Here is a 72,089-nt window from a genome sequence, read left to right as displayed (position 1 = left end):
GTCCCAAAGTTTTAGATATAATGAACATTATTCATATACAATTAGATACTTATGCATGTGCAAATAATTTTGTTCTCCTCTTTAAAAGAAATATAACCCACGAATTTTTTTTTTTTTCTTATGAACCCACCACATATACTCAATGATTGTTGTTTTCTTTTGAAAGCAATACTTATTTGAATATGCTAGTGAATGCTAAGGAGGAGCTTTTAAAGCCGGCATTGGGCTCTAATGCTGATGAGGAGGTGTTAGAATCAATGCCGTGCTGTAATGCTGATGAGGAGGTGTTAAGTGCCAACGCCATAGAATAATGATGAGGAGGTTTCAGAGCCAACGATTGGGATGCTTTTTAAAATTGAACAAGAACTCATTAAGTACTATAAGAAATATGGGAAACATGTTGGATTTGGAATAATGACCAACGAAGTAAAATGGATCAAGATGGGAGTGTTAGATATGTAACACTTGGCTGTGCGTGTGGTGGGAAGGCAAGGAATCGTACAACCAATCTCGCTAAACCATGTTCGACAATGAAGACTGATTGTGAGGCGAGGGTCAATGCAATCTTGGTTGGTGGGGTGTTGCATATAAATACAACTGAAAATGCACACAACCATGGCTTAAGTCCAAGGAAGGCAAGATTCTTTAGATGTAATTGAGATATTGATAATTTTGTCAAGAGGCAGCTAGACATTAATGAAAAGGTAGGCAAAGGTATGGCCAAAAGTTTTGACGCATTGTTTGTCGAGGCTGGTGGATTCAATAAACTTCCATTTATTGTGAAAGATGCATGAAATTATATTGAGAAAGCTTGTTTCCTTAGACTTGGCAAAGGAGGTGCTGAGGCACTGAGTGATTATTTCAAGAGAATGCAGCATAAGAATGAGGGCTATTTCTCATTGATGGATTTGGATGACGATGGAAGATTAAAAAATATTTTTTGGGATGATGAAACGCAGCAGAGTAGCATACGGGTATTTTTGGAACATTGTAAAATTTGATACATTGTACCTAACAAATCATTATGATATGCCATTTACCCATTTTATCGGTGTTAATCATCATGGATAATCCATACTGTTGGGAGCAAGTTTGATATCAAGTGAAAATACTGAAATATTTGTTTGGTTATTTGAAAGTTGGTTGAAATGCATGGATGAGAGAGTGCCAAAAGCTATAATCACTAATCAAGACAAGGCTATGACAAATGCTATTGAAATAGTTTTTTAAAACACCTGGCACATTTCTTGTTTGTGGCATATCATGCGAAAACTACTTGAGAAGTTGGGTTCACATTCCCAAGACAGCTGTGGTTTGAAGACTGTACTGCATAAATGTGTTTATGATTGTTAGACTCTTAACGAGTTTGAGGCTTCCTGGGAGGTGTTTCTTGATACTTACAACTTGCACGAGAATGTATGGCTCCAAACTCTGTATAGTGAGCAAATGTATTGGATTCCTGTTAGGGGTGCTACCCGCACCATACGGTGCGGGGTAGACCCCCCCCCCCCCCCGGCGGCATGGGGCAGATGGGGAAAATCTCCCCTGTCCCCCGCCCCCGGTGTGTGGGGGCGGGGTACCCCGTCCCGCATGACGGGGTACTGGGTGGGGGGGCAATCCGTCAGGCCCCCCGCACCCCCCTTCTGGGCCTTGGGCCCAGGAGCAATTTCTGGGCCTTGGGCCCAGAAGCAATTTCTGGGCCATTTTGGGCCCAGAAACCTCAGCAATGGGCCAAAATGGCCCACAAGTATGTATTTTTGGCCCAAAAAAAGCTTGTAGGCCATTTTCATTTTTCAGCCCATAAAATTATAAGTAAAAAGGAAAAAAAAAATTTAAAACCCAGATTAAAAAAAAAAAAGTGTTATGTCTAAGAGTCTAATACGTAATAAACTAATAATAATAACTAAGCTATTACAAAATTGAAAGGCTAAACAATTACAAAATTACAAACATAAAAGTGTCCAAGGGACATTGTATCAACATTACAAATTATTGAATACAAAATTTGAACAAATAATTAAAAATTGATCATTCTAAAGAGGCTTGTCAGCTGTGGCTTGTCTTTGAGTCAAGAGGTGTGACAGTTGGGGCGGCCTGGGCTTGAGCACATTTTTATGTTGCAGAGGTGCTAGACGTCTCATGTGTTACTACAAAAATTAATATTAAAATGAATAACGATGAAATGGAAATGAATATAAATAAATTAAAATAATAAAATAAAAAACAATTACCAGGTGGTCCAAATCCAGACTGATCACCATCCTCATCGGTCTCCTTAAAATCTAAAATATCCAGAACATGAATATCCTTTCCTATCGTCCAACTCTGTGTGCATATCAATGCCTCTACAGTTGTAAGAGACAATGAACTACGGAAAGGATCCAATATACGACCTCCGGTACTAAAGGTTGACTCTGAGGCAACGGTGCTAATAGGGATGGCCAAAATACAGCGGGCAATCTCAGAAATGATGGGATATTTCTTTGAGGCATTCTTCCACCATCCTAATATATCGAAATGATCATCATCATCTTGGACCATATCCGCTGACAAATAGTTGTCTAACTCAGAAACGACCATATCCGCTGACTAGTGTGGGATTCTGTGCGAGGGTCTTAGTCCACGGCATTCTGCGCTTCTTTGTAGGAGGCCCGGTCACGGTGTCTGTAGAAGGCGTTGGGGTCGGTGTATGTGTCTTCGATGTAGTACCACCCTTAATTGCCATAAACTCGTCATACAATTTTTTCAGGGTATCTCGGGCCAATTCACCAATAATTTCAGTCCATACCTGATCGTGAACAAGTCCCAACCCATATAACAAGCCTGAAACTTTCAGACGGGGATCAAGAATAACAGCCACATATAAGAAAATATTCATTCTAGTCAAATCTCCCCAATACTTGTCATATTTTAGCATCATGGTCACTGCCATCCCCCTCATCCTTTCATTGGAACCCCTATGCATGTCTTCTAATTCTTCTTTTACCCTACATATTTGTTGACAAAACCCATGGGATGTAGGGTACAAAGAACCAGATATATTCAATGTGACATCATAAAATAATCCAAGAAAATCAACAAAAGTAGAAACTACCACCCAATCATCATCATTAGGCTTTCGTGATCCCCCGTGCTCATCAAAGTATTTGACATATTGGATGTCTTCATCACCCAATAATTGAAAGGCTGCCTTATATTCTTGGGCCGCCTCCAACATCAAGAAGGTTGAGTTCCATCTGGTAGGAACATCAGTACAAAGACCCTTCTTCGATGTTATGCCCGCAGCCTTTGCAGCAACTTTGAATTTCTCCAATCTAGAAAGAGAAGACCTCACCCATTTCACAGCCATTCTAACTCGTGCAACCGAGTCATCAACATCTTTCAACCCTTAGTCACAATTAAATTCAAAATATGTGCAGCACATCTAACATGCAAGTATTCACCACCCAAGAATGTCTTATTTGCATCTTTAAGATAATTCTTTAGATATCCCAATGCGACATCATTAGACGACGCATTATCAACTGACATAGACAAAACCTTTTCCAACCCCCACTCCTTTATTGCGGCCTCCAATGCCTTCCCAATCGTCTCACCCTTATGATCAGTTATTTGACAAAATTTAATAATCTTTTTGTACAGAACCCAATCAGCATCAACAAAATGCACAGTCAACGACATGTAATTCATATTTTGGATAGAAGTCCAAGTATCGGTAGTGAGGCAAACTACCAAACCCGCGAGTTGGCCCCTCAAAACATCTTTATCACGGAGGTATATCTTCTTAATATCCTTTGCCACAGTGTGACGAGAAGGAAGTACAAATCTCGGTTCCAACTCTTGGACAAATTCTTGGAACCCTTTACCCTCCACAAACTGAAAAGGCAGCTCGTCCATGACAATCATACGAGCTAACTTCCTTCTACACTCATCGGGGTTATACTTCGTATACCCCTTCAATGTTGGCCCCCCGGCCCCACTACTCCCATCCGTCATTTTAAAATCTAGTCTAGATTGACCCTTCTCTACTAAGGATTTTAAAATTGGACTCTTCTTGCATTGTTCCTCTAGATGGACCTTCAGCTGGGATGTACCATGTTTTCTATAGTGACATCCATACATTTTCCCACAGTGATTACATTTAGCTTGTGGGTCCCTAGTTTGGTAAAGTGTTGCCAAACTATAGATACAGGTTTCTTGCCCTGTGTGGGCTTCAAAGCAGGGCAATGTGTACTCGTTATAGGGGTAGGAGTAGGGTTAGTTTCTGGGGTAGGGGTGTTGGCTGGGGAAGGCGAGCTATCACTGAAATCCGAAGACATTCATGATTCTCCAACAAAAAAAAAAAAAAAAAAAAAAATCAAAGTGCAATCCAACACAATCAGCAAAAACTGCATACAAAACTATTATTGATGTATTAAGTACTTTTTATATATAATGATGATAATTGAAATGCTACACTGTAATAGGTTAAGAACACATGAATTTCCATCATTTCACAAAAACATGAAGATTAGGGTCATGGCCCGTTGCCCTCATTCAAAGGGTTAAAATTAATTTTTTCTAACCACTAAAAAATAATTCTATGTGAAAGTTTTTACACCTCATATAAGCAATTCCAAATAATTTGATTAGGAAGAGAATTTTTTAAAAAATGTAATTGAAAAAAATCTGGAAAAAAGGAGTCCGTTTCCACATGTCACTTCAACATGCTTCATATTTTCTTTTTAAGCCGCCTTAAGCCTATAATCTTTCATCATTTTTCCTTTCTCATTATTATATTATTTTCTTCTCTCTTTTTTCTTTTTTACCCTTTTTTAAGTTTTGGCAAGCACAAAGGTTAATTTCGTGTCATTTATATATAGGCCAAGTGCATGGTAATTTAGGTTAATCATGTGTACGTTATATATATCATGTGGAGTCATGAGTATAAAACTATATATATACATATGATAATTTTATTCATTCATTTAACAAATCATTCATAATAAATTAACTTGAATAAGACCCATTTCTATAAGCTTTTTCGATGATCTGTTTAAAAAAAATAGGTTAAAATAATGCAAATTAATCTATCCGATTCGATGATATATTATATATAATATATCCAATATTATATAACAGGATAAAGCCTCCCTACTCACTAAACATTATGATCACTAGTTATTAATAAGCATGGACGTCAGAAGTTATTTTTTTTTTTTTGGAAAAAGAAAGGTAATTTAAATATTAAAAATTAGAGAAATGATACTTGTTGTCTTATATCAGTATGTAGATTATATGCACTCTCTTTTAAAAAAGTAAATAAATATGAAACTCTGATAAATAAATTAATTTTTTTAACAGTAAAATTTACTTTTTTTTTTTAAAGAATGTACTGGACTTGCACAATCTAGACCGATTGTATCTAGTATTACTCTAAATATATTATATGTATGCCAAAAGTTAGAGTCGTAAGAAGTAAAGAGAAATCTTATGTACTCAATAATTTTATTATTTTTGGTAAGTCCTTTTATTTATAAGCCTGGGTCTATTTAGATTTTTCAGTAACTTTGGATTGATGTTCATCTCATCTTGTTTCGAGTTGTACTTTAAAAGAAATTATACATGTTGTGGTGGACTTTCTTTGTAAGCTATGAAGATCATTTTAGTATTTTACTCTCCGGACTTTCTTTCTTTTTTTTTTAAATTTTATGATTTTTTTTAAAGATATATTGTTTATTAAAGATATATTGATTTAGGGGTTTCAATCATTGAAACCCCTAAAAACAATTAGGGTTTCGGATTGGAACCCTAATTTAATTTAGGGTCCCAATCCGAAACCCTAACCTCTAAATCAATTTAGGGGTTAGGGTTTCAATGAAATTTACAACAAAAATAAACAATCCGAAACATCCAAAATGCTTGAAATCCGAAACAATCACACAATCTCACAAACAACGAATCCACAGCACACAATTCACAAATCCCATCCTCCATCTCCGATTCAACCCCATCCTTCCTCCAATCTCCGATCAAAACTCAAAATATATATATATATATATATATAAATTAACGGAGAAAATCAAAAGAGGGGGAGAAAATTTAACATACCGTGCGTCCGGCGTGCGTCGGCTAGGGAGAGGGAGGAGGGACGGCATGCGGCATTGCGTGTGGGGACTTAGGGGGTTTCGGAGGGGAGGGGAGTTGGGACTCGGGAGAAGCTTGGGGCCTGGGGGTTTCGGACGCCGGGGGGGGGGGGGGGGGGGGGGGTTAGGGTTAAGTGTTAACCCACTAAATGAAACGGCACCGTTTTGTCCACCACAAAACGGCGCCGTTTCATTTAGTGGGTTATTAATAAACCCTTACCCCCCTAAGATGAAATGGGGCCGTTTTGTCAACTACAAAACGGCGCCGTTTCATTTAAGCATAACTTATTAATATATATATATATATATATAATATAATATATATTATATATTATATATATATATAACATACGGGGTGGGGCGGGGGAAAAACGGACCGGGGGGGGTCCGTTCCCATCCCCCGCCTCCGCTGGGTTACACCATACGGGCCGGGGGGCCCCGCCCCAGCCCTAAAGGTGCGGATGCCCCGCCCCGCCCCGCCCTATGCAGGGGCGGGGCGGGTTCTGGGGCCCCGCTGCCCACCCCTAATTCCTGTATATCTAAAAGATACATTTTCGGCTGAGATGAGTACAACTCAGAGGAGTGAAAGCATGAATGCATTTTTTGATGGTTTTGTGCATTTGAGGACTAAGTTGAAAGAGTTCGTTAATCAGTTTGACAATACACTGAGGAAGAAAATAGAGAAAGAGATGCATTATCTCGTGTATAACCCATTTACCTGTGGAAAAGCATTTTCAAGAATTGTATACTAACTCTAAGTTTAAGGAAGTACAGTCCCAAGTTTTAGGGATTATATATTCACATTGTACTCTTATCAAGACAGAAGGGACAATTTCAACATATCAAGTTAATGACTAGCTGCAAGTTAAGAACTACATCAAGCGGGTTACATATCAGGTATACTTCAATGAGGATGAATGTGAGGCGAAGTGCATGTGTGGCCTATTTGAGATGAGAGGCATTTTATGTAGGCACATTATTGCAATTTTCTCAGTGCAGGATGTCCGAGCGTTTCCTTCAAAATACATTATGGACAGATGGGGAAATGACATTAGATGTAGGTATGCTCTTATTTGGAGTAGTTATGATGATTTGAGTGGTAAAGCAGATGCTAGAAGGTACTCTATATTGATTAAGTTATGCTATGAAGTCGTTACAAATGCAAACTTGCTCAGTTGATGAACTAATTTCAAGTTGATCTATTGATGATAATGATCTTGCTCAATTGATAATTCGAGTTTTTGATAATGTATTCTCAGATCAGACAATATAACCTGGAATATTATTGGTTTTTTTGGAACATATATAGAAATGACATATCTGGTATAACTTCATTTGGGACCCCTAAATATCCCACATGCTAATATGCTAAACACAAAAATTACGTCCATTAGAATAAAGTGAGCAATAGGTTGGTTGAGATTGCAAAGTTCCCACCCATTTAGTGGGTATTCACTATGATCATATCAAGTGCAATTAAATTAATATAGAAATCACTCATTAGATACGAAGAAATGTGCTTTCACACCTGATGACTGCTTGTTGCCTTTGAATATCGACTTGGTCGTTGTGGACTCCCAACTCTCCTTTACAATCACTTCCTCTCTTTTTCGAAGCTCTTCCTCAGTTTTTAACAACTCAATTTCTATCTTCATGAGTTCTTTTTCTCTTTACTCATTGCCATTTGAAATAGTTGCAGTGTGGTAACCCCTGATTATAAACAAACAAACAACATGTATGTAAAATATCAAAATTTTGTACAAACCCAAATGCACATCGAAATAATGAAAATTGTTTCTACCCAAAGAATGATTGCCCCAAATTTCTTTGCATATTTGATGTTCTAAATGAAGCGGGCTTCCCACAAATGTACATTGGGTTATTGCTCGAAGTATGATTAACAAGAAAAGATGAAGAAACTAACGATGATATCCTGTCACAAGGAATTACATCCTGTCACATGTGCACATTGCATGTCTTCACTATTTACACCAAAAGATAAATTTTAGCACAATTATTTCAAACTCATATAATGTCAACATACACTACACATTTTTCTTCAACAAACATGTTCCCAATCTACAACCCATAAACAATGTCAACAAATCAACCGAAGAATTCCAAAAATCTCTGCCAACCAAATGCACACATTAGGCAACTTAGTATATATTTTTTTAACAATAAATATACATTTGTTCAGCCACATTAGCATATTACCCTAAAATTTTTATCATTTCGATCTTTAAAAAACAAAAAATTGTAGCCTAAAAATTTGCAACAATCCATTATTTTCTAATTAATTTTACTTATCCAAAAAAGACCCTTCCGTTCTACGTCCAATTCAAAAATAGATCATCCAGTTCTATATATAACCCACAAAAACAACCTGTTATTATCTAAGTGTTGCTCCTGTCTAGCCACATCATCCACTCACATTATATACATATATAAATGCATATCATAAAATGAAAATTACATACCTAAGCTAATAATATATCTAATTGTATTAGTAATTATGATGTAAGAGTCTTTAAGATTTCTTAACATATCTTCTCGATTTTCTCAACGCTTGGCTTTTTAGTTTCTTAACCAATGGATTCATAAAATTTATTTTGGAAGCCTATAAATTATTACATTTGATTGCCAAACAAACTATGTTAAGAGGAGATCAACAAAATATGTAATCTTTCCCATCACTAACATAGAAATAAAACAGAGTGAGGGAAGAGGAGATCATGATGCTCAACTGAATGTTGAAAATCGAGAACTCACTTAAACACAAATAATAATTTCTATTTAGTAAATTTAGCAATTTCTGTGCTTTCTACAAGTCGACAACTAGCATATCTTAAAAACAAAAGCACATAATACTTACTTGGCTCCGGAAATCTCTACCAACCAAATGTACACATTAGGCAACTCAGAATCATTTTTTAAAATTCTCATTATACTTTCTATCGAATTGACCTGTTAAACTGTTCAAAAAGATCTACAGTGTTGAGATACGACCTAATTTGACCCAAGAAAAATAGGCACATTCTAATATAATGCAAAATGCATTGCAACATCATCTACTAAACCAATGGACACGTTTAGGAACTAAGACAAGTTCACACCAAAGAGAAGAGCTCAATTTGCGCACCTTTGAAGCTTTATTAGTTCATATTCTAAAATGTTTTAAGGTTATCATTGATGCAGTTAACATTTTAACTATGGCTAGACAAATGAAACTGATAAAAAATCTTTAACTTTTTCAGTAAATAAGAAACACAAACCTCATACCAAGACAGTAGAACTTCTTAATATGGTATTCATCTCAAAACTAGAAATGAAAAACCTAAGTTTTACATACCAGATCGAAAACCTAAATTCAAAACCTAACTTTTGAAAACTATAAAATAAAAATATATCTACAACACAAACTGAATCAACCTAAGTTTATTGAAAATCAGAGAGAGAGAGAGAGAGAGAGAGAGAGAGAGAGAGAGAGAGAGAGAGAGAGAGAGAGAGAGAGAGAACGAATAAACGTTGGCCTCGATGAAAAATCATAGAGAAGAGGGATTTGCAGAAGATTAGGGTTAGGGTTCAGAGCAAAAAATGGGGGTAAACGAAAGAAGAAGAGGACGATGACCTAGGGCTAGGGTTTAGATAAAAAAATTGGAGCGGGATTTATGTAGGGGAGAGAATGAGAATCGAGAGAGAGAGAGAGAGAGAGAGAGAGAGAGAGAGAGAGAGAGAGAGAGAGAGAGAGAGAGAGAGAGAGAAGGAAGGCTCAGTTGTGATGAGTGCGCGAAGTGCACTCTAAATACCCTACTATTGGATTAAAATGCTAAAATTTGAATAGAAATCATAGAAATTAATGTGTATTCTTGAATTGAGTTTCTATTTACGTTATGATACTCCTAAACAGTTTTTTTATGTTTAATTTCCGAATTTATAAAAGAGCAAGTCAAAGCCCAATCAAATTCAAAGGAGGACTTTCATGGGATCTGAGAGCAATTTGGATTAAAAAAAAAAGAAAAAAAATCACAAAAGAAAATTGCAAGAAGTCCAAATCTGAAATTTGCTAAGAGACAGTCTGGACATACTTTAGTATTTTGATCGTAACTTTTTACACATATTGGATTGATGCGATTCTTGATGCATTAGAAAACTATCTCAAAGAACTATAAATTTGTATCTAATAAGGATTTCCAAATTCTAACTCTTGAAGCACATACGTAGCTGCTAAGATTAGTCCTAAAATTTAGGCGATTTTTTTATGTGAAAATTATGAAGACATTAGGGTTTCTTTCCTACCATATATAAGCATATCATTAGCACGAAATAAAGGAGGGGAAGAGGCACAAGAGGCAGATTTGAAGAGAGGAGAAAATAACTTCCATGGCCGCCGTTCACTTCAGTTTTCTCTGAAGATTTTTGTTGTCCATTATATTTATGGGTAACTAAATTCTCAAGTAGGGTTAGGGATGATCTTACACAGTTGATGGTATTTTTTTATTTAATTTTAATTTATGTATTTGATTTTTAATTACTACAACTCTTTTATTTTATCATTCTCAATTCATCGTTGATGTTTTCTTCTCCAAATAATCATAGAATTTATTTTGTTTATGGATTCAGTCATGCTTTTTCTATTGAATATATTGGTTCTTTGATTATGTTTGGATCAATTATTTATCTATATTAATTTAGTTTTTTGCTGCAATATCGCTCCTTGAGTATATTATCATCGTTGGATTTTCTCAATATGGATAATAATTTACGTATTTTAAAAGTGGTGAATGATTTTTAATAGGGTTACATTTGGTTTAATTTTGGTTTATAAATCTATACCTTCCGATTGAAAATTTCAGGAATTGAGTTTCCAATTAAGTTATCCCATGAATTAAGAATAGTTAAAATACTAGATTTGTGCAAGGGATTCCCGACGCTCTACTGTTCGTCAAATTTGAGTATTTTTTCCTTTCATCACTTTGCTTCATTTTAATTTGCATTTAAAATTAATCTTTATTCTCCATTAATCATTTAATATTTTTCTTTAGTTTCTTTGTTCCTTCTGCTATTCTTTTAATTTGTCTTCCTGTGGAATCGACACCCCAAAGCTGTGCTACAATTACCACATTATTCTTTGGGAGGAATCAAGTTGAAAGAAATGCACAATTTCAGCTCACCACCCCCCAAAACGAGCTGTTTCTTTTTTTTTTTTTTTGATAATCTCATCTCATTAAAATCAAGTCCTTACATAAACCTGCCTATCAAGCCATGCTGCTTGAGAAACACACGAAGGACATCCATCCCGCCAAACACTTAAATCATCAACATTCCTAGCAAATCTTGCTAAACCGTGTGCCACATTGTTACCTTGCCTACATACATGCACAAAGGAGATTTCCTGGAAATAAGATCTAATTCTTCTTATCTCATCTATTACATAGGCAAAATCAGATAAACATTCAGAGGAGGAATTTAAGGCATTAATTAAAAACAAACAATCAGATTCCATCACCAACTTATATATGCCCCACTGCAACCCGAATTGGAGACCTCGCAACACTGCTGTGGCTTTGATAAATTCAGAACTTGCAACAGCGTGCTCTATCTTGCTGCAAGCCATTAAAACATTGCCCTCATGATCTCTTAAAACCAGACCAATTCCAGCTTTATCAATCTCACCAAAGGTAGCACCATCCACATTCATCTTCAAGCTACCCTGTGGAGGAGGTTTCCAGATGAGGACCCTTGGGATGTCTCGGCTGCTGCTCTCCAGAAGCTGTGCTTTTTTGAACTCAGATTGCATAGATAGAGCTGTAGAAATAATAGAAGAAAACTGAAGAGAAGTGTTATCATAGATAAATTTATTTCTTCTATACCAAAGGCCCCAAGCCATTGCTATAAATTTCAAAACCTCCTCCTCGTTGCCTCTTTCCTTTACTTCCAGCACAATTTCCCCAAAAGATTTCCCACAACCTATCTCCCCCAGCAGAGGTTGAAATTGGATACATAAGGAGTTGATAGAACTACAGTAAAACAAGGCATGAGCTGCATCCTCTCTACATTGGTTACAAAACAAACATACATCACTCTCCAGAATTTTTTTCCTCACAAGATTTTGATATGTAGGTAGAATTTCTAAAAAACCTTTCCATACAAAGAGCTTCATCTTTAAGGGGATTGTCAGATTCCACAGACCCTTCCAAAAAGGAACTAGTAGTTGAACCCGAGACCCTTCCCCTTCTTTTAGAGCATAGGACTTTTGAAGATATCTATACCCACTTCTAACTAAAAAGGATCCACTTTTTTCATCTAACCAATACCAGGAATCCTCATAATTGGGAGCCACATTAAGTTTTAAAATCTGAGATACTACTCTTGGATTGAAGAGAGCTCTTAATGTATCTACATTCCACCAACCCGAACTACTATCCATTAAATCCTGCACTTGCAGATTCTCCTGAGGATGACCTACCGTTTCACCTAGCAAAACTGATGGTTGAATACCAGGAATCCAATGGTCTTTAAATACATTTGTTTCCACCCCATTCCCCACTCTCCTGACACATCCAGCTTTCAATAGAGGCAATGCACTATGAATGCCTTTCCACACGTATGATGAGTTAAAACCAATCTTAGCTTCAAACAGAGAGCTCTTTGGAAACTACCTTGCTTTGAAGATCTTGTAGAGGAGTGAATCACAGTTAGTAAGAAGCCTCCACCCCTGTTTAGCTAAGAGGGACATATTGAAGTCATATAAATTTTTGAAACCCAGACCTCCTCTAAATTTGGATACACTCAATTTCTGCCACCCTACCCAATGAATTTTCCTCTCTTGAGCTTGATTACCCCACTAAAATCTGGCCCTCATCATTTCCATCTCATGACATAAGGTTTTAGGGAGTAAAAAGCAACTCATAGCATATGTCGGGATGGACATAGCTACTGCTTTTAATAGGATCTCTTTACCCCCTTGAGATAGCAAATTTCCTTTCCACATCTGAATTTTTTGCCACAGTTTTTGCTTAATATTAGCAAAGGCTCTTTGTTTTGATCTCCCTACCATGGGAGGCAAGCCCAAATATTTCTCAAATTGCTGAGTGTTACTCCCACCCCACATTGCCATAATGTTTGCTTTCACGTCCTCATGAACGTTTTTACTAAAGACCATCGAAGTCTTTTCTTTATTAATGCATTGCCCTGATGCTTTTTCATACAATTCCAGCAGAGATAGAATATTAGCATTAGTAGAGACATCCACTTGGCAAAAAATCACACTATCATCAGCAAATAATAGGTGGTTCACTCAAGGAGCCCCTCTACAAATTCTCACCCCTTCCACCATTCCCTCATTAGCATTCCTTTTCAATAAACTAATCAGCCCTTCTGTGCATAGAAGAAATAGGTAAGGGGATAAGGGATCCCCTTGCCTAATGCCTCTAGATGGATAAACCGGGCCTTTTGGATTGCTATTTACCAGAACGGAGAAGGAAACTGTAGACACGCAACACATAACCAGCTCAATCCATTGATGGGCAAAACCGAGAGCCTTCATCATCCCCCTCAAAAAACTCCATTCAACTCTATCATGCGCTTTGCTCATATTTAATTTGAGGGACATATACCCTTTCCGACCCCCTCTTTTACTTCGAATATAATGTAGTGTCTCATATGCCACTAGAACATTATCTGTAATTTGTCTCCCGGGGACGAAAGCACACTGAGTATCAGAAATAATCATAGGCAGAATTTTTTTGAGCCTGTTTGCAATGACTTTTGAGATTATCTTATAAAGGACGTTGCAAAGACTAATGGGCCTAAAATCAGACACTTTGGAGGGATTGTTTTTCTTAGGAATCAGAGATATGAAAGTATGGTTTAGCTCCTTAGGAAAAACACCATTATTTAAGGCATTTAAGACAAAAACAGTAACTGACTTTCCCACCTTACTCCAGTATTTTTGATAAAAAATAGGAGACATACCGTCAGGGCTAGGGGCTGTCGAGGGATGCATTTGTTGAATAGCCACCTCAACTTCTTCCATTACATACGGAAGAAGTAACTCTTTGTTCATTTGAGGAGATACCCTCACCCCCACTTCTGAAAAGCATTCTGGAAAATCCGGTTGTGAATCTGAAGAAAATAAATGCTTGAAAAAATCCACAATTAAGACCCCCATCTGATCTCCCCTTTTCCAATTTCCACCTTCATCTTGCAATTGATGGATACAATTCTTTCTCCTCCTAGCATTTGCTTTATGGTGAAAGAACCGTGAGTTCCTATCCCCTTCTTTTAACCACTGCACTCTAGACCTTTGTTTCCACATAAGTTCATCCCTTTCCAACCATTTCTGGACCTCCTCCTTGGCTTCTTTATGTAGAGAAGTATGTTGGAAATTTGGATCCATTTCTTCTATCCCTTTTAGTTTGTCTTTGGCCGAAGCCAATTCTTTTTGGACATTACCAAAAGACCTTTTATTCCAATGTGACAGCTCACCTCCACATTTAGAAATTTTTTCCATAAGATGGTTACTTTGAGCAGAATTTTCTCCCTCCCCCCAAATCCTCTCCACTATTCTTGAACAATCCTTATTGCCTACCCACATTGCTTCGAACCTGAAAAGCCTCTTACCCCTTTTCCTTATCAGCCCCCCATTTGTATCCAGCCATATCGGAATATGATCCGAATATGCTGCCATCCCGTGTTGCACGTGCCCAAAGGGGAATGCCTCACACCACTTTGTATTGCCTAGAAATCGATCTAATCTCTCACTTATCACATCTCCTTCCCTCCTATTACACCACGTAAAAGGTCTCCCAGAAAAACCTAAATCCCTAAGTCCCCTTTCATTTAAAACAGATTTAAACCCCTCAATCTGTCTCTCACTTCTATACACCCCCCCATTTTTCTCAGATTGGTTGAGGATTTCATTGAAATCTCCAAAGACCAACCATTGACTAACTACTCCCTGCCCTAAAGATTTGATCAAGCCCCACACCTCCTCCCTCCTTTCTGTTTGCGGATGGCCATAAATACCCGTAATTAAACCCGCCCCCCCTCAAACATGGAATTCTTAATTAAGGCATGGATATGGTTCTTAGAATAGTTAATGACAAGCAAATCACAATCATCTTTCCATAACAAAGCTAAACCACCACTACAACCAATAGGATCAACAACAAAACAGTTTTTAAAGCCAAGAGTATACTTACAGAAAACCCATTAAGATGCCGTCAAGTGAGTTTCTTGCAAGAATACCATGTCGGGATCTTCCTTCGTAAGCAGGTCACGAAGCGTTCGGACACCCCGTGGGTTCCCAAGCCCACGGGGATTCCTACTGAAAAACTTCATTGCGTTTGGCGGGGCTGATCCTCAGCCACCGCCAATAGCTCGGAATTAAGGGGTCCCAACCCATGGTGTTTCTTCCTAGTGACCACTTCTTCTTCTGCAACTTCTTTTCCTTTTCTCTTTCGGCCACTTAGGCTACTAGTTCTGGATGAAGCTTGTTTTTGCTTGAAACTCTGCTCTCTGCTGTGGCTAATCACCTTTTGAAGAGGCCGGCCTTTAGAGCAGGCCTTCCTAGGGATGACTTTGGCCTTCGGATTACTTGGGCTGGAAAACCCATAGGGCTGAGGGCCCAACTCCATTTCAGCACCACCCGGATCCAGGTCCACACAACCCACAATCGGAATCTCCACCAGAGCCACTGATATTTCTTCTGAGATTGTCGGAGCCACCACCGGACTTGGAGGCACTCCTTCAAACGGAGGAGAGCCATCATCGGACGCTGACTCTAAGAAGACCACCGGGTTCGTCTTCGAAGGAACTTTAGGAGAAAACCCATATGTCAAGATCACCACTGCCGGCTGGGTTTGGTGCGGAGAAACCGGAGGTGGCTTCGGGAGATTCGGTTCCTCTGTTTCCTTAGCCGGCGAATCCGAAGGGGTCCCCAGATCCCGCCGAGGTCTGTACTCCCATTTCCCTTCTCGCCGGTTGGACCCATGAGAAGCCCTCAACCATTTGCCGTACTGCACCTGCTCGGGAGAAGCCTCCATCGGCGCTTTTTCGCATTCTCTCATTGTGTGCCCTACCACCCCACAGAAATAGCATAAATCATGTAATCGTTCGTACGAAAACCTAACCCAGCAGGACTCACCGTCTCCGATTTTCAAACGTTTCCTCCTTCAAAGCGGTTGGGTAATATCCACCATTACCCTAACTCTCATGTATTCACCCCATTCGACTTCCCCTTTTTCTAAATCCAGTTCCACAAATTCACCCAGCATGCTCCCCACCCTTTTCCCCACATAATAGTTCCGAGCCATTAAAGGGAGGTCATGAATACGCACCCAAAATGCAGCATGTTTGATTTGCATTGAGCTGAGTTGCAACGTACCTTCAAACGGTTTCAAGAGTATCAGTTGTTTGTCGAAATGCCATGGACCATCCCTCTCAACTTTTGATTTATCCCCCTCATTTTTGAACTCCACCAGAGTGAATACAGTGTTCAGATCCCTAAATTTTATCCCAAAAACTGGTCTCCACACTTTCTTCATGGTAGCCTTGAAAGCTTTGTGATTATAGTGTTTCCTGGTGAGAAGGCTCATAATCAAACAATGTTTCCTCCTATTGAGAACCTCTTCCACCATACTAGACTCCACCACCACTTCTTCATTTTCTTTCTTCATGAGAGACAGCGAGGCGTACAGGGAATCCAGCCCCTAGGCCATCTGTGCAGTCTATGGAATACTCGTACGCCGACGAGAAAAACGAGCCTCTACTCTAGGGCAGAGAGAGGAAATTTTTGTTAGCTTTTCCTATCTTCCGACGAAAACTTGTAATGTTAGATCCTTTTCGTTCTATTAGATCCCACATAGCCTTCTCCCATTTCATTTAAATCCCCTTCCCGCCCAAAATCAGTTAGCTGAAGTAAAATAAAACGAGCCATTTCATTTAACGGGCCAGGTGGATGGATTCATGTGCCGTCATCCTCCAAATCGATTGCATTCTATTTTTCCTTTTTTAAATCAGTCTAAGATTGAATTTGATGTAATGATCTACTTTTGTGAACTACTCATGTGCATACACATCATACGTGCATACATGTATGGAGATCTTTTTTGGCTTTTACGTTCGTTATTTCTTTCACCGGAAAATGAAGTCAATATTAAAGTTGTTCCTACTTTTTTTTTTTCCTGGGAAATCTCAAAGTTGAGATATGAGTTGTGCCCGCGTGTATTTAAGTCGTGCGCGGTACCGATAGTGTATTTTAAAACTTTTTTTTTTCTATAATATTTTTTTTAACATCCATAATCATTAAGTTAAAAATTAAAAAAATATACAATTTCACTAATAGTCACTTCTTTAACTTTTAAGTAAAATAAATAAATTAAAGTACTCAAGTGGTAACTTTGAGGCCAGGGTTCCATTAGGCTAGGGCAAACCAAACTTTTACTGTTTTTTTCGATCGAATAGTGTAAATTATTATTATTATTATTATTTTTGTTTCTTTTTTCTCAAACATTTTTTAAATCCACTTAAAGAGTTTTTTTTTTAAATAAATCAAAAACTCATTAAAATAACATTTTCTTAACCATTAAGTAAAAATTAAAAATGAAAAAATAAAGAAAGAATTCGGTACAAAATGTCGATAGAAATCCTCGGTGGATCTACCATTTCTCATGTATTTTGTACTAGTAAATGGCCAAATTATATTCTAATTATGACTGGTATGCTAGTATGAAGAATTTTATTCTTACGTGTAAAACATGTAGTAAAATGCTTATATGACATAATTTAATTTGAAAAATAAACTTTAAAATTTGAACCGTATAAATTAAAAAAATCTTACCATTTTTTTTTTAATAAAAGTCATACTTCATTCAATATTGGAACATATCTTACTATTTAAGTTATGTGGGTGGTGTACTCTACACACCGGTTTGAAAATAGAATATCTCATCTTCTCTCTATGTGGATGCGATCAGACCAATGCGTGAATTTTTAAAATTCATATTTGGATAGATTACTCTTATAATAATGTCTTTCGTCAGTTTGTTGTCATCAAATGGCGATATTTAATTTCATGCTTTGTGAAGAAACCCTACCATGTGATGACCCGCTTTTACGTGTATTTTCACTGAAGGGTTGTTTTTAATTTAATTAATATATTGGTTTATTTATTTTAAATTATTGTGTTTTAAATCGGTTTTTAATTTATTTGTTGTTGTGTTTTATTTATTTAGTCGTTTTATGGTTTTTAATATCGTTTTCGGCGGATTAGTTTTGGTTTCCAGAGTGAGGACTGAACCTCATTTCTTTCCTACATCTTTTCTTTTCCCTTTTTCCTTTTTGTCTTTTCTTTCTTTTTCTTTTTTTTCTTCTTTCTTTTTCTCCCTTTTTTCTTTCTCCCCCGAGCCCCCCCGTGCGTCGACTCTCTCTCTCTCTCTCTCTCTCTCTCTCTCTCTCTCTCTCTCTCTCTCTCTCTCATCTCCTTCACGCCGTTCGACCCATCTACCCAGACCCACCGCCGCCGGCCACCGTGCGGTACACCACCCCCACCAAAATCTTCCCCTCCCTCCGGTGAACCACCCCACAAAATTCCACCACCATCGGAGCCGCCGTTTAGCCGGAAATCCACCTTCAAGCCACACGGTTTTTGCTCCGATCTGCCGCCGTCGCTCCACCTCCGCCCACCACCTCTTCACCACTTCATCACCGACTCCTTGCCGTCCTAACCCACCCTTTTCCGGCCTCTAATAGTCACCGGAACAGCTCCCACGAGCTAGTTTCCGTTTTGGGTAATCCGGCCTTCAACTACCGTTTTCGCCGCCACCCACGGCCAAATTCCACTTCTCTTAGCTTCATAAACATCCTTAGACTCTTCCCTAGCAATCCCGAGCTTTGGTTTGTCCCCTTTCAAAAGTGGGTGTTTCACAACCCACGGCCACAGTGAAATTTCACTGTTACGTTGCTTTTCTTCGGCCGTTTGCAACGCCGCGAGCTTTCTAAAAATACCGTATAGCGCTGTAAGTATTTTCCAAACCCTACTTTCAGATTTAAATATATATTGCTCATTCAATAATTATTTGCTGTTGGTTGGTTGATTCCGGACTGAGTCCGAGGAGTTCGGGGCTCGGATGGATTGAGGACGGAGTTGCTTGATTTGTTGATTTATGGTTGGTTGGTTGTTTTGTGCATTGAGATTGCATTTACATGGTGCATGCACGTGCGTTTTATTTTATTTGAGAAAATCCTGTTTTGTTGGCGTAAATGGATTTTCGGGTGCGTGTGTCTCACGAGCCCAAGCCGGGATGGGTTATTATCTCGGTGGAGCTCCTCTGGTCACTCGGGAGCGTAATATACTGAGTGACGTCCCCTGAGTTGTCGAGGGCGACGACGGGAGCGGGACTAGGGGATGCTTGGCCACGAACGCGCCGGGCGCGGAACCGGGCATCGCTCTACTCACCGACTCTGTGGCCCTATGCTGGCGAGGGCTAGAGGATGCTTGGCCACGAACGCGCGGTGCGCGAAACTGGGCATCGCTCGTTTAGGTGTCACATGCATAGTTGTTACCTGCGGTGTGGCACTGGAGCCAGGGTGTGCGGATGACCCCTAGGGGAGGTCATGGTGCATACGGTTTGTTTGGTTTGAGTCAGAGGCACGTGTAGGGATGGTGGTAAGCAGGGATGGTGGTATAGTCCCGCCTGTGATTCCCGCCTACGGTGCACGCGTAGGGATGGTGGTAGAGTCCCGCCTGCGATTCCCGCCTACAGTGCTCTAATGGTTTGGTTAATGGTTTGAGTTGGATATGGGCCAAATGGTTTCTTTTGGCGTGATATTTGGAAAGGTTATGTTTTTGGGCAAAATGGGTTTTTTGGCGTGCGTGGAAAAATATGGTTTTATGGGACATGTGCATTGCATTCTTTCATGCATGTGTGAGTTTTATATGTTTTTATCTGGTGGTGTTTGGATTTTACTTACCTGCGGCACCATTTTTGGTTTCGTAGATTTTGATGCAGGGTTCGAGGAGGAGGAGGAGGCTGAGCCCGGGGATGCGGCTCCGCCGGAGTTCTGAGTTGGGTTATGCTTTGTATTTGGCTTTGAAACTATATTTGTATCTTGTAATATTTTAATATGTACGTTTTGAACAGCTTTGTATTAAACAAGATAAATTCTGGTACTTAGTTATGACTTTCGTATCCGCTGCGTATTTCTCGTGCACATTTGTTGCTTTTACACACACTTGGCACACGTCGTTAGGGTGGTGACCCGTGATGTCATCATCCGGACGTCTCGATTTTCCCGTGTCCTTATATGGGGATTTGGGGGCGTCACAACACTGTTATAATTGATTAATAAAACACCAAAAAGCATCTTCTATCAATATATATATATAGTGCCTATGTTCTCAATTATTTGTTAGACCGAGTTTTACTAATTTTTAAGGTAGAAATGCTGGAAAGAAAAAGATATTAAAAGCTGATATTTTTAGTGGACTGCACATTTTTTGTTGCCCGGGAGTTGGATTTTGATCAATACAGGAAGTTAACTTACACGACCATCACTGTTAAAATGCAGTTAGTGTGATATAATTTAATTTGTCCAACACCATTTTTCTCCTTGTATGATGTATCAGCACAAATGTACTAGTGACATGCATTCATTTCAGTAATTAGTTTCAATTGAGCATTTAATCGAGAGATTTTTTTTTTCTTTTCTTTTTGAGGACGTATATAGCAGCAAGCTTAAGTAGCAAGATAGGGGCCCTTCATACTTAGAGTAAACCTGTTGGAAAATATAGAATAGATTGCAAAGCGTTTACCTCAACTGACAAATCTTGGATTTGATGCGGTTGTTCTACTGACTTCTCATCGTTGTTGTTCATAGGCGAAATCATTTTTGTGGATGGTAGAGTGTGCTACGTGATAAGACCAGAACAACACTTACGTATTCCACAACTTAAATGTCAGGACTAGAGACAACTAAAATATTTGAGAGAGAGAGAGATTAGAACAAATGACAAAACGGAAGAATCTCTTCATGTTCCTGTTTGGATAAAAGCAGTGTCTCATCTCATCTCATCATTATAATTTTTTAAAAATTTCCACATAAATGCAATAAATAATTCAACTTTTTCAAATTTCAAAATAATAATAATATTAAAAAATAATATTCTAACAATATTTTATTCAACTTTCATCTCAACTCACTATCCAAATTGCACCTAACACACCTATGATCTAGTCTTAGTGTCTGATGTTAAAAGAAAGGAAATAACATAGAAAGAAAACAACAAAAGTGTATGTGTTCGGCAACTTGGGAAAATCAAAGACAGAGGTCACCGAGAGAGAATGGAAAAGTGCAACACGGAGAGTAAAAAGAAAACATATGACATCCCCAACTTCCGTTTGGGATTTGATGGAGATCGAAGTTTTAGGACATGTAACATAAGGTTACATACTCCATTCATGAAAAATAATATGCAATACACATAGCATGCTTATAACATTATGCAATAATCATAGCAGTCATATTTTTTTTTATCAAATATAAGTTGCACAAGAATAAACTAAATCCCAAAATGTCATTCATAACATTAATACATAATTTGATCCATCATTCGTCCAATCATAACCTTAACACAAAAGAGACATTGTACAGGAGTATGAACTGCTTAATTACAAAATCCATTATAATCTCATGACTATAGACTGAGCCACTCATGCAACTGTGCTATCAAAATTAATATTACATCTAGAAACCGAAGAATGGACTCCATTAAGTCCTCTAAACTAAGTCTTTCGTTAGTCGGCCTTGTTTAGTCTGGTGTGTCCTTCATTTCACCAAGAACAATTTCTACCATTCCGGGTAGGAATGGTAGTTGAGACTACCACAGTGAGAATTTTCAATCTTAGCAAATTATGCCATTAACCTACCAATATTTTACAAAGATAATAAACAAGAGATGTCGGGGTTGGGACTTGGCCCATTGCATGGGGAATGAGGGGTGGTTTTGCTTGATGGTTGAAAAGCTTGTCCTGGGCCAGGGCATGGGGCTGGGTAGGGGTTATAATAAGGGTGTCTTGGCTGCTTGTAAAGAGTATTAAGTCAAGTGGGAATGGAAACGTGCAAACTGATAAGGGTGAAGGGGCTCAGTTTTGGGGTTTCAAGTTCAAATCCTGGGGGGATTTGACGCCTCCAAACTCCACCTAGGATTTGATGAAGTTTGAAGCGTTGAGACATGTAACACAAGGTCACATACTGTAAAGCCTAGGCCCTAATGAAGCCCAGCCCTAGAAGAACAACAACGACATCATTTCTGTGAGGTGAGTGTATTCTTCTTTCCCCCTCTTTCTTCCCTGACTGTTTCACGCTCCCGAATCTTTCACTTTCCCATCACTCTTTTCTCCCGATTTCTCTCTCTCTCTATTCGCCCACAATGCTACTCTTCTCTTTTAACATATTCTTTCTCTCTCTCTCTCGCTCTCTCAATTTCGTGAGTTGGTTAGGAATTTTGGTGCTACACGCCACCACTTTTTGCTTCTCGAGTTCTTGCCATCAAAGACTCCCACCTCCTAAACAACGCAGGTAGGTTTTTTGGTCACTCCTCTCACTCTTTTTGTCTTCTTCCTCTTAGTTCAATGGGCTCTAGTCCCCTCACTAATTTTCCTTATCGTAGGGCGTCCCCATCTCTCTTCCCCGTCGTGCACCATTGTTGTGACCTAGGCATTGTCGTAGATATCCTTATCACACTGGTAAGTCTATGCTCAACACTCCACATATATAATTTTCCCTCGGTTCAACAGTCTTAAAACCCCGGTGATTTTGTTGTAGCGAACCCCTTGGTTTTACTCCATCACCTCCATCCAATCCTAGTGAATTATAGACTCCACCACATGTTAATTGCACCAGTAACTCTCTCTGCCCTTCTACTTTTGTAGTCTCTCTGTGCACCCCTCACTAACTTATCACTAAGAAATTCCATACATACCAGTCCCCCTCCTCGCCAGGTATCACTGCTCTTTGGGAGTTGATGAAATTTCCTTACCAATGTTGGTAAGCCCCTGTCAAGTCCTGTCTATGTCTTCTAGTATAATTTTCTCTCTTTAATTTATCCTAACTTTGCATCTTTTCCCTTTCACATTAGCACTCTCTCACTAAGATGAAGCCATGATTAACTTAGGCCACCTGAGTCGACATACGCCTCTAACCGCTTTGGTGATTTTCTTTTTCTGCTTGCTCGGTTTGAGTTATTCCATTGTGTGACTTTTTCAAATACAAAACTTAAATATTAATATTGTTTGTTGGTTCGTAAGGCAATACTTACGTCCCTGGATAGCGTCGTTCAGCTCAATAATTACATCGGCCACCAATGAAAGTAGGTATGATAACTTGAGTATTAGGCTCATTTTTACACTGCAACATGTATGACATGAATGATTGGTGGTTGCTGGAAAATTTGATGAAAATATATTTGAATGAATGAGAATGTAGGTTGTGTGGTTTCTTATTGGATTATTGTCTTGGGAGTTCTCTTGGTTGGGTGAAGTGAATAGAGGAATGTATGATGATGGTTGTTTGGGTTGATGTTGGATATTTGGGATAGATATTCATGGCTATTTATGTTGGACACATTGTGATTGTGTGATGTTTGTGTTTAATTGACAAATTGGGAGTAAGTGAGGGTTAGTTGATTGTTAGATATGATGGTTTTTGGGCTATTTATAAATTTAACTACTTATAGGCTCATTTTATTCTAGTGTAGAAATATAGAATTTCTATTAGTTAGGATTTTGTGCTTGTGTTGATTTTTAACATGTGAGTGAATAAATTTCTGATTTAGGTTATTGTGATTCAGCTAGAGTGCGGACTTAGAACGTTTATAATACATGAAAGTTAGGTAAGCGGAGTTCATATGCTAAATTTTGCATAAAAATAAATGGACCTAGGTTTATTTATGAAAAATATGCATGTTTTGTTATGAAAAGAAACTTGAAACAACCTCAGTTATTTGATATGCATTACTCATAAAATTTGTATAAAAGAGAAAAGTATTTTCCAGTCATGACTGATGTAGACATGAGTGAATTTTGACATTTTTTTCTCAATGGTATAAAAAGAGCGAATATGAAATCTAAAAATTTGTGCACAGATAAAAGATGCTTTTAGTCTGTTTTGAATATGTAAAAATGATCTGAATTTGTTCAGTTCTCTTATATGATATGTTGTGGCATTTGAAAACCTTAGGCATGACATTCTAATTCTGTATTTGATTCTATTTATGTTTTGTTTTGACCTTACCACATGTGTAAAATTGTGGCCTCTATTTGGGTTGGTACCCACTTCTTTGCTTTTGAGTGCACCCACTTTGGAAGCAAAGTAGTTTTTTCTGTGATCTTTCCTGTGTGCACACTCAGAGCTCTGAGAATGATAATGGGAAGACTCACTTCTATTTTTGCATGGTTTGGCCATCGGGGATAACATAACCCTACCATGGGGGTTAAGTATGGCCTCTGTTCTAATATGATATGATGATGATGTTAAGTTATGCTATGCCAAATAACATTTGTATATGAATACTTTTGAAACTATCGCTATGATATTTTAATAATATGTTTTGTTCTGTATTTTGAACTCTGTATGTGGCTCATGTTTACATACTAGCATATACTCTCTGCTTACTGAGTTGTTAATAACTCACATCTTATTTCCATAATATTTTCAGATGATGTGAATATTCAAATGAGAAACAAGAATAAGAAGCAATGATAGGAATGTTGGGTGTAGGGGATAGTACTAAATTTATTGGAGACTATTATTCATTACATTTTATTTATTCTGTTGATTTAGTTTATTAGGATGTTGACACTTTTATTAAGACTTTGAGAAGTAGTTGATTTATTTGTTGGATTATTTCATTGATGACTTTGTAGAGAGATTTATATGTATATTTGGTGGAAATAGATGAATCTATGTTTATGGAGTCTTTAGAAATAGATGAAGTTATTTTTATAGAGTTTTGGAAATTATATTTGTATTGTGGGAGAAAATCTTATAGGTGATAGGAAGTAATTTCCTGACCCTCCGAGTATGGGTCGCTACACATACCTCCCGCTCATGATAGCTAAAGATGCAGTGCACCTAGTATTAATCTAACAGTATACAGTATTCGCAGCAAATAAGTTTTTTGAGCAATACACAATGTACCAGAATGCTATATCCCTAAACATAAATATATTCTCATAACACTCACATATCCAAAAGTTATAACATTTGTCACACAATTTTGATATCAAAACATGTATTGGAGACAACACTCCTTAAGTACAGACATAATATAACTACTAAACTAAATATCGAGTCGCTCAAGCAGCTAAGTAGTAACTCACAAAATGGAATCCAAAAGTTGGAGCACCAACTCCATCAGCTCCCCAAGTGTCCTCTGCAACCTACTCAACCTCGTCCATGTGATGGCCCCATATTTCGCTTGGAATTGGATGAACATCTGAAGCGTCGAAACATATAACACAAAGTTACCTGCCTCTGTTCGTGACATATAATGATGCAATATTCCTAACATTCATCTAACATTATGCAATATTCGCAATGGATAAATTTTTCCTTCAAGCAACACTATGCAGCAAACTGATAATATCCTAAATACCTAAAACATGAGCCATGCATACTTGACAAAATAAACATCCATGATTACAATGCGGGTCTCAAAAACTGTAATCTCAAAAGCATCGAAGATCGAGCTCCATAATTACATCATCAAAATATAACTACCGGGCTAGTTCATCGAGAATTCGCATAACTTGACTAATGATGCCATAATACTATTTAATCTACTAAGGAGGCCACAAACTCTGTGTCGCAGCAACGGCATCTAACCAACATCCTTCAATCAGCCAGGCTCCGTTCCCTCTCCTAGTCCTAACACATCTCCTACCATTTAGGAGGAATGGTAGTTGGGACTATTATGGTGAGATTTTAATACAAATCTCAGTAAGTTAACAGAGAACTTCCACACAGGTTAATGATACATGCATGACAGTAAAAATATGAATGCATAATCAAAGTCATATGTAAGCATAACATAACTTGACCTGTAACATGGCATGGACTGACATAACTTGAACTGAATTTGAAACTTGACATGACATGAACTTAAAACTTGATATGAACATGAACTGGAAACATGACTGAACGTAAACTTGAAACATGACGTAAACATGAAATACATGAACTTGAAATCTTGTTCAATAAACTTAATTAATGAAAGTGAAATGTGGGTGCTACACGGGTCCCCTTGAACCGTGTGTCCCTGCCGATTACCACATCACAACACAGGTATCTGCATCAGCTATGAGTGCATTAATATACATGCCAGTTCAAAGGTATCTGCACCTGCTATGGACACACGTACTGTACGTATCCCGTGTCAAGTATCTCCACCCGCATGAATATGCATAACATTTAGGGGTGTAACTGGTCCTGTTCGGACTAATTTTGTACAATTTTTAAAATCAAACCAGTTACACTGATTTTGCATTTTCAAAAACTGATTCCGCAGCAATTACCCTCCTAAACCTTCCGATTTTATCAGTTCTAGTCCGGTTTTCCAATTATACTATAACTATATTATTATAAATTATAGTGATTTAATTTAGTATTAGTATTAATATTAAATCACTAATTACTAGTATAGTATTAATATTAATATCACTATATAAAAGTGATTTAATATTAATAAGTTATAGTGATTTTTTTTTTGAAAGACTGATCTCATTAATCATGAAAACAAATGAACATAACTCTCTATAGTCCAAAGTGACATAGAGGTACTCGGTTACATCATTTCTTTGTGCACAATGGACAAAATACAAGTTGGGCAGCTTTCAATATCATAAACATCCTTAGCCAGCTTGATGGCTGCTTTTGCAAGTTGGTGGGCTGCCATGTTTGCCTCTCTATGGATGTGAGTTGCTGTCCAATTGACATTAGAGTTTAGCACCCGTCTTGCATCTTCAATAAGGCATCCCCCCAAGCTCTAGTCCAGAGCTTGGCGTTGCAACAAATCCACTACATGTTTAGCATCGCCATCTAATAGACCTGTTGCAGTCCTAGCTCTTTGCAAAACATAGCTGCAGTTAATAATCCTTATGATTCAGCATCAAAAGGACTCCCTCTTAGTGACCTCTGAGCATGTACAGTACCAATAACCTGGCCTTGGTAGTCTCTGATTATCACTCCTATCCCAATTCTATCCTCCTTCGCTTTGACAGCTGCGTCCCAATTGAGTTTGAAGTGATGCTGAGTTGGTTTAGACCACTTATGCACTACTGCAGCAACCTATCTCTTTACCCCCTTAGATGCTCTAGTGGTTTCTTTGAATGTAGATAATTCTTCTATGGCCTGCTGGTATACTCTTGTAGGGTGAATGAAGGCTTTACCATGGTAGAGATCATTCCTTCTGGTCCAGAATCTTTACAGTGTAACTGTAGTCTTTTCTAATTCAGCATCATCTAGACTCTCTACTAGAGTAGACCAAATATCAAAGAACAGGTCACTATGGCAGGTCATTTTTTGGACCTTTCTGCAAATTTTGGTTCCACACATCCTGAGCAGCAACACAACTCCATAAGGCATGACTCGATGTTTTAGGGGCCTGTGTGTAGATGAAACATGTACTTTTCTCTACAATTTTCCTTCTTTTCAGGTTTGCTAGGGTTGGTAGGGCCTCGCTACATGCTCTCCATATGAACTGTTTGACATTTGGAGTGGTCTTTAGCTTCCATATACTTTTCCATACATGCTTGACTTGTGCTCTTCTGGATGATTCCCCTTGAAGATCATCTTCCATTTGTCTGTGAAGATGGTAACCACTTCTTACTATATAATAACCATTGGTGGTGAGTTGCCATACCATCCTATCTTCACTTCCTCCAATGCTAAGGGCTATTGTTTTTATTGCTTCATATTCTTGTGGGGAGAGTAGCTCCTAGATGAGAGGATGCTTCCAGGTTTTGAGGTCAATATCAATAAGATCACTTACCTGTTCACACTCACAATCAATTGGTCGAATGGAGACTACTTTTTTTTATGGAAAGGAGGGTATCCACCAGTCCTTCCATATATTAATTTTGTGCCCATTGGCCACCCTCCACATGAGTCCTTTTTTCAGCACTTCCAAGCCTGCACACATGCCTCTCCATGCAAAGGATGGCCTTGATCCCAATTTAGCATCTAACAACCCAATCTTGGAGAAGTATTTTTGTTTAAGTACCATAGCAGCTATAAAGGATGGATTCTATAAAATCCTCCACCCTTGTTTAGCTAATAAAGCTTGGTTGAAACTTTTGAAATCTTTGAAGCCAAGATCACCTGCCTCTTTGCTGTAGCTAAGTTGTTTCCACCTGACCCATTGTATCTTAGAGGTGTCCTCATTGTAGCCCCACCAGAATTTTCTGATAAGTTGGTTAAGCTTGTTAGTGATTGAGGTTGGCACCAAAAAAATCCCCATTGCATAAGTGGGAATGGCCTATAGCACTGCTTTTAAGAGGACTTCTTTACCTGCATTTGAAAGATATTTATTCTTTCAATTTGCCATCCTAGCCCAAGTTTTATCTATGAGTGAATGAAATGTTGCCACTTTCTGCCTCCCTACTATAGCAGGTAACCCCAAGTACTTCTCAAAGTTACTGGTAGCCTTAACTCCTGCTTGCTGCAAAATCTGGGTCATATCCATTGTCTTAGTGTTCTTACTAAATAAGACTGTGGATTTATCTTTGTTTAGGACCTGACCTGATGCCTTTTCATAAACTTCAAGAATTTTGAGGACACATGAGAGCTCCTTAGTTGTTGCTTGACAGAAGAGTACACTGTCATCCCAAAAAATAGATGATTAACTATGATGGGGCCTCTTCCAATTGGTACAGGTGTAATCTGTCCATCTTGTTCAACTCCATTCAGGAGTGAGGTAAGGGCTTCAGCACACATGATGAATATATAAGGGGACACAGGGTATCCTTGTCTAAGTCCCTTTGAGGGCATGAATTTCCTCTGTGGTTCCCCATTAACCAAAATCGAATAGAATACTGAGTTAAGACAAGACTGAATGAGTTTGATCCATCTTAATGGAAAGTCCATCTTGGTCATTATAGCTTCTACAAAACTCCACTCTATCATGTCGTATGCCTTACTCATATCAAGTTTTAGTGCCATACAATCTCTCTTTCCTTTCATTCTTGAATTCACGGAGTGTAGGACTTCAAAAGCTACTAAAATATTGTCTGAAATGAGTCTACCAGGCACAAATGCACTTTGATTCAAGGATATAAGATTGTGGAGAATACCTTTCAGTCTGTTAGTAAGAGTTTTCGACACAATTTTGTATAATACATTACAAAGACTAATTGGTCTAAACTCAGCTACTTTCTTGGGGTTTTTCACTTTGGGGATAAGGGAGATATAAGTTTCATTTACATCTTGGAGGGAACCATTATGATTGAGGACGTGGAGGGCATAAGAACACACCTCCTCACCCACCACCTCCCAGTGTTTTTGATAGAAGTGTGCTGGAAAACCATCAGGTCCAGGTGAACCTAAAGGGTTCATCTGAAAAACTGCAGCTCTTACTTCCTCTCAAGTGAAAGACTTTGAGAGCCAAGATTTCATATCAACGGTAAGATTTGATTCCAAGGCATACAAACAGTCATCAAAGCCAATGGGACAGGTGGTAGTAAAGAGTGAGGAAAAGTAACCTCTGAACACTGCACCTATGCTTGCCTAGTCAGCAACTTCTCTCCCTTGTTGATCCTCTATGCTTCTAATTGCATTAGTTCTTCTTCTTTGGAAGGCCTGCAGATGGAAGAAGTGTGTGTTTCTGTGCCCAAAATTCAGCCAGTGCTGCTTTGCCCTTTGGCGCCACTTTAGTTCATCTGTTGCTAGAGAGGTTTCCACTCTCTTTTGGAGTTGTTGCATTTCTGTTACATGGGAGCCTGTACTAGTGTTTTGAAGATGGCTTATTCTCTTTAGTGTCCCTGCAGTAGGGTTGTGGTTATCCTACTGTGTTCTTTTCCTCCATTTCTGAAGGGCCTTTTGACATGTTTCTAGTTTTTGTCTCACTGTACAGGTTGTTGCACCTCCTGGATTGATGCTCTTCCAACCATTTGCCACTATGCTATGACAGTCCTCATGTAAGTCCCAAGCAGCTTCATATCTAAAGCCTGGGTTCCACCTTTTGCTGCATTGGTTGGGGTTCTGCTTGTTAATGTAGAGGGGGGAGTGGTAAGATTTTATTACTGCTAGAGCAGTACATGTAGCTTCTTTGAAAAGTTCCTTCCACTCCTTGTTGGCCATTGCTCTATCTATTCGCTCCTTAGTAAACTGCCTACCACTCCTGTTGTTGGACCAAGTGAATTGTTGTCCCAAGTGTTGCACATCATTAAGTCCACATGTCTCAACAACTTGTCTAAAAGCTTCAATTTGGTTGTAAGGTTTGCTAGCTGCACCCTGCTTTTCCTTTTGATGCAAAATTTCATTGAAGTCTCCTGCACACAACCAAGCCATAGGTGATAAAGGTTTTAGCATCTCAAGTAATTGCCAACTACTTTTCCTTTTGGCTGTCTCGGGGTGACCATAGAAGCCAGTAAATTGCCAAGTTCTGTCACAGTCCTCTTCCTTGATCATTGCACTAATGTGCCATCTGTAGTTAATCACTCTGACCTGCCATGCTTCTTTCCATAAAAGGGCAATGCCTCCACTCATGCCCAAGCTATCAATTGCAAAACATCCATCCATTTTCAAACACCTTTTGACTTCCTCAATTCTTTGTTTACTACACTTAGTTTCCACCAGGAAAACTAAGAAATGGCTCTTTTCCTTAGTTAAGTTTTCTAAGGATCCTAACTGACCGAGGGTTCCCAAGCCCTCGGAAATTCCAAATTAAGAGGCTCATTGTTGGTGGCAGGATTGGAAACCAGTCTCTGCCATTGTGTTTTGGTTCTCATTGGGGTCATCCTTTCTCTTTTGCCATTTTGGTTTAATGTCATTCACTGCAATATTTCTCTTGGGGCTACTCTTGGTGCGACATTTAAGAGGGTAGTTTGATATGTCTTCCAAAGCCTCACTCCCACCATCTTCATCATGAGCAACCCCTCCTCGAGTAAGCCTTTTCCATTTCCTTACCTTTGGTTCCTCAGTCCCCTTTACGGGGTCCTTTTCTATTTTTTTGTCAATCAACTTTCCAGAGATTAGTTCTCCACAAGTAACCAGTTCCTTGTTGACTCCAGCTGAGTTGGTTACCCCTGCCTTCTGAGCACTAGTTGACCTTTTAGCTGTGTCAGGGTCTAGTTCCATGTTTGAGAGAGATAATGCATTTTGTACCTCATGGTCAGTTTCAAGTATGGCCACCTCGTGCATGTACACTGTATCCTGAGGTTTAAGAAGTTGACTATCCAGCTGTCTTGTATTGGGGGCCACAAAAGTATGTTCTGTATTCTCTTCTTGGTCAGGGTCATACTAGTTTCTTGTTGGTTTTTACTAACTCCATGGACTTGTTCCTGCATATCCATTGCAATCACATCCTGCTTTGGCCCCAAAAGTTCCTGTTTTAAAGCATGGTTCTCTGGCCTAGTTTTCTCCCTACCACCTTGTCCTTGGCCTCCTTGTAGTTGTCGATGGTGGTTGCCACCCTGAGTGCCACCGTACCTGCGACCATTGAAGATGTTGTTGTGCATAGGCTGAGCTCTAAGCCAAGCACCAAATTGTTGAGGTGCTTGCTCATCCGCCTGCTGTTCATAACGTTGCCTTATACAGTTCTTCCTCTTATGATACAATGTACCACTTTGGAAACAAAAACTCTGCAATCTCTCGTACTTGAAATAGATCCAGAATTTTTGGTCATTGAACATCAACCATTTCCCTCTTAACAAGGGTCTATGGAGGTCCACTGCAATCCTGACCCTTAGGCATCTTCCCCATGCACGTCCATCCACCTCTACCTCCACTCTAATGACATGCCCGATGGAGGCCCCAAGTTCCTCACCGATTTCTTTTGTCATAGTGTCCAGTGGAAGGTTGTGGAGTTGGACCCAAAATGGTTCATAGCGGAACTTAAGGCCATTGATGGATTCCGTGCCATCAAGTTCTTGGCAGGTTAACAGGCTCCTATCATAAAACCAGGGTCTTCCACTCAGCACTTTTTCTTTGTCCTCTCTGTGCTGAAACACGATCAGATAGCTCTGGTCTCCAAGCTCCTTAAAACTAACCCATCCCTCTAGCCTCCATTCTTGAGACATGGTTTCTCTAAATCCCTCACTGTTGACATTCTTCTCAGTTAGAGCTTTGCCCACAATGCAATGTTTCCCTTATCTATTTCCATTCTTGAGACCCTATTTTTTCACGTGGAAGAAGGAACTCTTTTCCGTAGATAGGTGTATTCTCTCCCAACGTTTTGCCAGCTCTTCGGCTTCCATCCGTGCCCTCAACAACACTGGACAGTAACAACTAAAACCAAGAACTAAAACGCACAGAGAGTGAGACCTTAAGCCTTTGGAGACCAAAAGCACTAGGGCCCTACTTCTTCTCACGAGAGAAGAGAAAGCACTCAACCCTCCGTAAATATAGTGATTTAATATAGTATTAGTATCACCAATACTATATTGATTTAATTATAGTATTAGGATTAATATACATTACCAATTAATTAAAGCGAAATGTAATTACTATACTAATATATATTAGTATTACTAATTTATTATGTAATTATCAAAAAGATTCAAAGGAATATTTTGAGAATTTATTAGGCCTAAAAATGTAATTAATATATATTTTATAGTAATATATGATCAAACAAATGTTCATATTTAATATTATAATTTTATGTTATAAATTATAATATAAAATTATTTTATATATAATTATATATAAAAATTATATATATAATACTTTATATAATTTTAAAATTTAATTATATATAAACATGAACCGGTCCCGAAAATCCTAAAACCGAAACCAGACCGATTCTATCCTGTTTGTGGAATCATGGAACCGGTCCTGGACCGAATTGGTCCAAAACTGGACCAACTGGTTCGGTTTGGGCTGGTTTTCCAGTTTTCCAGTTTAAACTTTCACCCCTAATAACATGAAATTGAAATGTATGGGAGCACCATTAGCATTAGTGCTCGTCTTCGCTCCGGTGACTAGTTAATTAGGCCCTATTCGCAACCCGTTGACTTTACTTTGTCAATCTAGGGATTTCATACTAATTTAGACACTCCAGCGTGAACAAAAGAGTTCCATTAGGATATTACCCCACCCTAGCACTTAGGATCGTGATAGATATAAACAGACTTGACATGAATTGACAAGTTATTCCCGAGATACACAAACTATACTCGAGACGAGACGTGACATGAAATGAAATGATAGAAACCTTAACATAACATAACATGACATGAATATAAGATGAAAGGCATGGCGTACTTTGAGACAGAAAACATTCATAGCATGACATAATATATAACAGGCAACATTTCATAACATAGCATAACATGTAATAGATAACATTTCATAACATGGCATAATATGTAATAGAGAATATTACGTGACATGACATACATGTAATAGATGGCATAACTTAACATGACATACTTGCAACAGATAACAATACATAACATAATAGATTGTGTAACATATAAGTATTTTATGACAGAATAAATCATGTGTCACAGATAAACATATAATAACATGGCATGGCATATATGACAACATACATACATAAACTGGAGTCCCTTATTTATCACACATACACAATAAACTGACAGTAAGTTAAAAACTAACTTACAAAGATCGTCGCGTTTAAGAGTAATCTAGCACCAAACACAGGAAATTGTAAGCAGGGATTCTAAAAGTTAGAAACTTTACCATTAACAACTAGAAATATGAAAAATGCTAACTTTGAGTAAAATAATCATTCTACCCTCTACATGTGGGACAATGACCATTTAACCTTTAACTTAAAGATTTCACATCCTAATTTCAAAAATTACTCATGTAAATTTTGTCCTAAACTCAAATATCAATTTAGAAAAAAATTAAAAAAAATCATAACTATGAAAAACACACTATGGATGAAACATCCACAGACCATTTCTCTTGATTTTTGTTGCAATTATTCCAACTCCAAAACTCATGATCAAACCGAAATTTTGCAACAAATATCTCCCTATCCTAATTTTAAAAACATAATTAAAAACATCTAACAAAAATATACTAATCTTCAACACAAAACTTTTTAGTAAAAAAATCCAAACTTTTTAACCAAAAATACAAACCCTTGAATTACAAGGTTTGACCTAATTCAAAATATCTCCAAGAACTCAAAAAGTCCAAATTTTTCTTCTAACATATTCATAACACATTCCTAGGAACTAACCTACTTTGAATCATCACACAAAAGTCACCAAAAATTACAAAACGTCACTTGAAGTAGTCGTCTCCACACTTAGTCCAAAAATAGGCTTTTTCTCTTAACTAGCTTTGATCAAACACTTGATCCATGTCATAAAATGATGAGATTTTCAAAGAAAAAACATCACATGGTTTAAAAATGTGTCCTAAGGTAGATCCAGGCATTAAAGTTAAAATTACATGGCTAAAAATAAACCAAGATATGGATATAGCTAAAACATCAAACCTTTGGCCTAACTAAGTATTCTCTTGCATAAAAAATCGTATCTTTGAAACTAACACAAAAAGTCTTCAAAATAACATCCTAACATTTATATAAGAGGTTTAGGATCATCAAGTAAAAATATTAAACCCACTGGATTAAGATTAAACCACAAAAGATCCAAACTTTCTTAAAATAAAAACTGTTTTTACTCTTCTAGTTTCTATGTTTCTAGATCTAAGACAATATTTCATCAAAAACTTTAATCATACAACAAATCCTCAACCAAAATTCATGTAAAATTGTTGAAAACACTCCACAAAAACTTTGGACCAAGATTTTTCCATTAGCTTGGTAAAAAATTCCAAACTATAATACACTCTCCAGATTATTGCCCAGACTGACATTTCCATAGTTAAAACAACTTTTGACCAATCAAACGACCATGCAATGAAACAAACAAGATAGCCACAAAAACTAGACTAAAATAAGAACAACTATTGTGAGGGAACATTGTGATAAAATACTTACAAAAGCTTCAAAAAGGGTGTGCAAAGTGACTCAAGAAAATTGTCTGAGAGAACCTTTAGGTTTCTTTCCAAGAAAAGTGTGAAAGAAGGATGGAATGAAAGGGAAATAAGCCAGATGCCTTCTTATAGGTAATGAGAGGGCTGTGAATGACCTTGAGTGATGGTTGTGTCAGCCCAAAACAATGGTCAAAACTAGCCCATGTTATTGCCTCTAGAGCTACCGTGTGAGAGGTGGTGAGTAAGATGGCTTTAGCCGTCACATCAAGTACAACTTAAGGCTGATTTGAGCAGAGGCTAGTATAACATGAGAGGGGAGAGAACTTACTTAAGAATATTTTTCAAGGTGACCAAAATTCGTGGGCCATAATAGATCTTAACCGAGTGAGCTTCAATTTGGGATTTAAAAGGGTTTAGGATGCTATCAAGCCCAATTCCAATCCCAAACCCAATGTTTCTTGGCCCAATCAAATTCCAAAGTTTAAAATATTGGATAATGATGTCATAACATGAATTTAAGGAATTAATAGTATGTGAAAGTGATTTAATCAAGTGCTTAAACACAATGCTAAAAATCTGATCAATTAGAATTTAGAGGTCAACTTTAGGGTTTAGGATTTCGATTTCAACCAAGCTTTTGAGCTTTCAATTGGGTTCCAACCATTTAGAATTTTACTAGGGTTGAAACCCTCTTTAGTTTGGCACAATTTGGCTGGTCAAATGGAATAGGGTTTTGCTTAGGTGGCATGATCTCACACCTTGATTCTTTCACAGTTCATCTCATGATTCCTCTTGGTGCCAAGTGTTCAATATTGCTTACCAAGTATGGCTAAGATCTTGCCAAGTGTCCAAATAAAACTTCTCAAACCTAATTTAGACATTTCACACTTTGATTTTAGAGACACTGCACTTGGTGCTACTATCGAGATTACTATACACTCCTAAAAAGTGAACAACAAATTTATACTGTAAAATCTTAAATATTCATACAAATCTAATTGTGTAATTCGTTTATCAAAATCTAATCCCAAAGTGCCTCGAAATAAACAAAATATAGTTTCGAACAGGCATTTCGTTCGAAAATTGAAAAATGAAATTATTCACCATAAAATCCTAAATAATCAAGTGAGTCTAATGGCGCAGACCATATCGCATTCCAACACTTCAAACAACATCAAATATTAAAATCACATTTTTGGCACCATAGTGAGCAGTAATACTGGCAGACTAAATTTACGTGTGATGGGTTAATTCCTGAAAACTTACGGGATTTTCATGAGATTTCTAAAGCTTATAGAAAGTCCACCATTGAATTTTTAACAGGCTTTTACAATCCAGATGGTTGAGTCTTGATCCCTAGTCCCCTAACACATCATATACCATTCCCCCGAGAATGGTAGGTTGGACTACCAAGTGAGATTTTAGAATCTTAGCAAGCTCCTAAACTACTAACAACAAAAATAGACATGTATGACAAAAATATGACATGTATGCATCATGACATGAACGTGAACATGAGTGATATAACTTGGAAATAATATGGCTATAGGTGAACGTAATATGACTTGACTTGAATGTGGTATGACTTGACATGAACATGACCTAACTTAACATGAAATAATGACCTTGTTACATATATATGTTTGTTTATGTGAATTGTGAATGCTCCACAACTCCTTAATGGTCGTGTGCTCATGTCGGTGTTGCATCACATCACAAGCATCTGCGAGTACATCATTATAACTGAACTTGTAAACGCATAGTTTGACACCATTGGTATTGGGTGCTTGACTTCACTCCGGAAACCAAATACTTAGGTCCCATTCGAAACTTCTTGGCTGTATGTTGTCAACTCAAGGGATTCCACATCTAATTTAAACACTTCGGAGTGGACATAAGAGTTCTACTAAGTTAACTCCCAATCCTAGTACTTGGATTCGTGATAAAATAAAAAGACTCACGCATGACTTCGAAACATTTCATGACATACTCAATGCTTATGATGTGGCATCCATTGCATGTAACAAATAAACATGTACAATATGAAGTGACATGGCATAGAATATTATATACAATTATAATAAGCATAAATGACATGAATGTAAACAATAACACTCTTATCATGAGACATACTTAAAATACTGAGAGTAAGTTAGGAGTTAACTTACAAAAATGTCCTGTAAAAAGTGTAAAAAGTATGTATGCAAAAATGAGATATATTCTAAGATTATAATATCTCACTTAATCATTTCTCCTAATAATAAAACTCATTAACTTCATACATTTGGTTATTCTTCCTCTGCAAAACAATTACAAAAATAGTAAATAGTTTCTGTAAGAGGGTGTGACACACCACCAAATATGTAAGCCGAAAAAACACTTATTTTCGAATTTAAATCTTGAAAATAGACTCACAATATGCAAATGAGGTCTAGTAACATCAAGTCAAATGCAACTTTCTTTTCTTGGTTTCTAACAAATGAAACTTCACTTGGAAAGGTGATTCTTCAGTAGGGTCAGTGCTATGAAAACCTTGATTCTTGACCAGTATAGTAGCGATGCAGTTGCAGCTGTGAGCTGACCTTGTTGAAAGAAAGCAAACACCAAGACATTGCATTATCCATTCTTCAAAGAAGATGATAAAGAGTGCAACACCATCACCTTAAACTCAGACCTAACAAATACCTATTACAGACTCTGTATCGGCAGCAGTTCTTGCTCCACAACAATATATGTTTAGTACCATACAATGAATCTTTTCACAGTTCTTATCAGTGATTGTGGGTCCTTCAATGGTTCTTATATCTGCTACAAGAATGATACCATCCTAAATATATGTTGAAAAGGAGTAAAACATTAATCAAATACATAATTTGGATGTGATAAAAGGAAACTACTTCAATTGCAGTTTCTTCAGGTTGAATACGATGAATAAAAATAAATATGTATGCTTCAAAAAACCTACATTATCAATCCAAGGAGTCTTCCATTTCCCTTTAATTTTCTGTCAAGTCAAAAAGAGCAATTTTATTAGAAACTGCAAAGAAGAATAAATCTTCAAGCTTTTTATGTAGTAATTAAGCTTAATTTTCATACCTTGGAGGGTTTCCATATTCCATGGTCCTTTATATGTGGATTAGGTACCTTAGAGGTTTCCATATTCCATCCTATTCTTCATCCCAATGATCAGGCTTCTAATGGAAAAGAATTGTGAAATGTTGTCACCTTCTTTAATATTAGTTTTAATGCTTTTCAAAAGTATCATGTCAAAATAAAAACAAAAGAAAAAAAAAAAAAAAAGAAAAAAGAAATGGAAACAAGGAGAATAGATTAAAATAAAGCAACCTTTTGGATTGCAAACTAAGATACAAAAGGTGCCCAGCTTTGTCAACATTATTAAAGCCAAGCAGCAATTCATACGCATGGCCTTGCTTATGTTATGGCTTCTTAAGCTAAACTAACCTTTTTGGCTTTTGGGTTAGGAACCTCTACTGGAATTGAATCATATCCCTGCAACAACCAAGTTAAACATATTTTCAACACATAAAATGAAAACTACTAGAATTTCAATAAATGTCATGAATACAAACCCCATTTGATCAAGAATTTACAAAACCTCGTATTCTTCAACCATCCATATTCAAAGTTATCTCTACATGAAGAAAAAAGCAACTATTTTAAAAATATAATTATTAAAAAAACCACAGGAAAATATATGATATTTCAAAATGAATCTTACGGCCATATTCCAACGTATAGCTTTCGGCATCTTCCATTAAGTCTTGGGAGTCATGAATAATGGAGGGAGTTTTCAACTAATTTTGTGTGCAAATAACAGCTTCAACTATTTTTGGGGCAAAGGAGCTTCAAAATGAATCTAACACACAACCCTTAATATTGAATGCCAACTCAGAAGCAGCGGTAGAGATGGGAAATTGTTGCATCTTCAACAATTGAAACTGATGCACTGGTTGATCCCAAACAAGGGTTTAGCAGAATAGAACAAGTTACAAGGCTATAAGAGTAAGTAAAGTTCAATTCATTGTGTTCTATCAGTACACAGCTAGACAACAAAGTTAAAGCTGTCTCCCTATATCTTATTAGCATAAAAATCAATCTGTTTCATAAACATCCTGAAAGAAAAAAAACTGGTAGCATGACATAGGTTATTCTTGTGTTGTAATTATCGATGGGCTTCATCCTAAATTAGTAAAACTTAAATTAAAAGAAACCAGAGACTATTTTTTTCTTTTTTTAGTAGTATTATTTAAAGCTTATAAATACTCCAACAATATAACATCTCTTGGGACCAAGAAAAAGTAATTAATTTCAAATTATATATAGTTATTGTTAAATTATATATATTTATGAATTGAATAAGATGGGTGCACCAGAATCATTAGAAACAGAAGAAAACATTTTCTATATATGATATTTCTGGAGTATAGAGATTCATGAGTACTGGTAAAATATTACTATAAGTGTACATGAAGCATTTCGAAAGAAAATGCAGGTGTGATGATTTGGAATGGATGGTGAAGTACGTGAATCTAACTTTTAAAAACAGATCATTCTCTAACCAAGATTGACCCTAACCCAGGAATTATGATATTTACTCACCCCATCTCGATCCCTATCTAATCAAGAAAACACCCACAATTTTTCACTTCCTATCACATTGGTTCAAATCACAAAAACACAGAGCAAATCACAAAATAAAGCAAATCATAAAAATTGTGCAAGATGATTAAACCATAAAACCAACTGCAAATGGCCAGCCCCCACAACCAACTTAGCAAACCACAGATACATGAGCTAAAAACCATTTCTTTAATGCCTATGTAAGAGTTAGATGGCCATAATTTATCAACAAAATACTTATAGATTGTGTGTGTGTGTGTGTGTGTGAGAGAGAGAGAGAGAGAGAGAGAGAGAGAGAGAGAACACGGGCATCTCTCTCTTTACAATGCCATGCAATTAAGGAATTAGATAAAGTTAACTCCCAATTTCAACTACAAATCTCTAGGAATGTTTGAACCCAAAGGGAAAAAATATATTACCTTTCAAAAGTTGAATTATTTACTATAATTTTGTGATTCTTTTGATGCCCATGTTTGAGAAATACTGCCTCTTTTGTTGAGGGTACCAATTGGGTCCCCCATGTTGCCATCATATTCATCACGATGCCTCTTACCAAGGTGACAACCATACACAAAATCACATTCTTCCCAGAATGCATTAAAATAGGCACCAACATCGTCTTCACCTATATGATCTCTTGTCTTCTCTTCATGCTTCTTTAGGAAATGGACCCCAACACTTCTAAAGAACAGGAGAGTTGAATAACATTCAAATCTAAAACTTGAGATGTGTGCTTCATCGTAAGTCGGCCGATAGCGTCCCATCCATACATGGTCTGAGTCCATCCAATCAAATATTATAGCTTTAGAATATAAGTATTTCGAATTCCTTTGATCATAATTCTGTCCATCATCGAATCTAACACGAATTCCATTGATCTCCTTCATTTCTGTGTTGATCCCAAATCTAAATCCAAAAACAACACAGAAAACAATTTCTTCTATGTCATTCGAATAATGGCTCCCATTAATATCTATTTTATAGCAAGGACTATCATGAGCCTCCTTGCGATAGCTAAACCAGCTTGGAATCCGCTTTCCTGGAAATATAATGTCCCTTCTCATAGTTCTTCTATCATTTAGGTCTTCCACATCTTTTTCCAGACATTTTTTCTTTGAATGTCTCTGTTATACGAATAAATAAATAAATAAATAAATAAAGTTTTAAGCAATACAAGTTATAAACAAAGGTAAAACACAAACGCGTTGAAAAGATTGAGAGGGAAATAAACATACCTCTTCCCATGAAGGAAGCCTCATATTCACAAGCAGTTTATGGCATCCATACAAGTCAATCTTTAGGTGTCCACTAAAAAATATTTTAGATAGTTTTGCAAAACTTTCCAATGAGGTGCATCCATGAGCTTCAACCTTTTTTATACTCAATGGAAGAGAAAGAATTTCTTTAAGTTGCTTGCAATTGTTCAAACAAAGGTGTTCCAACCCATCAAATCTGGCGCTTGGAGGAAAGATAACAATATCACTCCCACTTAGATCTAACTTACCCAAATTGGTAAAGTATTTAGCATTTGTGAAGAAATTTGATTCTGACAGGCAACAAAATTGAAGACTTAAACCTAGCGATTTCGGAACGCACAATATCGGAGCCAATTTTGCAGTAGTTGATGCAATTTCATGTTCACCTGTAGACACAATAGATGGTATGGATTGTGTACCATCCTCCTCCTCCTCCACCATTTCAATGTTTATTGGTTGTGAACAACTGTCGAGTTTGAAACGACATAGAGAATGCAACTGAAAAATGCTAGATGGGAGATGCACAAGGTTTTTGCAGCCTCTTGCATATAATTCTCGAAGCCAAGTAAGGTTACCAATAGAGGAAGGTAGCTCTTTTAAACCAACGTTGTTTAGATTTAACTTTCGAAGTCTAGTGAGGTTCCCAATGGATGAAGGTAGCTCTTTTATACCAGTGTCATTTAGATATAGCTCTTGAAGTTTGGTGAGGTTTCCAATTGATGAAGGTAGGTCTTTTATACCAACGTTGTTTAGATTTAACAATAGAAGTTTAGTGAGGTTCCCAATTGATGAAGGTAGTTCTTTTATGCTAGTGCCGCCAAGAGATAAACTCTTTAAAAATACCATTTCACACTCAATCTTGGGAAAGTCCTCAAGACTCGAGCAACCATAAAGTTCAAGCGAACTTAGAGATCTCAACTTGAATATTTTTGGAAAAATCCTAAGCTTGCAGCATTCATTAACAAGTAAAACTGAAAGCTTATCAAGGAATCCAATGGAATGATGAATCTCAACTAAATTCTCACATCGTTGGAGATCTAACCTCTTTAAATTTGAGCTACTTGAAAGATCGGGAATTTTTCTTAAGAACTTACAATGAGATAAATCCATATGTATCAAGTTCTGTCCAAATTAAACAAAAAATATATATTAGCTTGAATGAAGTTATGTTTAATTTATAGTTTCAAAGAAAGAAATATTTAAAATAATAACGGTACCTTGTGTTGTAGGCCGTGTAACTCCTTGACGAGGCTATCACTCATTCTCAATATAGTAAGCTTATTTCCATGAAAATTAGATGGCAAAAATGACGAAGGATATTTAGGCCAATTAAGCACTCTTAACTCGTTGGAGAGATAATTAGGCCCTCCAGAAAATTGTGCATTATGATTTAAAAACAATCGAAGCCTCTTCATCTTCATAAATGCCTTTGAATGCAAGCATATTGTGTCATGGCCGCTAGGAAAATCTAACAAAATCCCTTCAATTTTGTTTGTTCCCTGGAAAGACAAATGCACAATTATCCCAACAAAATCAAATCATACACTTCTTCCTTTATTACCACTTGCTAAAATCATGGTAATACAGAGAAACCAAAACAAATTAAGGTTAAATTATTGAAAAGAAAAACTTAATAAACTAAATTTCAAAAATTCAAATCAATTAACATTATAATCTATAAATAGAAAAATACTTAGAAAAATGAAAACTTAATATTAGAAAATTATAAGAAAAAAAATACTGTTACAGACTCAGATCAAGAAAATAAAGACGTAAAAAAAAGGAAAAATAACATAATAAATAATCAAATTAAAAAATAAATAATAAAAAAAAAAGAGTTGGACCACCCACATTGGCTCGTCCTTGTGTGCTGCTGCCACCAGGCCACCAAGGTTGGCTCTGGACTGCCACAACCAGGGGCATGCGGGAGCCCTTTTTTAAATTAAGGTTTTTTTTTTCTTTTTTTTTTCTATTTTCTCTTTTATTTATCTAAATTAAGTTGAGTACTAAACTACATGAACTTTCACTAAAACATAAGAATATAATTTTTTTAGGAGAGAATAGTGAATTTCTTCTAAAAAAGTAAATTGCTAACTTTAATGAGAGTGTGCATATAGAAACTTAGAAAGGGTCATGATGTACATACAACTATTTTACAATTCATTTTTGTAATCAATCAAAGCAAACATGCATGCCACTTGAATAGGAATAAAATCAAAGCTTTTTGTTAGTGTGATCTTACCGTATTTTCTTCTAATACATGACGAACATCTTTATGAAGCCACAATCTACTACGTTTGCCAACTTCTTTAGGAGATTCTTGTCGAACGATTTCTTTACCCATTTCTTGCAGTAAGTCATGCATCTCCACACCCTCAAAAAATCCGCTAATATTTATGAGACACTTATCTCTAAGCCTTGTGATGCCAATAATTGCTGAAAAACCACAAGAGTCTAGTATTTCCGTGACATATTGTAAATGCCTCCCCTTAAAGAAACATGCAATGTCAAGGAAAATATCTTTCTCATTATCATCCAACCCATCATAGCTTATTCTAAGTACTTCATAAATATGCTTGTGAGGATTTCTTCGATACTTTTTCAATGCACTTTCCCATTCTTGTAAATTTCTACCATACAAATATGAACCAAGCACTTCAAGAGCTAGTGGAAGGCCCTTAGCATAACCTATTATACATTGTGTGAATTTCACATAACTTTCAATTGGCTCTTCTTTTTTAAATGCGTGCCAACTAAATAGCCGAATAGCTTGGCAGTTGTCCAATCCCCGCACTTCATACATTGAGTCAACCTTATGATAAGTTAAAAGATGTTGATCTCTTGTTGTTATTATTATTCTGCTTCCTGGACCGAACCAATTATGATCTCCAGCTAATTCGTTTAATTGGAGCAACTCACTCACATCATCAAGAATTAAAAGAACCTGTTTAGAGCAAAGGCTACGCTTTATGGCATTAATACTTTCAACACTGCCAACATTAAGACTTCTAGAGTTTCCTAAGAGCGCATAAAGAAGTCTCTCTTGCTGTTTGACTAGACCATCCCCTTGACATGAAATTTCTCTAACATTTGCTAGAAAACATCTAGCTTCAAATTGATGCGCAATTGAGTTATAGACTGCTTTGGCTATAGTTGTTTTACCAATTCCACCAATTCCATAGATCCCTATCATGAGAGTAATATCATTCATTCCAATTCTTAAAAGAGTATTCAAGTCTTCTACACGAGAATCTAGTCCAATTGGATACTTAGCAATGTTTAGCTGGCCGTATGTAGATCTAACCATTTTTGAATCCACCCATTGAACGATTTTATGGATAAATTCAGATTCATTCCTGCCAATACAAGGAAAAAGAAAATTCAAAGAGTACTAACATATTTCACATAAAGAGATAAAGAGTTTCACTAGTTACAAATTGGTGTGCCAATGTATCAATTATTGTATGACCAATTAAAATTGGACTCGAGTTACTAGTTATTTTATGTGGTTTTTGGCTCACTCTTATTTATCCAAAAGGTTTGCTTAACAGAAAATAGTTAAGGTTTTCAAATTGCAGTTGGTATTATGACCTAAAGAATTTAGAGTTGAATTATATTATTTAGTAATATATATTTTAAAATATGATTTTTTTTAAGTAAACAGTAAGTACAAATTTTTATTTTGAATCCTTTTTAAAAGAATCTTTTTAATTTGACCAAAATTATGATTTTCTACTTTTCTACTTGTAATAATTTTGATATTTTATATTTAGACCTCTATAGTAGGTGAGTTGGAATTTAATACTTTAGTAATAGATTAAGTGATATTGAGGAATTTTGGGAAGTGACGATATTTTTAGGTTAAGGGAAAATTTAAGTTTTTGAGAAATTAAAATAGGCGATTTCAATTTTTCGGGTGAGATTACAAGTTACGTGTTCAACTAGAGATTTATTTCAGTTATATGATTTTCTATAGATGACAATTGATCATTCATTGAGCACTGTTGTGAGGAATTTTGGATAAGCTAAGAAGTTCAGGTAAGCGGGGTTCTTATGTTAGACTTTACATAAAAGAAATGAACTGATGTTGATTTTGGAAAAGTATGCATGTTTTGTTATGAAAATAATTTTGAAACACTTCAGTTAGTTGTTTTACATTACTCATAAAAATTTGTATAAAAATAAAGTACTTTTCTGGCATAACTGGTGTAGACATGAGCTATTTTGACATTTTATTTCTGAATTGTGCAAAAGAGAACAAATATGAAATTTTGTGCATAAATTATATTTTTGTAATCTAATTCTGTTATGTTTTGAAAATTTTTTGCATTCTAATATGATATAATGTGATTTCTGAAAACCTCTAGTATGACATTCTGTTTCTGTTTCTGTTCTGTTCTGTTCTGATCCTACTATGGGTGTATAACTGTGGCCTCTGTTCGGGTTGGTACCAACTTTTCTGTTTCTAGTGCACCCACTTTTGGAAGCAAAGTGTTTTCCTACGTGGTCTTTCCAATGTGCACACTCGGGACTCCGAGAATAATAAGGAGAAGATTCACATTCTGTTTCTACTCGATTGGTCGTCGGGGTTTGCACAACCCTACCATGAGGGTTAAACATGAAGTTCTGTTCTAATGTGATGTTTCAATTAAGTTGTGCCAAAAGAACTTTGAATAAGAATTTTTTTTTCTGAAACTTTCGCTCTGATATTTTTGATAACATGTTCTGATTCTGCATTCTGAAAGTAAAACCATTTTTTTCTGCATTTTGAGCTATGTAAATGCTCATGTTTGCACACTAGTATATGTTCTCTACTTACTGAGTTGTTGATAACTCACCCCTTATCTACAAATATTTTTCAGATAATTTTGATGGTTCAGCTGGAGAATAAGAGTATGAAGTTTTAACAAGTTGTGATGATCATAGTGGAATAAGTGCCTAAGGGTACAAGTACTTATCTAAGAGTCGTAGTTAGTAAATTGATTTATTTTAGATTATTTTGATTTGATGAGTTAAGGATATTTTAAAGTTTTTGGGGAGATTTTAATTTATGTTATTGAGAATTTCTTTGTTGTCCCTATGAAGGAACATGTATATTTGGGTTGAGTGAATAAATTAATATTTTATGGAGTTTTCTGGATTTTATAGTTGTGATATTGAAGTTGATATTAAGAAATAAGAGCTAACTCTCCGGACCTCCAGGAACGGGGTGTTACAAACTGATATAAAATATCACTTCCACATGGTCTAGTTCTTAATTTTTAGATTTTCTTACTCAATACCAATTAAATTAGTACGAAACCATTAAAAATGAAAACAAAAAGACACCATCGAGCCACAATACCTAAAGAAAAAAAGAAAAAAAGAAAAAGAAAACAGGTTTCGCTACAAATTTGCAACACCAAATTACAGTGGCCATGACTGCCACAAAAATAAAGAACTATAAAAGTTAATACAGCTGTTCATAGCAGCACAAGAAATCATGTAGAGATACATAACCTACCCAAAGCAGGAATCAAACCAATGCATAGAAACATAACAACAATATTACCAGGTTTATCAAAGGCATGGACAATAAACAAGGAGGAAAGCAGGTTGATTCATGGAGATCAGTCTATGGCACCTGTGGTGGCTGATGGAATAAATGTGCATGTGTATGTGCTTGTTTGTCTGTAGGGTTTTACATTAAAAACATGATATAGTTGTTTCTTCTTCTTCTTTTTTTTTTTTTTTTTTTTTTTTGTCAATTCAATTATTGCTTCTCCTGGCATGTAGATGCGTAGAAAATAATGGATTTTGGAACTTCCTATTTGTGAAATGAAAAGCTTAAGTTGTAATATCTGATCATCTGCTACAAGCCTAGCTAGCATGGCTTGCAATTTGACAATCTATTAAAATTTGTAAGAAATTAGGAGCCATTTTTAAAATTCTATAGCGACATACATAAATGTGCTAGTCTAATATTAATTCATTCCATCAAAGAGCTTAAGGACTTGTTTGGATGTATAGTTTAAGACTAATACTGTTTGTGAAATAGTTGTAAAAAGTTGTATGACCTATCATAAAAGTTTGTTTGGATGTGAAAATATTTTGAAGAAGTCTTTCAGAGATGATATAATTATAAATAAATTTTTTATTAGTTAAATAGCTTTTTCAAAGAGAGAACCATACTCTACTGTACAAACAATACTGGCTACACTGCTGGTCGTCAGAAAATTACCCTTGTCGACGTGGTGTCTAGCCACCCTATGGGGTGAATTTCTTATGAAAATGTTTTGTTTTTAATTATTTTCTTATTAAAAAAATTTAAAAACTATTTTTAAGGTGGTTTCTTGAGTTTTAAATGCTTTAAAATAATATTGATATATGTATGTTTAGAAATGAAACTATTTTGATTGCCAAACATGGTCTTATATAAATGAATTTTTTGGGAAAATTAAATGTATTTTATAATAAAAATAAATTTAAAATTTAAATATCTCACATAAATTTATATAATGGTTTATATAATTTTCTTTAATGTCCCTAACCTTTATCTTTGATGCGGGGGAAATTGATTGCTAGCCCAATTATATTGGGCCCAGTAAAGTCCACTGTGATTATAGGGCCCATGTCCCGTTAATATTAAATGAGAAATACAATAACAAAAATAGGTATAGATGTATGTAATTATGTATACATTGGATTTTTATCTAGAGTTTTTCTTCAAAGTGAATCGGAGGAAATCTCCTGTAATAGATCTATAAAAATGACAATTGTTATATTGAGCATAATATTTTTTTAATAGACTAAGTTAAAAAATTGACCTGGCGTTCAAAAAGTATATGCATGATCAAAAAACACATGATAATTTTTTAAATAAATAAACAATTTTGTTTGGAGAAAAACTTTATTCTCAATGAACAAAATAGTTAAGAAGTACCCGTCTTCCAAATGTTCTCCAGCCAAACTAGCAACTTCTTTTAGGGTTTCCTTCTACCTCTGCACCTTTGGGTCCTCCTTGAATCTCTCTTGATGTTTAGCCAATGCTTATCCAAAACTTCCTTTTTGATTTCGTATTTCTGATGGATCTACATGATAAAATATTGGTAAAATAATTTGTTGTTTTGTTTTCTTACATTCAAGGATCTTCGATAGCTCCTCCAAACAATATGTAGATGATGCATAGTTTGGAGATAATACAATAATAGAAATCATTGACTCCTCAATGGCTTTGATAAGTGTAGGTGAAATTGTTTTTCCTCTTTCAAGATCTTGGTCATCTCTAAAGGTTTTGATTCCCCTTTGAGATAGAGCAGAGTATAGATGGGCAGTAAAAATATGACGAGTATCTATCCCTCTAAAACTTAAGAATACATCGTAAGACCATTTAAGAGTAGAAGAAGAAGAGAACGAGGAAGGGGGTAAACTGAATGCCATTTGAGAAGAAGTGTACGCAATTCTGATGCAGAAAAGATGTCCACTAGTCTTTAAGTAGAGGGGAAATATAGGCCATCGCTGGTAGTTCTTGTTGGAGTCCATTGTTTGTCTTTTTGTTCTTTTTTTTTTATTATTTTAAATGATTAAAAAAATTATTTAATATTATTATAAATTTTTTATATTTTTTTAAATATTTAAAAATATTAATAAAAAACATGATCTGAGTAGACAAGCAGATGCAGCTTTGCACAACTATCAAAAAAGTAAAATCAAATACAAAAAGTAAAAAGAAAACGAGGAGCAACTTTTTGACCACCCTTTGAAACGCCTTTCGGTGGGAATCTGCTTTTAGCTCGCCGTTTGTCATTACGGTAGACAAGAAGGCATGGACTCTCATCAAAAAGTTCTTTTTCCTGTTCTCAGGAGTGTTGTTAAGTAGTGTATTGATAAAGAAAAGAACGGCAACTTCTTGGCAACTTGGGTTGGATTCCTTATTTTATTACTTATTTTATTACTTATTTACTATTTATTTTGTTTTTTATTTTTTTATTTTTTATTTTACTTAATAGTTAATAAAGTAAATATTAATAAAATTATATTTTTTTTTAATTTTTTCTTAATGGCTAAAAATGTTAAAAAAATACTTAAAAAGATGATAAAAAAAATAAAAAATTTATAATACCTTATAAGTAATAAATGAGTAGTGATAAATTAGTAAGCCTATTATTACCCTTTCTGAAAATCTCAGTTCAATTTTCTTCTTTCACGCTTCTCAACAGGTAGACGTCCACACTCCTTGAATACAGAAGCAGATGCAGCTTTGCATCATCATATTTAAAAAAAAATAAGGACCTGGAGAGGGGAGGGAGTGTTCAGACTTTAGATAAAAATTAAGATGAAGGGAGAGGGGATAAATGTAATCATTCCATTTAATACGCGGTACCTCAACAAAATTCTATCTTTGCATTGAGTTTAATTTGTAATTAAGTGATTGATGTTAACCTAAAAAGAAGGCTGCGGCTTATTGTCTAACCCTACTCCTTAAACATGAGAGAAAGAAAGATAAATAATTAAAAAATAAAAAATAAGAAAAAAAGAAGAAAAAGTTATGTTGCGTTCAGTCCCTTTTATGTAATCTTTCCATATTTTACTGGTGTGATTGATCGAAATAATTATTTTATATTAAAAAAATTATATAACCAATCACAATAATAGTGTACATAAAAAATATGTAAAAAATAACTATATACAGAGTTTTTAAATTAGAAATTGGGTAATAGTTTGAGCGGGTTAAGGTTTATTTGACCCTTAAAAAAATTTATAGGGATAGATATATAATTTCCTTGTCTAATCTATGATTACGTTGAACTAAAAATGTTGAAAGAAATTAACTATAATTTCGTTACAAGATGATAAGATATGTTGTCTAGAAATTAGATAAAACAAAAAGACTACGTACGGAGCCAACAAATGAGATTATCACCTTTTAGATAGTATTTCATCTTATTTTATTTTATTATTATAAAATTTTTAAATTATCACATAAAATATAATAAATAATTTAATTTTTTTAAATTTTAAAATAATAATAATATTATTAAAAAATAATATTTTATTCATCTTTCAATTTTTATTTAAAATCATCTTATTTGATCTTACTATCTAAACTGTAACTTATCTTTATTTATATATTTAAAATCATCTTATCTTATCATTCTATTAGTTAGATTTACCTATTAGATCCTGACTCATGTTTCTTGGTTGAACTAAGAGCACTAATATTGGCTTCATCAAAAACCAATACATTTTTAAATTTTGATAAATTTACTTAAAATAAACTTATATTAGATTCATCAAAGAGATATTTAGGAAGCTTTGAGATATAATAATTGTTGTTCTTCCTTTAAATTTGAAAGTTTACTATTCCACATTTAGACTAATATTTTATTCTAATTTTAATAGGCAATGATTTTATTTTATTTTATTCTAAATTAGTTGGGAATCAATTATTTAAGTATTAAATTAAACTATCAATGTCCATATGGTTAATATAATTACAAAATATGAAGAAAAAAATTAAAAATATTATTATTAAAAAAATATTATTATATTATTATTTTAATAAATTTAATGACTAATCTAATATAGAATTATAAATATAAAAATTTTGAATTTACGAAAGAATATATATTTTTTATTAAATTTTAAAAATAAATTTAATGAATTCAATACCAATACTATTAGGCGGGGACGGTTGAAGAAAACACGTGAGGCTCACGAATCAATAGTGGCAGGAGAGTTGATCGAGGCAGATCTAAAAAGATACGGGTCTGAAGGGAGATGCTTGCCGGGGGAGGGCCCCTTCCCCGAGGTCAGTAACGAGTCCTAAACCATGTCTAGATACGTTGGATATAACATGTCTAGTATTGTTCGGTCACAACATCGACAAACACATGATCAGCAGCCTCATAATCAAGGAGCGGACTCATGTAGCTAGCCTTAATTAATACGTTCAAGCATTCCACCTTCTAGATCAATTGCTTCTATTATTTCTCTCCCCTATCTGTTTGTGCTATTTTTCATTTAAATGTTATTATTTACTTTATCAATAATATATAGATATGATATCATAAAAAAAGTTATAAAAAAATAGCATCTAAATAATTTTCCCTACGAGTAAACATGGTTAACTTGACCATAGAGCTTTCGTTATAATGGCCTGTGAAAGAAATTTATGGAAATCCAAAAACAAATAAGTAAAGATCTTTAATAGACTAAACCTGACAAATTTGTAATATACACAAAAGGAAAATCACCAAAATATTGTTTCTACAAAACTTTTGACATGGCTTGATACATCTGATTATTCTTTCTCTTACAAAATATGATAAACAAGTCAAATTAATCATTTATCCCAATAAAATTACGAAAACAATTATAATTTTTACGAGAGGCAGTGACACACCACCAGATATGTAAGTCAAAAAAACACAAATTTTTCAATTTAATTCTTGAAAATTGACTCACAGTATGCAGATGACGGCCAGTAACATCAACTCAAATGCAACTTTCATTCCTTGATTTGTAATAAATGAAACTTTCCTTGAAAATGTGATTCTTTAGTGCTATGGTGGCGATGGAGTTGAAGTTGTGAACTGACCTTGTTGAAAAAAATAGGAGGAGCAACTTCTGGGCAAGCGCCTTTGGAGCTTTCGGTGGGATTTGTCGTTAGCGTGGAGCAGAAGGCATTGTCTCTGTTCAAATTACATTGGCCCCGCGTTAATATAATCTTGTTGAAAATTTCCAGTTGGATTCGTGGAAATCTCAGAACAATTGAAGAAGAAACAGGCTTACAAAGCCCCACAGGTGATGCTCACACTAAAAATTAATATCAAAGCCCCAGACGTGACTCTGGGGTCTGGACCAAGAAAAAGCGACACCCTTTGGCATTTGCTAGTCAATGGCCAACTTCCAAATTCACCCAGGGACAAAGAAAAGGACTCCACAACAATATCCTGTGAAATTTCGTTTCCAGTCAGTTTTCCAGGAAATGGTCATGATCATCCATTTTCAGATACAATCATAAAAAAAAATAAAAAAATAAAAAATAAAAAAAATTGTGTATTTTCTTTCCACATAGTGGATGATGCATGTGCCACGTGATGTTGGTACTTCAGCAAGATCAGAACGTAATTATGCACCTCATGCAATACTGGAGTTATCAAGGACTTCTGTATACATGACAAACATTTGTGGTAAATAAAGTTTTGTTGATGAGTTAAGAGTTTTTGTTGATGAGTTAGAGTTACATACATGGAAAACACAAATTTTCCAATTTAATTTTTGAAGATGACGTCCGGCCAGTAACATCAACTCAAATGCAACTTTTATTTTTTGGTTTGCAACAAATGAAACTTCACTTAAAAATGAGATTCTTCAAGAGGGAGAGTGCTGTGAAAATCTTGATTCTTGACTAGTATAGTACTAGCGATGTAGTTGCTGTGAAAAATGTTAGTACATTTAAAAATTTAAATATGTTAAAAAGAAGAAGAAGAAGAAGAAGATAAAAGGAAAGTTTGTACTAGTAGGCATGCCTAATGGTCAAAACTGGGCGGCATACTAGGACCACCCTATTAATAAAGAAAAGAATTTACTTTCAAAAAATAAAAATAAAAATAAAGAAAACAGTAATAACTTCATCGTAACTTTCAGGCCACTTAACGTTTTGATTACGAAAATGCGTCATTGTATTAAGTAATATTAATATCAAAACCATTAAAGAAAAAACATGCTTAAATAAGTTAACGTTAGGATTCAGAAAACATCTCATCTCATTATTATAATTTTTTAAAATTTTCAAATAAAATATAATAATCAATTTAATTTTTTTAAATTCTAATTCAATTTTTTTAAATATCAAAATAATAATAATGTTAAAAAATAATACTCTAATAATATTTTATTTAATTTTTAATTTTTATCTAAAATCATCTCATCTCGTTATTAGAGCTGTTCATTTTATCCGGCCCGGCCCGGATTCCGGTTATACCGGATTTCGATTCCTGTTTTCGGCCCGGGTCAAATCCGGGCCGAAACCCAGATTGAGAAAACCGGATTAATCCGGTCCGGGTACCTGATTTTAAATCCGGGATCCGGGTTTAAACCCGGTACCCGTTTATAAACTGAAAAAAAAAACCCTAATTCTACCCCGCCCCCCCCCCCCATTTCAGAATCTCAGATCTCTCTCTCTCTCTCTCTCTCTCTCTCTCTCTCTCTCTCTCTCTCTCTCTCTCTCTCTCTATCTGCGATGCGAAGTGGGTCTCTCCCCCCATTTCAGATCTCTCTCTCTCTCTCTCTCTCTCTCTCTCTCTCTCTCTCTCTCTCTCATCCCTTTAGCGCCAGCTTTCGTTTTGTCCGGAACCGGAAATTGATCGCGCGGCTCACCGATCATCTCCTTTTTTCCTCAATCCCTCATCTCTCCGGTGTGCTTCCGTTTGGGTATGTTTTCTTTCTTCCCTCTATTGTGTTATCTATTTGTTGATTTTGGATTTTTTTTATTCACTGCCGTGTCTGTCTCGAATGCCGATGACCAATGTGAACGATGAATGTAAATGTGGTAGATCTAGTGATTGGGTGAACTGGGTCTCTCTTTGCTTGGATAGATCTGGTAGATCTAGTGATTTGGTGAACTGGGTCTCTCTGTGCTTGGATAGATGTGGTAGATCTAGTGATTTGTCAAATGGGATTTTTCGGCCTTATTATTTGTCTGGTCTAAACAAACTGGGTCCCTTTTCTGTCAAACTAATGTCCTGTTTTTTGTCTGGTCTAGACATTGCAGTGTATTTTTCCTCTTGTACCGATTTACTTGGGGTTGCTCCTCCACAAAGTAGGAATTAATCCCATTCTTTGTAATCTTCTTTATATTTAATATAAATTAGCATTTACCCAAAAATAGAGACAGCATCTTGTTTCTCCCATTCTTGTTGCTTTCTACTTTTAAGGTAGCGGCATTCATGTTGTGAGAATAATAATTTATATCCTGCTTTTATTCATTCATGCCAATCCTCTTTTTTTATTTTTAAATGGAAGGCTTTCATTCCATCCAATTTACACCATCTAAACCACAAATACATTTTGGGAAATAAAGGGTGGATGCAAAATGCCAACAAATCATCACTTTACCACAGAAGTTAAATGTCCTCAATTATATATAGAGTTATGATACAAACATCAAACATGGATGCTTTTCACAGGCTTGATTTACACGGATGGAGGCCAGATTTTTGCTGTTGTTTATTACTGTAAAACTAATTTCTTCATTACTGCAAAATCAAAGTTGTGATTAATTCTAAGAGCGTACATGTTCTAGGTAAGAAGTTTCTCGTAGCTTAGTGCAACTCGAGCAATTTAAAGAAAAATTATCTCAATGTGATAGTTTTAAGAATGTCAATGCTGAATTTTGAATGCTAAACGTTTAGTTTATATAGCTCTCCCCAAAATCATTTCGCCATCCTTAGAATCTTATCTTTCCCATATGTATATAGGAAATATACATCTTCTCCAAGCTAACTCAATGCATTAATTTTTGCACATGTAGTTTAGAGCCCCAGAGATCAGACCTTATTATTCTCGATGTTGACTAACAAATGAACATCAAAATGAATGTGTTTTAAAAGAAAATACACATTGGACTGACTTTTAATCATCTTTTACACATTGGCATGATTTGTTTTTTCAAGATCTTGGTAACAAGATCTTGTTTAATTTGCTGTTAGGGGATACGTATGTAAATCTGTTTAGGGCGCTTAACATTTCTATTCGCCTTTTTATTTCTGGGTGCTTCATCGTTATTCTTTACTGGGATAGCCTACTCTCAGCATTTTTGCATTGTAGTATGCTTATTGTTGGATCCAATCTCATTTTCCAAATCAACATATTTTGTAACCGTTAATGATTGATGTGTATGTGAATCATGCTCAAAATTCCCTGCTATGGGGGCATGCCTAAAAATGCGTGTGCATTCAATTTGGAGCTGAGAGTAAACAGTTTCCTTAATTTATGCAAAATATCACTATTCTAATTTAGATAACGAGTTGTTATCTAAATCGTACCTTAACGGTAGTATTAATATTATAATTTAAAATAGCAATGCGTAACAGGACAACGATGTAATACCAACTACTCTAGCTATAACTTACGAGAGTCAATGTTTCTTGTGAAAAGCTTTGTTTAAAATTTTTCTTGCGAATGCCATTCAAGAAGTGAATGCAATTCTGACGCAGATAAGACGTCCTCTGTTTTTAAATATAGAAGTAGATGGCAAGATGCAGCTTTGCATGACAATTATTGGAAAAGAAAAAACAAATACAAAAAGAAAGAAAACGATCAGGACAAGAAACATTGACTCTCATCAAGTTCTAGCTAGAGTAGTTGGTATTACATATATCGTACGTTGTCCTGTTAATAAAGAGAAGAGTAGCAACTTCTTTGCAACTTCTGGTTGGATTCTTGGAAATCTCAAGCCACTAACGCTTTGATTCCAAAAACGCGTTGCTGTTTTAAATAATATTAATATTACCATTAAAGAAAAAACAAGCTTAATTAAATAAGTAAAAAGTGCTTTAAAGTCAATTTACAGTGATTTTTCTTCTTTCACATGGACACGCTTTTGAATGAAATTGCAGTCCTCATCTAATTTTCTTATCCGATTATTTTATTGTGGTCCATGGATAGATTACCGATATCATTTAAATAATAAAATTTAATTTATATAATTTAAATTTAATATATCTTTTTACTCGAATTATATCATATAGATAATACTTTACCTTTATGGACTTAAAAACAAAATTTTTCTTGTCTAGAATTCAATATATTGCCAAATTCCTTTTTTCCATTTACTTATCATAGATGATAGAATATATAAGAATAATGTTGTCGATCATCTATTTTTATTATTATCCTTTTATTTTCTTAATATTTAATAACTATAAATGATTTATTTAATATTATATTAAAAAATATTGACAGGATGATAAATAAAATTTCTCAAAAAGATATTAATGAAGCAAAACAGAAAAAGATGTTTCATTGAGCTATTTAGTATTGAGAAATACTTTTTGCAGTCGGCAGATGCAGTCGGCGTGCAGTCGTCTGTAAAAAAAAATTAATACGGGACCTACATAAAAAAAAAAAATTATTTTTATAACTTTTTATAATTCATGTAGGTCCCTCTGAATATAAAAAAAAAAAATTTATAATTTTTTTTATTCATTCCGTACAGCCGACTGCATCTAGCGACTGTATGTAGAAAAGCCCTTTAGTATTTGCTTATGAGATCTCAATAACAAGAAAATTAATAGAACCCGGGGGCGTGGGAATTAATTGATTCGAGTATTAATGATTTTCATTCTTGCACCCCACCCCCCCCCAAGCATGACTAGAGCCAACACAAATTGAAATCTTACATCAAAATTAAGAAACAAAGTCAATTGTCTTGAAAACAGCTTACCCAAAAAACTGCGCGAAACTTTGAGACAAGAGTCACAAGACTCCAAGGAGCATATATATATACTAGTTGTGGCTAAACGTGCAAGGCACGTTACTCTAGTTGGAAGGAAAAAAAGTTTTCTTAGAGCGTAGAAGTCCTCTATAGAAGCAGATAATAGCACCGAATAGAGTGAAAAATATGTTCATTACATACAATATTACCAGACAACCATCCAAATTCCCTAAAATGAAGACCAATGCATGGATAGATCAAATGCATGAAAAGATAGTAATGATAGGTTAGAGATGTATAATAATTACTTTCTATTACTAAAGTATTAAGACAGACAAATAAGTTAAACAGACCATATGTTGATACAAGTTTGGGGGAATTGAAATTATAATTTTTTCCTAATAGGAGCATATATGATCAGATGTTTTCCTGCACAAATTTTCTAGCATATAATTACATCAGTGCATCCCAAAACAAAATGTGTTTTCATGAATGCTGCATGAGTTTGTACAGGACTCACCCAAAAGAAATAAGATTATACAGTTCAAAACTCTTCACATCACCAGATTCTGAGGAGCCCTCTTCGATCCCTTCCCACCCGGTTTATCACTTCTTATTATCCGCTTTCTTTTTTTTGTTAAACATAAAGCTTTGAAAGCCACTCCAAATTATCAGATTCAGTATTCACATAATGTTTAAACTTCAGGAGCTCCACTTCTGATGGTTCAACCGTGTAGATCTTTTTGCTGTCTAAGATGAATGGATGGAAGCTCCACTGCAAAACAAAATATGCATTAACAAGAAAAAGTAAATATACTTTTTAGAGTAAAAGGGTCCTGCAAAATTAACACTCAAAAAGGAAATAAATCTCAGTGAGATTAGACAGACAAAAATCCACAAAAATTGAAAGCAACTAAAAACTGTATAATATATCTATTAGAGAGATCAGATATGATGAATGAACACAACTCATATGATCACAATTTATAGAGCAGGTTAACGAAATGAGGTCTTATTTTCTTAGCATTCAAAATTGGGCATAAAGCAACTCATGGCTAAAGAATCTCTCCTCTATAGACTAAAAAAAATATTACTCAAATAATTTGTAGGCATCTAATAAAAAAAATTATAATAATTGCTTTAGAAACCTCTAGGGCTGTTCATCCGGGTTTCGGACCTGGTATCCGGATATACCCGGCCCGGAACCCGGATTCCAAATCCGGTCCGGTTTTCGGCCCAATATAGGCGGGTTACACCTTGGGCCGGAATCCGGGTTTCGGCTGTAACTGGGTTGGGTTGGTTTTTTTTTTTTTTTTAACAAAAACCTATATTATTTAGTTTCTTTCAAGAAGCATTTTTCTTTTAAATCTAAGAGCCTATATTCTATTATAAATTTTTTAAGAAAAAATGTTGCAAAGCATATTCTTTCATATATAAAACTAATTGCCTTTTAACTAAATGCATCTAAAAAAACATAATACAATCACTACATATTTCATTATTTGGTATTAATACATTACAAAACACAAATTACAATATATGAAATTACATATCAAAAGTGGATTAGTTGAATCAGAAAGAGAAGAAAATGGTGACCAGAATAATACACTAGCTTTCTTCCGTTCTTAGCCTCTTATGAGCTAATCCAGACTCATTAAGGCAGCTGCCAACTACAGCATGCCCCGTAACTTGATCATTCAAAGAGTCTATCTCATCATCCTGAAGGAACAAAAGTTATTTTTTTATTAACATGTGAACTGATCAAAAAAATAAATATAAGCAGACACATCATCAAGCAGAGGAAAACCAGAAGTCAGCATGTGGACTAAATGGCACAATAAAAATGAAAAGGGATGACACCCACCAATGTCATCTCAGGTCCATTTGGAAAAAGGGGTATCAATACAACAACTATCCCCATAATATTCATTTGGGAATCATTTTCATAGCAACAGTAGCATCAGGGGTAGTAAGAAAGGGCTTCCAATTAAAAACAAACCTTTGAATTAGATGCTACACCATTCAGTCTGCTATTTGCAGGTTTACCAAAGGACTATACGCCCAAACGACTATAAAAATTGACATTGCTCTTCAGAAGTCCAATAATAGTACAGAGAAAGGAACCTTTAAACCTTTAAAAGGAGTTTGGTTCCATTTGTTATAAATTAAAAGACCCAAATCAATTACTCAGCACAAAGGTAAGCTCTTTTTCAACTTTCTTCATTCAAGTTAAGTTAAGTTCCTCACCTGTACAATGGCAAACCCAATCAAAGCATATCGAGTATACTGAAGACTTTGAAAAAAATTTGCAAGTCAAGAGACAAACTTGCCACTCCTTGAAAAATGGCGAAATACGTAAATACGTAAATATATATAAGATTTATATAAGACTTTGAAAAAAAATTCGTGTCCATCTCCAATGAACAATATTCTTGGATGGTCCGAGAGGAGTACTGTTTTTCCAAGAAAATCCATGGAGCATTAGGCTTGTTTTTAAGGGTATTTGAAAATCACTGCAGCAAGATCGCCATTTTAAAATGATACCCAAGGGATAAAAAACAAAGCCCTCACAGCTACAAAGACATCCCAGTCAGCAAGAAGGATAAATATGACTCAAAAGAAATAGCAGGTACCCAAATTCTGACAGTTTCTCCTGAATATGGACATGACTCAAAAGGAATTTCTCATTTGATCTATATTCTGTTAAACAATATTGAAAAGATCAATGTTCAAAAAGCTCACTAGGCATATAAACACAAATATTCCATCTGAGGTCAGATTTTTGTATGATTAATGAAGAATATAGCACCAGTTAACACCTTTAGATTATAGCTCTCTACATGGGTTCTGTTTTTTTGATGTTGATGCTTGTTTAGTGACCGAATGGGACATTCACAAAATAATTACATGTTAGGGTCAGATCGAGAGTATTACTTATACCCACATAAGATTTGTTCAAAACCCGTATCATGTGAGAACTGAGAAGAACGGAAACATAGATCCAACTATAATATGAGAATAATATAAACATAGATCCAACCATAAATTAAAAAAAAAAAAAAAAAAAAAAAAAAACACACACACACATATTTGTGATGAACAAAATCTTACCCGAAAGTTGAGCTGCGGGAGGCTAGGGTCTCCCCATTCCATATATGGATTCTGCATTTATTTTTCCATAACCATTATTAAGCCCTGTTTGTTTGGACGGAAAAATAAAAGAAAAATGAACGAGAAAGAAAACACATAACATACTGACCACTCCGTATGACCCAGTCGTGCTGTTGAAGGCTGCCGAAGCTTGAACAATAGTTTCTCTTCAAAACTCGAATGGGGCTTGGGGGATAGTGAACCATCGAGATCTTGGAGATAGGGAACCTTGAGACAGAGCGGCGGCTAGGGTTTCATGGGTAGGGAGAGAGGAACCGGGGGAGGGAGGCGAAGACTTCGTAGATCTGAGAGAGAGAGAGAGAGAGAGAGAGAGAGAGAGAGAGAGAGAGAGAGAGAGAGAGAGAGAGAGAGAGAGAGAGAGAGAGAGAGAGAGAGAGAGAGAGAGAGAGAGAGATCTGAAAGGGAGGGGTGGGGGCGGCGGGTAGAGAATTAGGTTAACTTTCACTTTATAAAACCCAGGTACCGGATTAATTCAAATCCAGATTTTCGGCCCGGATCTGACCCGGGCCGAAAACCGGAACCGGAATCCGGTATAACCGGATTCCGGGCCGGGCCGGATAAAATCCGACCCGGATGAACAGCCCTAGAAACCTCAGAACAAGAACTTCATTTCTTTACAATAAAATCACCTTGCCGACCACTAAATTAGCAAGTAATTTCTTTGCAAGCCACCCCTCATGTTCCTTGTCTCCATACCAGCACATAATACATGTTACTCCAATCCAAGTTTGACCAAAATCCCAGAAAACAAAGAACTCATTGGAAAATCAATACACTCATGGAGGCAGAACAATGTAGATTGTACATTTACGTGTAAGAGGTAGGGAAGTTTCACGCCAAATCAAGCTTAAATTTACTAAAACTGTCTTCTATCAATGTGGATACAAGAGGCAGCAAAGAAACAGTGAGCAGTTTCAATCTATACAAACTTACTGATCTTCAAACGGGAAAACATAATGGTAAAAGATGTAAACTAAGAAAGAAAATATAAGCAAAATAGAAAATGCAATGTGGAAGAAACTTACCAAGATAAAAGATACAAAAAAGAATGTGAACAGAGTCTCATTGATGTAAGCTTTGTCTTGCCCAATCTCCTATATTGACAAAAAGATTAAACATAAGAAAAAATCCTATAAAAAGTACATTCCACATAAATGAAAAAAAGAATAAATTAATACAGAATGTAAGAAGATAGAACCAAACATGTTGAAGTAATGGCCCTGGTTGATGAAGATAATGTACTCCTCGAGTAGCAAGACCATGTGCATATTGTATAGTGGTATGCCTATGATTTCTAAGACATTTAAGAAAAGAAAACGGCATAGAATTAAAAAAAAATAAAAATTACAGCAAACACGACTTTGAGAAAGAAAATCTGAATCGTATAAAGGTAGGATCTTTTTTGCTGTTGACAAGTATATAAATGCAGGATCTATACTTCTGATAACATCCAAAAATACAATGGGATGCACTGATGAAGAACTTAGCTGTAAAAAGGAAGACATGGAAACAAGATTACAGTATTCAAACATCCTACCTAGCTAAGAACTGATGAAAAGTTAAAAGCAAACAATAGAAATTATAACATAAATAAAAACACTTAAAAGGGGCTACCGAATGAAAATCATTCCAAGTTGCAAAGAACCTGTCCTTTATTAAGGAGAAGAAACAAGATAAATGATCATCTCAACAATATTCTCCAAATTATTTCAGTCAGTGGAAAACTTTGAAAAGGAGTTTCAAGGAGTTCCTTTTCTTTGCAATGCTCTAGGGATGGGGGTGGCAATGTGCAAGGGGTTGCTTGAATTGATTATTCGTTGATAAGTTAAACTTGAATTGATTATTCTCACAATATTGAAATTGAAAGAAGGTAGATATTAAGCTAGCATAAAAGAAGAAGAAGTCATAAGGTAGATATTAAGCTAGCATAAAAGAAGAAGAATTCATTATACTTCATTTTTGTATAATACAAATCCAGTCTCTAATTCCAAAGAGCTCAACATATACATGACTAATTTTGGAGCCCCGGTTCAAGTCCCAGGAATGGAATTTCTTGTAAAAACCAAAAAAACCTTGTCTGAGATTTTGACCATCCATATTTCAGTGTATGATTCTTCATTATTTCAATAAAGCTTTCATAATACTGATTTCATCTTCTCCCACATAAATACAATCTAAAATCTAACGTTCACCCCCTTCTCCACAGCAAACAATCAAAGCCGATTCTACCTTCAAAAAAGACAAATTACAACTTGGGTTTGCTCTCATCCTCAACAAAACAGCACAAGAGACAAAACAGCAAATATCTTAAACCCTAAAATTGTAAAAGCCAAAGATGGAGAGGAGAAGCAGCCAAGAGAAGAAAAGAATAAGGATGTAAGTGGTCCATACCCCTGGGTAGATGAACCACTCTATGTTCCTATTCAGATCCGTCGGCTGCAGCGCCGTCACGCACAGACTCACCATTCCGATTTTTCAATAACTTATTTGTTTGTCTCGAATCCTTCGATTGGAAAATAAATTTTTGAGCTCCAATAGGTGATGAAATTGAACAAAAACCTCGAAAATTAATAACGAAAACAATAACTCAGACCTCTCTCTGTCTCTACCTCTTCGTCGGGTTGATTGAGAATGAGGCAATGAGTACCCATCACGCGAAACCTCTGTTCCTCACTCCTCCCAAAAACAGAGTATAAGCCTTCTCCCTGAACCGCTGCAAGCCACCACCTCGCCGACGTAATCTTCTCCACCACCCAATTCTTCGCGCCCCTCCTCCACTCTCATTGAGTAATTTTTGAGCTCCAATAGGTGATGAAATTGAACAAAAACCTCGAAAATTAATAACGAAAACAATAACTCAGACCTCTCTCTATCTCTACCTCTTCATCGGGTTGATTGAGAATAAGGCAATGAGTACCCATCACGCGATGTGACGCCCCCAAATTCCGTTTGGGATTGGACGGACATTTGAAGCGTCGAGACATGTAACACAAGGTTACCTGCCCCCGTTCATGACATATAAGATGCAATGTTCCTAACATGCATCTAACATTATGCAATATTCGCAGCGGATAAATTATTTCTTTAGCAATACTATGCACCAAATTGAAAATATCCCAAATGCTTAAAACATACTTGATATATAAAGACTCATTGAATAACTAAGATCATAACACTAGTCCAAAATGATTATGATCCAAAAAGTACTGGATATGCAACTCCATCGTACAAGTAGTAATTTACGTTAACTAGTATATTAACATTGACGTCGCATCGTCGCTCAGTCAACTGTGTCTAGTTGGTCTGCTCCTGATTCTCCTTCAGGTCCTGTAACAAGATCTACCATTCGGGGGGAATGGTAGTTGGGACTACCACAGTGAGATTTGATTACAAATCTCAGCAAGTTAACAAAAAACTTCCACACAGGCTAATGATGCATGGATGACAGTAAAAGCATAAATACAAAATCAAATTCATACGTAACTAAAGTATAACTTGGCATACAACATAGCATAATTGACATAACTTAAATTGAAACATGAACTGAACTTGACTTGACATGAACTTGATCTGAAACTTGACTTATCATGAACTTGTTCTGAAACTTGACTTAATATGAAAAATACATACTCCACAGTTGTTGTGGCCCCATGTATTCTACACAAACTTGACTTAATTAACATGAAAAATACATACTCCACAGTTGTTGTGGCCCCATGTATTCTATGTGTAAATACATACTCCACAGTTGTTGTGGCCCCATGCATTCTACACATCACAATGCAGTTAAATACATACTCCACAGTTGTTGTGGCCCCATGTATTCTACATAAACTTGACTTAACATGAAAAATACATACTCCACAGTTGTTGTGGCCCCATGTATTCTACGTGTAAATACATACTCCACAGTTGTTGTGGCCCCATGTATTCCACGCATCACAATTGTAATTAAATACATACTCCACAGTTGTTGTGGCCCCATGTATTCTACACAAAGTGAATGTACTCAAGATGAAACGTGACTGGAATACGAAAGGACTGAAACCCTGACGTAACATAACGTGACTTGAACATAACTTGAAATACATGACCAACTTGAGATAAAAACATTTTGTATCATAGCATAACATATAATAGACAACATATTTAACATGACATACTTGCAACAGTGAATATTACATGACTTGACATACATGTAATAGATGGTATACTTAGCATGACGTACTTGTAATGTACAGCAATACATGACAGAATATATTATGTAACAGATAAAAACTGATGAAGGAATAATTTCTGTATAACAGACAATTACGTAATAACTTGGCATGGCATGACATATATGATAACACATATACATACACTATAGTTCCTTTACTTAGCACACATACACAATAGACTGCTAGTAAGTTAAAAGCTAACTTACCTCGATCTCCACGTTTCTTATAAAACCTCAAGCGCGATCACGAGGAACTGTAATTAGTGATTCTAAAAGTTAGTACTAAATCACTAATAAATTGAAATATGAAAAATACTAACTTAAAGAGTAAAATTTCCATTTTACTCTCTACATGTAGGAAAATGACCTTTTTACCCATAACTTAAGGATTTTGCATACTAACTCCAAAAGTCACCAAAATTTACATACCTCATGTAAATTTTATCCTCAACTCAAATATCAATTTAGAAAAATTTAAAACTAATCACAACTATTAAAACTCCATAGGGCCGAAATTCTTATATGCTATTTCTATTGATTTTTTGTTTCCAACTTGTTTTGATCAACCTTTTGATCTATGACTTATAAATATGTGATCTTCAAACCAAACCATCACATGGTTTAAAAAGATGTCCTAAAACATATATAAGCTTCTAATTCAAGATCACATGGTTAAAAATTAACCAAAACATAAATTTAGCCAAGAACATCCACACTTTGGCTTATCTGAATATCTCTTTACATAAAATTTCATATCTTTGAAACTAACATCAAATATCTTCAAAATAATAATATAACATGTATATAAGATGCTTAGGATCCTCCAATAAAATTATCAAAGTCATTAGAATAGGTTTAGACCACCAAAGAGTTAAACTTTCTCAAAACAGAAACTGGTTTTCCTCTTCCAGTTTCTAAGTTTCTAAATCTAAGAAAATCTTTCATCAAAACCTTTTATCATGCAAAAATCCTCAACCAATAGTCATATATACATGTTAACAATACTCCATAAAAATTTCGGACCAATATCTATCCATTAGATTGGTCAAAAACTCCAAACTATAACATATTCTCCAGTTTATCTCCCAGAATGACCTTTCTATAGTTTACACAATATTTGACTGACCAAATGATCTTCAAATGGGGAAAATAAGATATCCATGTAAACTAGACTCAAAAAGGAACAACTTATATGAAGGATACTTTATGATAAAACACTTACAACAGCTTCGAAATGGGCGTGCAAAAGAACTCATAAAAGCTGTCCGAGAGAAAGCGTTTGATATTCTATTAAAGAAACGTGTAAATGAAGATAATTTCGTGGGGAGGGGTAGCTGGAGAGATACTTATGGATGAGATATGGAAGAGATGAGGCTAGAGTGAGAGTTAAGTGTAGGACTCTCTTACCTGAAGTGAGAGTTAAGTGTAGGACTCTCTTACCGGAGTGAGAGTGGAGTGTAGGACTCTCTTACCTATTAATATCTACAAAAATCAACTCAAGATATTTTTACCCAATAATATCCACGAAATTAACTTAAAATATTTTTACCCAATAATATCCACGAAATTAACTTAAGATATTTTTATCCATTAATATCTACAGTTTTGAACAGACGTTTCGCCCGAAATTATGAAAAAGTGTTATTACGCCATAAGACCTTAAATAACCCTCCGAGTCTAATGGCATAAACCATAATACATTTTGACACTTCTAACTATCTCCAATAATCAAAAACACTTCTGATATCATAATAAGTAATAACACTAACTATGTAGTTAGCCTAAAACCTATATGATTAATGGATTCGTGAAAACTTATAGACTATTCACGAGGTTCCTAAAGTCGATAGAAATTCCACAATTGAATTTCTAGCGGGCTGTTACACGCGAAACCTCTGTTCCTCACTCCTCCCAAAAACAGAGTATAAGCCTTCTCCCTGAACCGCTGCAAGCCACCACCTCGCCGACGTAATCTTCTCCACCACCCAATTCTTCGCGCCCCTCCTCCACTCTCATTGAGTATGGACGTCTTTGTTGTGGTTTCAGTAATGGCTGGCGCTGGAAGGGGCGAAATATGGTAAGTAACGGAGTTAATCACTTAACGGAAAAATTAATAGAAAACAAGAAAATTTACTGTACAGTTAGATAGGCATTTATATAATAGAATAGATATATATGTATGTATGTATGTATGTAGATGTTGACCCTAACACCAACAGCCAACAGGGAAAAAGGCTCCACTTAAATAACAACGATTTGTGGAAATATACACACCCAAACTCCACTTCGGCTAGACGGAGACCAGAGGCAAACAGCACACTGAGAGCTTATTTCCAGATGCAAACCATAACCCAAAACCAAAAAACTTCAAACCGCTGCATCACCCCATGCACAGAGCACCCGGAGCTTAAAGACAGACATACAAAACAGAGTACTACAGAGAATGAAACAAACGAAAACATAGAAAAAAACACACAACCACCGTTTGACCCTGCATCGCTTGATACTCCCATCACCATCCATGAGGACAACCACCGTGAGCTACGCCCGAGATCCACACCGGAAGATGCTTTATCCCCTCCATGCAAGTCGGCATGCATCCCCAAAATAATCCTCTGTTTTCCATGGATAAAACAGAGTTCCTATACCCCATAGAAGAGCACCCCAACCTGCAAGCTACCTCCATCTCCATGAGCGAATTCCATGACCAACCCACGCCGTAAGCCCTCAAAAACTGTCCCCTCAGAAGACCAAAACCGAACGGTCAGGAACACCCACCATTTGAAACCGAAATCCTCCATCTCCACCGTGGAATATCCCTCCGCCCAGCTGGGTGATATGTTAAGGAAGAAGACTCGAAAACAAAAGCCTGGTGATGAACATAACACAGCCAAACAGCTTTATTATCAAAGGAAAACTAGTGACTTAGAACCAAAAGCAAAGGGAAAAAAAAATGGAGGAGGGAGGGAGGAGCCGAAGCTCCACCTCCCTCAAAACGGTTTTCCTAAACGATTCCTAGAGAGAAGTGAGAGTTTCTCTCACTAAAGTTTCAGGGGGGAGTTGCTAATTTGTTGTTGAGTTTCTTCCAGTTTTGGGTGCTTCTATTTGATCTCTTGCATTCTGATCTTCACGCTTTTTTACCAAATGGAGTGTACCACAATGTTTGAATCACATTCAAATCTAAACTTCCAATTATAAGCTTTACTCTGAGTCGCAGCGAGCGTCCCAACCATACAGATTAGAGTCTTCCAAATTAAATCTTAAATGTTGAAGCCAGGAGAGACCCCATCCATCTATCCTTGATTTTAACACAAATTTCGATCTCCTCCATTTCTGGGTTGATCACAACTCTAGCTAGATCCAGTAACAACACAGAAAACAATTTCTTCTATGGCATTCAAATACAAGGGCTCATTAATATCGATTTCACATGAGTTACTATCATTAGCCTCCTTGCAATGTTTGAACCAACTTAGAGTTCCAATATAATGTCAATGCTCTTCTTATATCTGTATATCCAATTTTGTTCCTTAGAATCTCCCTATCATACGTGTATATATATATAAACCTTTCACCAATGCAAGCTATAAACCAAGGTCACACAGAAACATGTATAAAAGAAAGAGAGAGAGATATATACCTCATCCCATGAATGATTCCTTATATTCACAAGTAGCTTATGGCATCCAAACTAGGGCCATGCTCCGATTCCGACTCCGTCGGAATCGGAATTTCGACTTCTGACTCCGACAAAAGTCGGAGTCAGAAGTCGAGGTCCGATTCCGATTCCGAGAGGAATCGGAGTTCGATTCACTTCTTTAATGGCTTCAATGCGTATGTAAGATGGCCATAATTTATCAACAAAATACATACAAATCGTAATACTAACTAAGATCAACGGCTACAAGTGAGAGAACAAACAATGCCATGAAATTTAGATAAAGCTACTTACCAATTTCAACTACAAATCCCCAGGAATGGGCTGAACCCAGCCAAGGCCAAAAAGATATACCTTTCAAAAGAAACTGTTTCTTCTCAAATTTTCCAATGATATTAATTCTTGCCAACTTGAAATGCAGATAAATGCTGTAGAAAATCAAGCTCCTTTGTTACTGACAATTTCACACACAAAGCCAAAAAAACAAAACAATATCCAAAAGAGAAAAATGAACTAGGAGGAAGTGGGGAGCCATAAATGCAGAACAACAAAAGAAAGTGAAGGGCAGCCCAAATTAAGCTTTTAAGTCCTAAATCAAGTGGTTCTAGTCTCAATTAAGTAATATATCTAATAGATTTCATGATGAAACAAATACTTGTCACTAAAAAGTAAAATAGAAAACGATTATGCATGCTTTCTATTAGAAATGATAAAAGGCATGAAATTCTTCTTTATGTGTGCGCAAGTAGACCCATTAAATTAAAAAGAGTGGAACATGAAATTTCATCTGCACCAAAAAAAAAAAGATTCCTTCAATGCAAGTTGCAGTGACATCTTCATTTCTGTAGATTCTTCATACACACTTGCAGCTATAAAATTCCACATGAACTGTTTGTAGCATGGACAGCGAATTGATTCCAAAGAACATAACCAAGACAGACTACTACCCAATCTTGGAGCTATGGTTGGTCCTATTCAAGAACGAGTTCGTGCTGCCTTGAGATGTTCGAGAAACTTTGTGACATTGAAAACAAGGTCAAATCCTAGTATGAATTGGTGAGAAAATGCAATGAGGGAGAGAGAAAAATGAGACATACCTTGGTACAGCCATGGAAGTCCCAGGTAATGAATGGCACAAGCGTCGAAGAAAACATTGCAGCAAATGAGGCTGCTATACACTCAAGGCGGTCCCGGATAAGATGGGCCACAAAGCCTAGCTAGAGGTGGACTAGATTGCAACATTGGTTGGGATTGGTCCTTGTTCTCATCGTCATTCTTTAATTATGTTCTGATGCCCATTGTTGAGGAATGCCTCTTTTGTTGAGTGTACCAATTGGGGCTTCAGGTTGCAATCATATCCATCACGACGCCTCAAGCAATATTATAATCATCCATTAAATCTACCAAACTTTCAATTTCTTTATTGAATGCATCAAAATGGGCACGACCAACATCTTTGTGGAGCACACCAACATCAGTATGATCTCTTGCCTTATCTTCATGCTTCTTTAGGAAATGGACCCCAACACTTCCAAATTACTATTTTTTGCATGTGTTGTGTTGCAATTCCAAGCATATCTTTGAGTAGGTAAACTAAAAACAATTCCAACTCCAAGAACTTTTGTTGCAAATCTAATATTTTGGACATACAGTTGAACTCATATAAGATATGTTGGACATGACCATTGTCTTGGTCATATCATTTCTGTGCAAACGGTAAAAATAAATGTCCAACTAAAAAAACGCATTATGAACAATCATAATGTATTCAATATATCCAAAAAGTATCCAGAACTCTTGAAAGAAACTTAAACCAATCCAAAAACAAATAAGCAAAGATCTTCAATAAAACAAACCCGAAAAATTTATAATATATATATATACACACACACACACATAAAAAGAAAGCAACCACAATATTGTTTCTACAAAACTTCTTAGATGACTTGATACATCTGGTTATTCTTTCTCCTGCAAACAGATAAACAAGCCAAAGTAATCATTTATCATAATAAAATTATGAAAACAATTCTAGTTTCTAAATGAGGCAGTGACACACCACCAAATATGTAAGCCAAAAATAAAACACATGATATTTTCCAATTTAATTCTTGAAAATAGACTCACAGTATGTAGATGACATCCAGTAACATCAACTCAAATGCAACTTTCATTTCTTGGTTTGCAACAAATGAAACTTCACTTGAAAAGGTGATTCTTCATGAGGGTGAGTGCTGTGACAACCTTGATTCTTGACTAGTATGGTAATGATGCAGTTGCAGTTGGGAATTGTCCTTATTGAAAGAAAGCAAACACCAAGACAGTGCATTAGCCATTCTTAAAAGAAGATGATAAAGAGTGCAACATCATCACCTTAAACTCAGACCTAACAAATACTTGTTATTGCCTTTATATTGGCAATAGTTCTTGCTCCACAACAATATACGTTTGGTGCCATGTAATGAATCATTTCACATTTCTTTTCAGTGATTATGGGTACTTCAATGGTTCTTGTATCTACTCCAAGAATGATACCATCTTGAATATATGTTGAAAACGAGTAAAACATTAATCAAATACATAATCTGGATGTGATAAATGGAAACTACTTCAATTCCAATTTCTTTAGGCTGAAACTGATGAATAAAAATAAATATGTATGCTTCAAAATACCTAGATTATCAATCCAAGGAGTCGTCAATTTCCCTTATAATTGGGTTCTTAATTTTCTATTAAGTCAAAAAGAGCAATTTTATCATAAACTGCAAAGAAGAATAAGCCTCGTTTGGTTACACAAATGAGATCAAATAAGATGAAATGAAAGTTGAATAAAATATTATTAAAATATAATTTTTTAATATATTTTTTATTTGAAAAAGTTAAATTATTTATTATATTATGCTTGGAAGTTTAGAAAAGTTATAATAATTAGATGAGATAGATGAGATGAGATTATATGAGAGGGTTTGTGTAAAAAACCAGGCCGCTTCAAGCTTTTTATGTAGCAATTAAGCCTAATTGTCATACCTTGCACTTCCATGGTCCTTAATTTATATGTGGATTAGGTACTTTGGAGGATTTCCATGTTCCATCATCTTCCTCATCCCAATGATCAGGCTTATAATGGAAAAGAATTATGAGATGTTTTCATCTTTTTTAATATTAGTTTTAATGCTTTTCAAATGTATCATGTCACAAAATAGCAGTAGTCAACATAAAAAAAGGAAAAGAAATGGAAACAAGGAGAATAGATTAAAATAAAGCAACCTTTTGGATTGTAAACTAAGATCCAAAAGGTGCCTAGTTTTGTTAACGTTATTAAAGCCAAGCAGCAATTCATACACATGGCCTTGCTTCTGCTATGGCTTCTTAACTAAACTAACCCTTTTGGCTTTTGGGTCAGGAACCTCTGTTGGAATTGAATCATATCCCTCCAACAACCAAGTTAAACATATTTTCAACACATAAAATGAAAATTGCTAGAATTTTAATATATATCATGAATACAAACCTCAATTAATCAAAAAGTTACAAAACCTTGTATTCTTCAACCATCCATATTCAAAATATTATTCAAAGTTATCTCTACATGAAGAAAAATACTATTTTAAAAATATAATTATTAAAAAGCCACAGGAAAATATATGATATTTTAAAATGAATCTTATCATTTTCTAGATTATAACTTTCGGCATTTTCCATTAAGTCTTGGAAGTCATGATTAATGGAGAGAGCTTTCAACCAATTTTGTGTGCAAATAAGAGCTTCAACTGTTTTTGGAGCCAAGGAATTTTGAAATTAATCTTACACATGACCCCAAAGCTGAATGCCAACTCATAAATAATAGTAGAGATGGGGAAACTGAAGCATCTTCAAAACTTCCAAGACTAATGCACTGGTTGTTTCCAAACAAGAGTTTAGCAAAACAGAACAAGGCTATAATAGTAAGTAAAGTTCAATTAATTATTTCCTATTAGTGCTCAGCTAGACAACAAAGTTAAAGCTGCCTCCCTGTATCTCATTAACATAAAAATCAATCTACCTCATAAAGTGTCTCTCTGTATACAGTTCTTGTTAAATTATATATTTATGAATTGAATAATTAGAAATAGTAGAAAACATTTTCTATATATGATATTTCTAGAGCATATAGATTCATGAGTACTGATTAAATATCACTTGAGTGTACATGAAGCATTTCGAAAGAAAATGCAAGTATGAGATTTGGAATGGATGGTAAAGTATGTAAATCTAACTTTTAAAAGAAAATTATTCTCTGACCAAGACCGACCCTAGTCAAGGTCCTATGGACTGATGGGGATAAGGCCCGGTCTCCAAATAGTCATTCTACTCGTCATTTCCTACACTATACATTACGCTTTTCTTAATTTTGTTT

General features: G+C 35.7%; 2 protein-coding genes across 18 annotated transcripts in view; both read right to left on the bottom strand.

Annotated features, from left to right (window-relative positions):
• Nucleotides 1-37,429: 37,429 nt before the first annotated feature.
• LOC122299113 (disease resistance protein RUN1-like) lies at nt 37,430-48,280 on the bottom strand. 13 transcript variants are annotated; one of them, XM_043109061.1, is made up of 11 exons: nt 48,147-48,280; nt 43,467-44,580; nt 42,442-42,723; nt 41,204-42,346; nt 40,388-41,092; nt 39,067-39,294; nt 38,918-38,979; nt 38,790-38,837; nt 38,424-38,521; nt 38,293-38,331; nt 37,430-38,154 (listed from the first exon to the last, which is right to left on the bottom strand). In XM_043109061.1, the coding sequence occupies exons 2-5, from the start codon at nt 44,529-44,531 to the stop codon at nt 40,403-40,405; spliced, it is 3,180 nt and encodes a 1,059-aa protein (XP_042964995.1). In that variant the 5' UTR covers nt 44,532-44,580; nt 48,147-48,280; the 3' UTR covers nt 37,430-38,154; nt 38,293-38,331; nt 38,424-38,521; nt 38,790-38,837; nt 38,918-38,979; nt 39,067-39,294; nt 40,388-40,402. The 13 variants fall into 13 exon arrangements, with proteins under 13 accessions (XP_042964995.1, XP_042964999.1, XP_042965000.1 ...); XM_043109065.1 differs by having other exon boundaries at nt 37,430-37,909; nt 38,013-38,154; nt 43,467-48,253; XM_043109066.1 differs by having other exon boundaries at nt 37,430-37,904; nt 38,013-38,154; nt 43,467-48,253.
• Nucleotides 48,281-56,935: 8,655 nt separating this feature from the next.
• Nucleotides 56,936-72,089, bottom strand: part of LOC122299115 (disease resistance protein RPV1-like) — a 21,159-nt gene continuing 6,005 nt past the window's right edge. For 2 of the 5 annotated variants that reach the window (XM_043109078.1, XM_043109074.1), the window contains exons 5-10: nt 65,929-69,987; nt 62,410-62,477; nt 62,208-62,319; nt 61,020-61,110; nt 60,842-60,910; nt 56,936-57,420 (exon numbers count right to left, since the gene is read on the bottom strand). The gene's annotated coding sequence lies outside the window, so the exon portion shown is untranslated. The remainder of the gene's footprint in view (nt 57,421-60,841; nt 60,911-61,019; nt 61,111-62,207; nt 62,320-62,409; nt 62,478-65,928; nt 69,988-72,089) is intronic. The other 3 variants (XM_043109075.1, XM_043109076.1, XM_043109077.1) reach the window with 3 other exon arrangements.

The sequence above is a fragment of the Carya illinoinensis genome, chromosome 16, assembly GCF_018687715.1.
Source record: "Carya illinoinensis cultivar Pawnee chromosome 16, C.illinoinensisPawnee_v1, whole genome shotgun sequence".
Taxonomy (NCBI): Eukaryota; Viridiplantae; Streptophyta; class Magnoliopsida; order Fagales; family Juglandaceae; genus Carya; species Carya illinoinensis.
This window is presented reverse-complemented; position numbering and strand designations above follow the sequence as displayed.

Bases quoted from the DNA above. Each gene is read 5' to 3' on its own strand.
- LOC122299113 (XM_043109061.1), bottom strand. From the start codon at position 44,531: ATGGTTAGATCTACATACGGCCAGCTAAACATTGCTAAGTATCCAATT. The intron at 42,347-42,441 runs GTACCGTTATTA...TAATTTGGACAG, and splicing joins TACACGGCCTACAACACAAG to AACTTGATACATATGGATTT. The intron at 41,093-41,203 runs GTATGTTTATTT...TTCGTATAACAG, and splicing joins GGCTTCCTTCATGGGAAGAG to AGACATTCAAAGAAAAAATG.